At 31.0% G+C, this 72,089-nt stretch overlaps 4 protein-coding genes across 4 annotated transcripts; 2 read left to right on the top strand and 2 right to left on the bottom strand.

Moving 5' to 3' along the window:
* Positions 1-3,713: 3,713 nt before the first annotated feature.
* Positions 3,714-7,695, top strand: LOC143072109 (cerebellin-2-like). Its single transcript, XM_076246912.1, has 3 exons — positions 3,714-3,871; positions 4,608-4,664; positions 7,264-7,695. The coding sequence occupies exons 1-3, from the start codon at positions 3,796-3,798 to the stop codon at positions 7,659-7,661; spliced, it is 531 nt and encodes a 176-aa protein (XP_076103027.1). The 5' UTR covers positions 3,714-3,795; the 3' UTR covers positions 7,662-7,695.
* A 5,941-nt stretch (positions 7,696-13,636) lies between these two features.
* Positions 13,637-20,676, top strand: LOC143071023 (uncharacterized). Its single transcript, XM_076245112.1, has 6 exons — positions 13,637-13,729; positions 14,432-14,530; positions 16,100-16,198; positions 16,777-16,872; positions 19,602-19,800; positions 20,548-20,676. The coding sequence occupies exons 1-5, from the start codon at positions 13,637-13,639 to the stop codon at positions 19,620-19,622; spliced, it is 408 nt and encodes a 135-aa protein (XP_076101227.1). The 3' UTR covers positions 19,623-19,800; positions 20,548-20,676.
* Positions 20,677-37,959: 17,283 nt separating this feature from the next.
* Positions 37,960-46,168, bottom strand: LOC143070586 (uncharacterized). The gene is made up of 3 exons (XM_076244830.1): positions 46,013-46,168; positions 40,502-40,579; positions 37,960-39,919 (listed from the first exon to the last, which is right to left on the bottom strand). The coding sequence occupies exon 3, from the start codon at positions 39,895-39,897 to the stop codon at positions 37,990-37,992; it is 1,908 nt and encodes a 635-aa protein (XP_076100945.1). The 5' UTR covers positions 39,898-39,919; positions 40,502-40,579; positions 46,013-46,168; the 3' UTR covers positions 37,960-37,989.
* Positions 46,169-58,927: 12,759 nt separating this feature from the next.
* On the bottom strand, positions 58,928-60,318 carry LOC143072103 (cerebellin-2-like). The gene is made up of 3 exons (XM_076246898.1): positions 60,168-60,318; positions 59,869-59,934; positions 58,928-59,365 (listed from the first exon to the last, which is right to left on the bottom strand). The coding sequence occupies exons 1-3, from the start codon at positions 60,238-60,240 to the stop codon at positions 58,965-58,967; spliced, it is 540 nt and encodes a 179-aa protein (XP_076103013.1). The 5' UTR covers positions 60,241-60,318; the 3' UTR covers positions 58,928-58,964.
* Positions 60,319-72,089: the final 11,771 nt, after the last annotated feature.

Here is a 72,089-nt window from a genome sequence, read left to right as displayed (position 1 = left end):
AAAATCCACCCATAAAGGATTTGTAACACTAGACTAGAGCTAGATGGTAATCACTCACAACTAATACGTATACATTGATTTAATTTTAGTTTTCCGTAGATGATTAATGAGTAGCATTCGTGATCTACTACCAAGTATATCAAGAAAGTATCAAAATGACCGATTACCATTGGTTGCATTAGTTATCTTTCAACAAAGTGACTGATTTAACTTGGCATGATGAGACAAAGAAAAACACATGTATCGACACGAGTCGTCATTTCTTTTGTGAACCGTTTCCAATTTTTCCACAAAAAAAAAGATTTTTGTTGCTATAAATTGACCAAGAAATTTGAGTGAATAGAATTCTTTAAATACCTAGTTCTTATATAGCAGAACACAGCGTTAACTTAGAGAAACAACGTCGCGTGTCAACGTTACAATTCTACTGATGATTAAGAGAACCAGATAAAATGGGCATTACATCATGGAAAGATATACATAATAATAAAATTGAGAAAGGAAATGGTGAATGTGTCAAAGCGACAACAACCCGACCACAGAGCAGACAACAGCAGAAGGCCACCAATGGGTCTTCAATGTAGCGAGAATTCCCGCACCCGTATGTGTCTTTCAGCTGGCCCCTAACAAATATGTATACCAGTACAGTGATAATGGACGTCATACTAAACTCCGAATTATACACAAGAAACTAAAATTAAAAATCAAAAAGACTAACAAAGGCCAGAGGCTCATGAGTTGGGACAGGTGCAAAATTGCGGCGGGGTTAAACATGTTGATGAGATCTCCCCCTATACCTCTAGCCAAAGTAGAAAAGTAAACGCATAACAATACGCACATTAAAATTCATTTCAAGAGAAGTCCGATGTCAAAAGATGTAACAAAGTAAAATAAATAAAATGACAATAATACATAAATAACAACAGACTACTAGCAGTTAACTGACATGCCAGCTCTTGACCTCAATTAAACTGAGTGAAAGATTATGTCTTCATCATATGAATATCAGGCACAATCCCTCCCGTTAGGGGTTTAGTACCATACTATCATAAAATATATAAGAAGAACATAACCCGTGTCATGCCAACAACTGTTTTTAAAAAAAAATGTGTTTAGTTCCGATGCAAAGACAAAGATATTAAGTATACATTAATACTACTTTATTCAAATGCACAAAAGAATGTAATTTATTTTTGTTATATTTAAATTAGTTTTAGTATTTGAAAGTATTGATATCATCACAACCGTGTTCATTTTTATTTTGTTTTTGTCCATCATTTACGATATATTGTATAGATGGCAAGGTGGTGTAGGTGTTTAAAATATGTTTTCTTTATAGATTTAATGTATGATGAATATAAACTTTTATGTATATATATTTATATATATATATGATATACCTATAATTCACTCGAATCAAACTACCAGTCAGAAAAAACCCACTTTGATTGAAAATAGATCTTTTTTTCTGAATCAGTCCATTTTCTTAAGTTTCATCTTTTAATTAATTAAAGTTGCAACAATTGACACACTTATTCAATCTGCCATAACGTATTTCATATTTTTACTTACTGAATGCATCTCTTGTGCAAGAACATAATAAATAAAAAAGTAAATAAAAAAAGAGAGAAAAAATGCAGTGCTTCTGTTGTAAAATCTATTTATACAAATGATAGAAGCCACGATTATCATTTTTTTCTTTATTTTAATACTTTTTTTCCGGAATAATTGAATTATTACGATATGCATTACCTTGAACTTACGACATGAACAAATATATATCAAGGGAGTCTTCAACTTAGTTTCAACACATTTATTTCGTTTTGTTCAACTTGAAAAACATCAACTTTACCTTAAATCATAATAGGATATTTTTCTAGGTCTGCTCATTGCTGAAAGGAAGGAATTATCCATTATACATATTAATATGTGATCTAGGATTGATTTGAAACTACTACTATGTTAATCTGAACAATATGATACAATATACTGTACTTTGCATAATATAGTAGATAGTAAATAAATATTGAAGATACAAATATAATGATTATTGTAAACAAGATACAAGATATTGTACTTTGCATAATATAGTAGACAGTAAATAAATATTGAAGATACAAACATAATGATTATTGTAAACAAGACGCGAGTTTCGTATACATAAGAATCGAAACAGCTAAAACGCCGCATCATATACAAGAAGCATTAAAAAACAAACATTCTAAACGAAAATGTATGGGTAGCAATGATTTTTTTTAAGTCACGAGAACAATGCTGACTACTTTCTGGTTATACAAACTCGGTCACAAATCACCATCAGGTTGTTGGACCAAGTGAATCTTATCAAATGTACCTGGTGTTTTTTTGTACTTCAGATGCATAAAAAGCTGGTAATGACAAGCATTGCAACATCTACAACCATACAAAAAAACGAATATCGGAACTATCAATTGAACCCTTCAGGATCCTAACCAATTAACAGTATTTCTTTCCATAAATACAACAACTAAAATATAATAGATAAAAAAATACAACAAAACAAGATGTACAAATATTGATCATGACGGATATTTTCCATTTATCATCGTTTGATGGAGATTATGCTTTTAAAGGACCATTTATACTTATTTATTATCATTCCTTTAATCGTTATATCTTTATTCATTTATCTTAAACAAAGATTGAATAGTTCTTCGTATACCTTGATTGTAATTGGACAATTTTGTTAACAACAGTTAACAAACCTTTCAACTTAAATGAAAATTTAAAAAATGAAATCGACAAAAGATGGAGCTTGAGCCGTTTTAAAATTGCAGTGAGGTGATTTTTATTTTGCTCCGTGTGGAGGCCTCGCTCTGATTTGAGATGAAAAACAGCAATAGAAGCGCTGTTCCTTTGACTTGTTTTTGTTTTGATTGAGCATGTACTGATTGTTTGTTATTGATGGATACCCCATATCCTTTGCTTTTGTATAAACATTAGTTTAACGCTAGCCATCATAAATTGGTCACCAAATACGGTTTGAATGTAACTGAACTTACCACAGACATCGTGGTCTTAGATCTTAATTTACAAGAAAAGTTAATTAATCGATTGTTTAAATTTTCAAATTAACATGTTATCTCAGTTTGGATTTGCATGATGGGTGATTAATTGAATGCAGAAGACTCAGTCAAGGTAAGCAATCTTGGTCCTGTTTGGTCTTATTCTTCATAATTTTTGTCATAAATATGTGTTTGTTTTCTATCAATGTGCAGTTTAATACATACATATTTGTTTATTGGAAATAATACGAGTTTTCAGTATATGGATTTGGACAGGAAATACGAAAAATGATAAGATAATGCAACAGAAACGTTTTCCTTGTTGACGTACCCTATCCCGATCCTGAAAGAGTTGTAGAATTGTCCCATTTTTTGCTTCTTTTTATAATCACAATGATTCATACGCACCTTCTTAAAGAAAATTGTGCATTTTGAATACAGGTAAACGACTTGTTGGTGTGTGTGTGGGTAGTTTTATTTTGTGTTCATTGATTTTAATTCTTAATATTGACCCAGAACAACTCATGTTACTAACAACAAGGATATGTGTAGTATTACTTTTATCATTTCCTGTAACTGAAGTCTTTAAATTGCACCAGAACTACACATGTTACACAATTTAGTCGTATCAAATTATCTTATCACGCAACCAATCATGGATATAAAGCCTTGCATTTGAACATGTTCTTTCAATTTAGTGTTGTCACCTCTTACGATTGAGCATCCTTTAGTTTCAGACCAGTCTAAGAAAATGAGTCTACAGTTAAGCTTACTTATGTTGGTTGTATTGTATGCATCATCTGCTGCCAGCTCTTGCCAAAGAATAAGTAAGTGTTTGCCTACATTTATTGCAAATGTAACGATTTTTATTGTTATTATTACGAAAACAGTTCATTTGATGTAATAATTGTCGTTTTTATAATTTATTTGTTGACACGAATTAGTGTTTTATCAGTGTGAATAAAAAGCGTAAACACACAATTTACTCACTGCAAAGTACATATAGTCGATCGAAATAACTAGTACTCGTGATTACAAATGGTGATGCTGTCATATTTAAAAATCACTATTTGTTGATTGAAAAAATGGTTTATAAAAAAAGTATTGTCACGGCTAATTCAAAATCTGCTGCAAAATAAATTTCTGGTCCCAAATGGGCCAATAACATTAAAATAATTCAAACCGATAACACTAGTTTTAGTCATTATCATTATTTATCGCTTATTAATAATTTGGTCAAGTTCTAATCGGTATTATTTTACTCTTTGATTTCAATAATATCCAAAAAACTATAACAGGTCAAATTTACATTTTAACTAATGCAATGTAAATAGTTTCTTGAATTAAAAAAAAAACATATTGTATGACCTAATATAAAATTTATATTTTGCATAGGCGATGTTAAAACTCTTAAGTATACTCATCCTTAAAGAGTTGATGCAATTCTATCATTTTCTAGCTCAAATTCTAATAGGTATTCTCTTTCTGTTTAGGTAATGTGGGTATACTAAGTGCAGGAAGTTTTATCTAACAATGTAGTACTCATAAAGTCATATATTTCAGACAATGACGAATTCGAAGATTTGACAAATGTCATGAGGAAGATAACGTGTCAATCAGGTATATATTCCACAACTCTTTCCAATGTCAATTTTGTACATGGAAAACATATTCATTTAACATATAGATACTAAAAAAGGTTATACATGAACCAATATTTGTTCCGCCCTTGCTTTAACAATTATACTTCAAATGTATATTTTTCTGAGTTTTATTTTATTGTAAAAACAAGAGGATAAACAGGCAATCAAAAACTATTTTAAGTTTCATAATAACATTTTTGTTTGTAAAAAAGAATTTACTTCACTATTAAATCTAAAATATAACGGAAAAGGCAACCAAGTTAAAGAAATGTATTTGGTAAATCATTAATGATTTTTGAATTGATTATGTGTATAGAATTCATATCAAAATGTAAAAGTCTTTATCTATGGATAATATAAGTTATCTACGGATATGAACGTAGATAACGAATTTATCCCCGGTCTTAGTCCGAATCGGGCGAGTTTTATACAAATTCGGGTACAAAGTGTAACGTGAAAACAACGTTTTTTTTCATTATTTAAAAAAGTTTTATTGAAATTTGGAAATTTTACATATTTTTTACGGGGTGTAGGGTACTACCTATGCTAGTACCCTACAAGTACTCAAATATAAGACGTTTTTAATATGGAGACAGAGACACTGGATTGAGTCAAATTTGGCGCTCAATGTTGTGAGAGTTACGTTATAGATGGTGTGACGTCAACGTTGGTCATTTGCATAGTTAGGTCAGTAGTCCCATTCCTTCAATGTGGCAGTCAAGTGATGCATTTAATGAAATGAGTGAAAATGATCAGCATAATAGGACAATATCGTTAATGAATCAAATATTTAATTACAAACATCATGGATAATCTACAGAATTCAATATTTCACAAGGAGCAATCATGGAACTAAGGAAAACTTGTGTAAAGTTCCCCGGGATAATGGTTAGCAACGTCCGGGGATATTGGTTAGCAACACCCAGGGGCTATGGGTTTTGTAACGACGTGCGTTAACCAATCAAAATCCTAGATATATGGGCGTTTTTCAATAAAAACGTATTTTCTTGTCCCAGCCACTTTAAAAAAAATATGTTTGATCTTTGCAAGTAATTTTTTTGCAGTCAGTACATTGAATTAGATTTAACATTTTTAAGCAAAGAAACAGTTTATTTTAGAGGTATTGATAAGATATTGACTCCTGAATGGTCCAAAACAACCAAAATGGCATGTCCCTAGACCACCTGTTCAACATTCATACTCTAAAATATCGTAAAAAAATGAAAAAAAGAAATAATGTTATTTTTACTTTACATAAGTTCTTTAATAATTCAAAAGTATGTCAGAGCCAACATATTTTAATAAACAGCTTTCAATATAGGATTTTTAATTTCAGAAGGTGTGTCCCTCACAAAATGTCCACTACGAAACGAAATCATTAAAATTTGCCAATAAACAGTTTTATAAAATCAATGTAATTTTTGTTTGCAAGAGATATAAACATAAGCATGATAAGGGTCTTACAAAAGAAGTGATGCTTTTATAACGGAAATTAAATTGTTGGTAAGAAAAATTGAGCACATCAAATGGACCAGAGTGATACCGTATTTTTGTTAATGTCCACTACGAAACGGGTAAAATCTACTTCAGTATCTGGTTTTAAAATTATGAAAAAAATATTAGTGTACAGCTTAATAAATGCTTTGATGAATACAATCAGTCTTGTTATTATTGCAATATAGGGATTGTGGGGAAAAAATAAAACATGCGAATATATATCCCCTACGAAACGGTCCCCTACGAAACAAGTATGGGAGAAAAACGTTTCGTAGTGGACACTACCACTACCATGCAGTCTTTTTTTTTAAATCTTTTTTCAATTTAATTCGTGCAAAACAAATAACAAGGGTTAGTTTCATGTAATTTTTATTATGTTTTTATTAACATATAATAGGGTTGATTTCAACTACGAAACTTTTTGTCCACTACGAAACGGTTTTGTCCACTACGTAACGCATCAAAATGTCCACTACGTAACATGAGTTGTACCGTCATATGTGAAATACTGTCTATAATCTTTAACGATAAAAATGGTTTTCCAATTCAGAAAAAAATGAGATTTTTCTAGTATTTAAAGTAAACAAACTGGAATGGCTATAGGAAACATTTAAAATTGCAAAAAATATGTGTGTTTTGAAGAAGTTTCGTAGGGGACAAAAGTCCCCTACGAAACAGTACACAAATTATGAAAATAATATCATTTTAAAGAATATTTAAGATTGCACTTTTTGTTTACAAACAGGTCTATAATAGAGGTATTCAAAATAACTCTTGAAATTAAATTTTAGACAAGCTGATTTTCCATTTTTTTTAGGTCTGAAAGTTACGCTTTTATTGAAAAACGCCCATATACTAAGCCGGGGATAATGGTACGACTTAATAAGAATCAATTATTATTTCAATATGTGCACCATATATTTTCCTGCAGTGCCTAAAATTTGATGTAGCTGTATAAACCATACACTTATATTAGTAAAAATATTAGTGGTAACATCCCAAATGTAACACAACTATTATCTAATAAAATAAGTTAAAACTTAAATACTTACAATTATTATAGAATGATTCTTTTATAGGAGGAATCTCCGAAAAACCGGCGTTCCTTGCAACCTTAACTCCAAGAGAAGTGGCATTAACATCAGGCAGCGTAGTTAAATTTGATTCTATTTTAACAAACATCGGGAATGGATACAACGCAAATTCCGGAGTGTTTACGGCTCCACGTAAAGGGACATACCAATTCGCAGTGAGTTTTGTTTCTAGTCATAGAAACAACGAATGGCTTGAACTGACCCTGGCAAAAAATAACAATCGACTTGTACGGGGCCATGCTGAATTAGAACCATATGCATCAGGATCTCTACAAGCCACGCTCGCATTGGAGAAAGGGGATTGTATCTCTATCATCCAACCTCGTCCTTTAGGGCATGTTCTAGGTGAAAATTATTCGATGTTTTCTGGTCATTTGATATAAGTAAAATGCGTCAAATTAAAGTTTGTAACATCTATTTAGTTTTCTTATTGCCTTTTATTAAAAGTAGCAAATTTGCAAAAAAAAAGGCATGGCAAGAAACTTAAATAAAGTATGATACAAAAAATATGATGTTTGTTTATCTCATTTTTCACTGAAAATTTGTTAGTGATTCGTAAACACAAATATGATCTCTCTAAAATTTGTGTGTACGTTTCTCTTAGCCAAATTGTGATTGAAAATTAGTTTTTCCTTTATACCATCAAACACGATTGGTTCATTGCTTGTAGTCCTATGGTAAATTTTTTCCGAAACATCACCTATAACGGTGGGAGAATATAGGTAAAGTCTTAATATTCTTTCTCGCGATCCATGCTTTACCTTTGAACTAATAACCTAGGAGAATATGTTTCAATTAAAAAAAAAGAAAAGATAATAGATATAAAGGAGATACAGTTTGATTGAAAACGAGACAACTATCCACCAAAGTTAAACAAAAGTGGACTGAAGAAATGATAGACCACCATTCGTCCTTCAAAAATGAGAAAACCCATTACCGTATAGTAGGCTATATCAAAAAGCCTCGAAATGAAAATGTGAAAAATTTCAAACTGGAAACTTATGCCTCAATAATATTAAACTCATGTTAAGCATACTGTTGAGTGCCCAACAACCCCTAAGGACAGTGGTGTAACAGCACAATATAAGTACAAAATAAAAAATAATCATTAGCAATTGGCTTATCTAAAAAGATAAAGATCAGTACGAGGTACAAACACAAAACAAGATTTTACAGAGTAAAATTATTTCGAGTTCAAATCTTCCATTTCCAATATTTTGGATCTGTTAACGGTATTTAAGTTGAAGATGTTATGTGAAATATGGTCCAATAATATTCAAAAAGAACCAATGTTTGGACAGAAAGAAAAAAACTTTCAGTTAGTGCAATGTTCATGCGATATGTGCAAAAGCTAGGACACCTCATTCGTGGAACAATGTTAAAGAAAAGCTAGTAACATTAAAGATGTTACTAAAATCGTTTATGTTGTGCCATGTTTTAGTTTCATACATTGCATTGTGTTCCAACACAGTTATGCCAAAAGTATCGTATTTATTGATTCGGGTTTCGATTGTAATTGCATCATGATATTATTGTTGAAATGTCAATTTAATCACTCATTAACTCTTTTTGATCAATAAATGATTACTCAATGCTAATCATGCGTTGTCATCAGAAGAGGAAAACGTTTATGAAAGCCGAAAAGATGAACAGAAAACAGTTTATTAAAGCTCTTGTGCAACACAGCATGTTATATTAATCGTTTTATATACCGTCAAAGAGTTTTACTAAAAAGTGCAGCACAAAAACTTTAATAAACAGTTGGGGTTTTTTAAACCCAAAAGCTGTTTTCTGTTTATCACAATCTAACTTATTTTCTCCACTGATGACACGCATAATTAGGAAAACATGTGCTTTGTACATGTATTACTGATACGAGAAACAAAATAAAAGACTCCAAATCAGAAAATGTTTTCAAGTTTTAATATTTTGAAGAATAAAAATGTGTTTGTCGTTCCTCCTGATAAATATTTAACGGTCCCTTATTATATGCTTCTCACACACAAATGAAATAAACCCAATTTAAACAGAGTTTTCTTAGACCACTTTCAAATATATTGATGATGTTTGAAATCACTCAAATGTCAACAAGTTATCTCAGTTTAAAAGATTTAAAAGACAATATTGAAAATATAAGGAAATGATTAAAAAAATGATAAATGGGTGATAAATACATCCATTGCTAGAATTCGAATGGAACGTGAAATCCTCTCAATGCGTTATGGGTTATGACCAATATAAAAACATGAGAATTAATGGATTAACTACACAAGGCCGTACGCTACACAGAGAGAAATATGTATATAGTTTACAATCATTATAATACCAAATCAAAGAATAAGAGCTCCTCTAAACATTAGAAGGTCCCTTAAATGTTTGGTACTCTAAACTATAAAAAGTAAAATCATAAAAATACTGAACTTAGAGAAAAATCAATTCGGAAAGTTCATAATCACATGGCAAAATCAAATAACAAAACGCATCTAAAACGAATGGACAAGAACTGTCAAATCCTTATATTTGCGAGGTAAATCTTACCTTTGTTTTGCAACAACTCTTCGAATTTTGGGTTTTCAATGCACTTCAACTTTGTACTTTATTTGACTGATGAGCCTATTCTAGAAAAAAGTGAAATCACAAAACTACTGAACTCAGAGGAAAATCTAATTGGAAAGTCCATAAACACATCAAAAACGAATGGACAAGAACGGTCATATTTTTGACTTGGTACAGGCATTTTCAAATGGAGAAAATCGTGGATTAAACCTGGTTTCATAGCGCTAACCCTCTCACTTTGATGACAGTCTCATCAAATTCCGTTATATTTACATTGATGCGTTAACTAAACAGACACAATAAATAAAACAGTCAAAATATGGGTACATCAGTCATCATCGTATAACAATTTTAAAAGGAACAATTTAACAGAACACAAAAACATCTATCTACAAACACATTCATTGATTTGTGTGTCTGACGTCAGAAAATTTTATACGTCACATATATTTGTCGTTCAATGTACATACACACAATTTTAAAATTTACAAAGGCAATGTTAGCATATAGGGTAAAAATATCAAAAGTATGTAAGAATAAATTTCAGAAATAGACAGAGATTGAAAATAGTCCAAAAGTTATATATAGAATTTATAAGAATCCACAAATAGTTAATAACACTACGGGATTGAATGATTTTGACGTTTATTGTTCAACGTATTTTGTAATTCATGATAGAAATATATCATAATGACATAAAATAGAACAATATCATACTGACGGGATCTTTTAAAGTACAGAGTCACGTTACAAGAACCAACGAAACACAAAAAGTCGCATATACAAAACACGCCACCAAAATATGAAAGACAATACAAACACATTGACGCGACGTATAAGTACCGAGCCACGTCAAACGGATATCACATAAAACCATTCGACAGTAAACGTAAAATTAATAATAGAACAAAGACAAATGAAAGAACTATAAAACACGATGTTAAGATGATAAACAACATCAGTACGCAGAATATATACATCAAGACCATCGTGTATTATTTGTGAAGTTGAAACGGAATATTTATCAACAAGGTCTTGGTACCTTCCGATGAACTTTTTTAGAAAAAGCACGAGACGTTCTTTGACATACCCCTGGTTCATCAACTTTCTACTCAGACACTGATGACGTTTTACAAAGTCTGAGTAGGAGCTGCAAGCTCTTGAATATCGAATAAGTTTGAAAATATATATTCCATATGCAGGTGAAGTTGGTATATTGCTACTTAGGTGGGGGAAATTTATAATTTCAAAATTAAAATCGTCTCGTTTGTCATAGATTCTGGTACTGAGATGACTGTGTAAGTCAAATTCGAGATATAAGTCTAAAAATGAGGCGGAGGAAGCCGTGTCTGTTGTTTTTTTAATCTCTAGTTCTGGGGGATATATTAATGGAACCCAATCAGAAAAGTTCGGATTGTTGATGGAAAGAACATCATCAATATATCTGAAAGTGAAATTAAATAATCTGGCTTCTTTGATCCTCTTGTATTTGACAAGTGTCTGGAGGAACTCCGATTCATAAGAAAACAAGAAGAGGTCGGCAAGAAGAGGCGCACAGTTTGTTCCCATAGGAATGCTGACAATTTGTTGGAAAAGCTAAGTCTACCTCCAAACTCAACAAATATGTTGTCGATAAGAAACTCCAGCATACTGACCACTTGTTCTTCTGTGTAGCATGTTTTACCTTTTTGTTTGTCACTATTAACGAAATATGCCTTATGAAATCCCAAAGTAATAAATTTATAGCGTATGCTACAATGTTTGTGTTGAAAGGCATTGTGGATTATTTCTTTAAGGCGATTTTTCAATTTTACATGGGGAATGGTGGTATACAGGGTTGAAAAATCACAAGTTTTGATCGAACTAATTTCAGAAAAAGACCGAGATTTAAAATTGTCTAAAAGTTCTTTAGAATTTTTAAGAATACACATATGGTTAATACTTCTACGCGAGTAAACAGTTTCACAGTATTTCTGAAGACCCTCTTTCACTGCGGACAGAATTTTAGTCAATCTAATGGACAATTCTTTAATTAGTGGAACATGAAGATGAGCCAGCAATATACCGTTGTTTGTACGGAATTTTATGAAGCTTTGGTATCCAATACAAACAAGGTAAGTCCTCCGATTTGGTGTTCAATGTAATGTTTATTGAAGCCATGAAGGACTTATGATTTGCTAAAATCTCATCTTTGTCAAATGATACGTCTTTGTATGTGGGATTACCTGATTGCTCCTTTATACCCAATTCTTTTACAAGACATTCGTAGTAATACGATTTACATACAAAGACAATATTATTTGAAGCTTTGTCCGCAGGAACAACAACATACTTATCATGAAGAGATGATAGACATTTCATGGCCTCTTTGTCTCTGAAAACAGACTTTGGTCGATCGTTCACACAGTTTTTCAATTTGTGAATGCGACGTTTTATCAGAGACCTGATAGTTTTAACACATTCTGACAAAGTGTCCAGTTCAACTTCTTCTCGCTAAGCCCATGCTCTGGCGTAGTCCTCAATGGAATCCATAATTATTTTGAAGTTATGGTTCCAATTGATGTGTTGGGGTTCTCTAAACTTAGGACCATGAGAAATCACCTTTCGAAAATTTTCATGTTGAATTATGTTTAGACAACCATATATCGTTTAACTTGGTTTCTGTTAAACTAATCCTTCCTTTTACTTTGAAGGTATAGATAAAGTATGTGCTTTTGGTGGTCCTTTATTTTTCTGCTTTTTTCATTTCACTTCAGAACAATATTATGAAACATATCATTCTTGTTTAAACAAATGGTCATTTAACTATCGTACAAGAGGCAAATAAAGTCTCAGCACATTTGGTTCAACCTTTTGTAATTTTCTATTTCCAAGGGTATTGATCTTATTATTTATTTGGCTTTGTAATTCTTCTGATTCGAGGTTCACTGATGAGTCTTTTGAACACGATATGTGCGTCTAGTGAAAATATTTTTAAGGCTAGTATCTACTTAGTTCACGTAGACGAAAGTTCGTCTTGCGTAACAAATTAGAAACCTTGTATTGTTGATGAGCTTTAATGGAAAATCATTAGCGACAACCCATATAAGGTCTTTACTTAAATGAAGATATAAGTATGCTATATTTATTTTATGTAACTGCCCAGAGATGAATAGACGCTGTAATGATTCTACTTAAAACGTATATGTGGGTTTAAGCTATAAATGATCGACTCTGTGTAGGTATCCTTTGTGAACAAAATCCGCCTTACATGTAGCAGCAGATAATGGTTATACAGACGTTGTTGATGTATTATTGGAATTTAATGCTGGTGCTGACACAGATACAATAGTATGTATAAATTATGAAATGAGTTGGAATATGTTAGCTGCATTTAAAGTGAATAATTTGATTCTTCTAGAAATTAACGATAATAATATAGAAAAAACCAACAATTCTTATACAACAAAAAATGCATCTATATAGATAAGGCAACAGTTGAGTAGATTTGAATAGTATGCCCATCCAGAGTGCTTGTTTTTATTTTTAATTTCTAAATATTTTTAAAAAACATTGAAAGATACCGAAGAGACATTCAAACTTAAAAGTTATACACAAACTGACAACGCCATATCTTTAATGTATGTGTTTTTGTTATTCCTTTTGGAATCGTCCGCCTATTTTGTAATTGCAGACATGCATGCAATCGATGATAAAGAACAGTTTTTCTATTTTACATAAATATTATGTTCTCTCAGTCCCTTATATGTGCATACCTTAATGCATATATTGTAACACGAAATTTGTGATTTTTCAGAAAGGAATGACCGCATTACATTTTGCAGCAACAAATGGCCATGACGAAGTAGCTATGACCATAATCAAAAATGGTGCTTATATTGACGCTCAGAATTTTGTAAGTATAACTAAACTGATCATTAGATACCAGAATTGATACCAGAAACCAGTTCCGTCAGAATTTAAGAGTCACGACGTTGAATAGGATAGTTTGACACATAAATTGACACTCAAAAGAAATTGACGTTGTGGTTCTTCATCTTCTTTATGGTTTGTATATGAATCATATACCAAAGATTCGTAAACGGTATTTTAAACCGATACAAATTATTTTATAATTCGATTTTAAGAAAATAAAATCCCCTTCACTTGTACTTTAAAGTGTACGTGATGTGTAAAATATAAAACAAATCCATAAAATATAAAACAAAAGTAAAGCAACTGCTTGTTTCCGTCGTTTGTCATTGTCTATCTTCATAATTTCTAGCAAACATATTGATAGATCGATATCAATGATAATTGTTCTCTGTGGTAAAGTTTTGTATGAAGACCAAGTACCTTGTCATTAATGATATATCTTCTTTTCATATTCTTGAATACAGCACATTTCCTTAATTGGTTCAAACTTTGTATTTATCAAAATAATTTTTTTCTAAATCGTATACATTGGTACTCGTTTTTGGATTAAAAAAAAAACATATTCAATTTAAAAATTAAAACTTATTGTATTGCAATTTCTAACATTTCTAAGTAACACTGTACGTTTAAAGTGTTTTTTTCAAAATTTTTGCTTAAATTTGTATATGATTTATTTCATTAGCAAGGAAACACTGCATTACATTTGGCAACTTTGGGAAATTTGCGCCACATTATAGAAATATTGATCCAAGCTTACTGTGACATCAACATAGCTAACAATGTAAGTATGTCAAAGACAAAATGGACTCATCTGAAACTATGACTCTGACAAGAGAAAATAGTTAATTGTTCATACATCATTTAATTACAGTATACATTATAGAGAACGGGAGTCAAATTTACGACGAAAATCAGATCAACGTCACTGATATGACATTTACAACATTACAAGTTTAGATATATACAGACGTTCTTAAATGAGACTAACATGGCATGATTTATTAGAAATATAGAGTAATGCCTTGGGTATCACTTACTTGACTTATTGAATTGATAAAATAAAAGACACAGCAATATCACCGAAATCTTTTTTGATGCAAATAACTTACATACTTTGAACCATAAAAGAGGGACGAAAGATACCAAAGGGACAGTCAAACTCATAAATCTAAAACAAACTGACAACGCCATGGCTAAAAATGAAAAAAGACAAACAAACAACAGCACACACGACACAACATAGAAAACTAAAGAATAAACAACACGAACACCACATAAGTTATGACATTAAAAAAAACGTTGACCTAAAGAAATGAGTCTGCATGCTAAATGGCGCCTGCACAAAAAGAAAGTTAACATTTATCTAGTTTTGTTTAACGTATTTAACAGAGTAGCTTAATGTGTATCAGTTACTTTTTACAGAGGACACAACATAGTAACTTTATTAGTATACATACCGTTTTTACTTGTTAGCGATTTTAAGTAGTATATTAAATTTTACCGCGATAACAACAAAAACGATACATAAAGTAATGGAGAAAAAAAGATTAATACACTGTATGGCAATACTCCTGACCGAATGCGTACACTAATAGTTCGACTTACATAAACAAACAAACAAACAGATAATTTATTAGAGTTTCACCTCTTTAAAACATTTGATATACAACACAATATAATATTAACAATTTATAAAAAAGCCACTCTAAAAAGAGTAATGAGAGACTGTAAAAACACAGATTAAAATACATTGATATTACATCTATTACATATGTCAATTTATTTTAGCATAAAACACCATACTATTAAAAACAATTATACAAAAGAAAACAAACAACATTATAAACACTTATTACGAGTATAAAATACACTTTCTCTTAAAAAGTACTTCATGGCAGATTTTGGCTGTAAAATAACAAACTCTATCATCATGAAACATAAATAAAAACTTTTCTTCATTACTTAAATTACTAAAACTACTTTCTATATTACATACACTGTTAAAAAATATCGTTCGCAAATCTGCATATTCTGGGCATTCTAATAAAACATGTTTTTCATCTTCAATTATATTCAAATCATTTGTACATATACATATTAGATAATTGGATGAATACGCTAATTTACAGCTAGGTAAACCATAGTAGTAAATGAATAGGAAATAGTCTCAGTTTCCCACAATCTACCTAACCACATATGGATATGATTTAATAAACCCAGCTGTGTATTTTACATTGGTAGTTGAATATTCAGTTCGTATCATTGTTTTTAGAAATTGATTTCTGGTCAATATTATGAATCAATTATGTATCATAATATCAGGTAATACATTCTTTTTCTGTCTTCACAGCGACAGCAAACTGCAATACACGTAGCTGTAGAAAATGGGTTTCAGGAATCTGTTGAAGTATTATTGGCTGGTGATGCTAATCTTTCCCGTCGTGAAAAGGTAATTTTAATCGTATGTATGAATGTCTGAAATAAAAACAATTGATGAGATAAAGCAATACTCAATTACAGTGGTAATCCTTTTCCACAAGTTATTGGTGTTGAATAAGCACGTTTAAAATAAAAAGGAATTCAACCAAATAGCAACTATATTTAAAATATTGTCTCGATAATGCTGATGAATGTACATACAATTGATAAGTAGTATGTCAAAGCAATTGGAATCTTAGACAAACTACTTATTCAAAACGAATTATAAACGAATTTAGATATGACTGTAAAAAATCATCAATAAAAATGCAGCTTTTAACGAATTCATAGTTTGGTGTCAGATAAAAGATTCCTAATTTCAAACAAATAGAAAAGAAATGAAAAAACGTAATCTAGTATTAATAGATTAAAGTCCAGGGCAGACTTTTTAGAACTTAAATTACTATCACATATAGTCCCATATGAGCATCCTCCGCAACATGCATAAAAAAGAGCAACAGACAATCAATCATTTTAATATTAGTACACGAAAGAAATAAAAACTAAAATGTACAAATTTTTACTGAATATGTCTTCTTCAATTTAAAGCTAGGAAAAACACCGCTACAACTAGCATCTAGAGGAAGTTTTGTTGCGATTGTAGATATGATAATCAAAGCTGAAAGATACTATGCAGTTACAAGGGTAAGCTTTTGATTTTTAAATATTTGAAGAAAATATTGAAAATTGAATGTGAGCATTCTTTGTTTGCATAGTGTTCTTATAGAGTCTTCAGTTATAGCTAATATTCTAACACTTCTTAAATAAGAAAAAAATTCAAGTTGTGATTAGAAATTTTCAAAATGACTTTTAACAAAATGGAAATTTAATTGAATTTTGTTAAACTTTTTATGTTTACCTAGTTCGTTACATACTTCAAATAATTATATGGTTGTTTGTTTTAAACACTATGCTGCGATAAAAAATTAAAAATAAATTGGAGGGAGATTCCAGATAATTTTGCAAAAAGGTCCATTCCAGAATTCGAAAATATTTGGTATCAGTCCCGAGTTTTATGTTTAATTCTATTTATCAGATGCATCATCGTTCTCACTCTTCCTCAAAGAGTATAATGTCCGAAGGTATCACAAGCCGCTGTAAGCTATATTCTATGTTGACAGGAATTATCATTTATATGTCATAAATAAAAATTATTGTTTACAAAACTTTGTGTTTTTTTCAAAATACTAAAGATATTTGCGAGGTAAATCTTACCTTTGTTTTGCAACAACTCTTCGAATTTTTGGTTCTCAATGCACTTCAACTTTGTACTTTATTTGACTGATGAGTCTATTCTAGAAAAAAGTAAAATCACAAAATTACTGAACTCAGAGGAAAATCTAATCGGAAAGTCCATAAACACATCAAAAACGAATGGACAAGAACTGTCATATTTTTTACTTGGTACAGGCATTTTCAAATGTAGAAAATGGTGGATTAAACATAGTTTTAAATGCGCTAAACCTCTCACTTTGATGACAGTCTCATCAAATTCCGTTATATTTACTATGATGCGTGAAAGTAAACAGACATAATAATTAAATAGTCAAAATATTTGAATACTAGACGAGAAGCGTCTGGCGTATACAGTTTGGAAGTTTGGTATCTATAACGAGACAAGTATGTGTATAATGTACATTTTAAAAATATTTGACTGCACAATATTTCAGATCATTTTATCATTCAACGAAATTCTTCTTTTAAGATTGCATGCAAACTATATTTTTGCTAAGTTATTAAGTTATAAAATAAAGGCCAATATCTTTAGAAGAAGGATCTGCATTCAAGGCAAGAAGGAGCATTTAACTCTGTATACTAGGTCCTTTGCCTATATTTGCTTTAATTTCTTTTTTTAAGTATGATCGATCTAAAAGATATTTTACATAAAAATATTTATTTCTCGAGAACATGATAAACGGTAGGTAACTCTAGTTCAAAAAATGATTTTCTGGTAAGAACATTTGAATATAACAACACTTAACTTTATACCAGACTGGTATCTGCTTTTTCTTCTCTTCATATTTCCTTTGTGTTTTTTTCCCCTGTCAATCAAGAGATAATACAAATTTGAATGTTTTCGTTGCTACATGTATAGCAGAACGAAAGTTATTGTTTGAACTAGGCATGCTGAATTCTTATCAGAGTTGACCAGGATAACATTTTTTTCCCTCCCGAATGACGGTGGTTCTCTCATAGTACCCCGGCTTCTTCTGCCAATATAAACTGACTGTCCCAACACGGTAAAAGAACTGAAAATCGCATAAAACGTAAAAAAACACCACATAATCTATCAAGCAAGCAAGCAATCAAAAGACTCTTTAATACCAATATTTTATACATCAGTGTTGTCTTTAAAATATTGAGACAACTTAAGTTTTATCATCGCAAATTAGGTGTCTGAAACCGTGTGTCGATGTCACAACATATTAGCGATATCGGATTTTTAATGTTGTGTCGTTGTTCTCCTCTTTTATTCAATGCGTTTCCCTCAGTTTTAGTTTGTTACCCCGATTTTGTTTTTTGTCCATAGATTTACGAGTTTTGAACAGCGGTATACTACTGTTGCCTCTGTTTATTCACAACGTATTAGCGATATCGGATTTTAAAATCTTTAGATACAAGTAGAGTCGTCTGTTCTGTATTACGATTTGTGTTCTTTAAAGACATGTTGAGTATGGCAGATGATGCACGCATGGCATAACATAAACAATGTTGACGCACATGATCTCGTTCCTTTTGGAGCCAATGTAACTTGTTACTTTTATTTGTCTTTTCTTCATCGATGTACGAGATTTTAACATTTGTAAACTAATGTCGGCTTACTTTGTATTTACTAAAACCTGTGTTTACTATCAAACATGTTTTTGCTATTATCACCATGAATGGTACTTCTACCTTATTTTAAAATATTCATCTTTTACCGATTTTTGTGGGTTTTGTTCTTCATTTTATCAAAAAAATGTTTCTAAACATTAGTTAGATCTTACACTTCAAGTTTCGATTTCCCTAAATTCTATTTAAACAAAGTAACTATTTATAAGAAATTGCACGTATTCTTAAAAGGAACACAACGAATGATCTGTTATGAGTAAATTATATAAAACAACATGTCTAAAATGTTCATCGGCATGCGGGCGAGTAAATTGTCCCAGTTTTCACATAATTGTAATTATCGTTTTAAACCATACCTGAAGGGCAAAATAAAACACAACAAACTACCTAGGCATAAATTGTATAAAGATCATATAGTAAAGTGCCTGTTCAGTAAACATATAGAATTCATTTTCATGTTCATTTAATTTAGATTACTAAAATTTAAAGAGCTGAATAAACTTAGATAACAGTCATGGTACTTTAAGATCATATCCTTACAGGAATACATGGAACAGGAGTAGGACTATGTTGACCCACACCAGTACCTAAGGACACCAAAACATCCATCATCAACGCAAATGAAAGACATTTTATGGAAACTTGCTACAAAACAATTAAAACCAGGAGACTGGAAAAAATTGGCCGTTCACTGGAAGTTCACGTCGGATCATATAAGATGTATTGAACACCAGTACACTGGTATGTCTTCAGATTTTAATGGTACCACAAAAGGCCGATTATGTTCATGATTTTCAAAGCGTATGAAAACATGAACCATATAAACACATTGAGTCTCCTCAGTGTATGCATAATTTCAAAGCATGTTGAACCATTTCTTTTATGCTACGGTGTTATATATCTTGGCCGGGATCTGTCTTTGGTCTTTCTTTTAATGTTGACCCTTATTTTATGTCTTGTAAGTGTTTTTCATAAAACAAAATGTTTAACAATTGTTGAAAAAAAAGAAAATGTTCAAAAGACACAAAATACGAAAATTCATTTGCTGATATTCATGTTTTACATATCATGTTTTTAAACACTTACAAGTATATACTCCATAGAGGCATAAAACGGTTGAATTAAAACAAACTGTACAATTCATTAATTTGAGAAAAAAAATCAATAAATAATTTACGTCAACACGTTCAGAACATGCTGCTTGATTTGATAATAATTTGAAATTTTGTCCCTTACATATCATTTGTAATACGTTGATAGTTGATAAAAGGATACTCCCCACTGGTACTCATTCATTTTATGTGTTTGATCTCGTTTAAATATTCACTATCTTTAAAGACAATGTGTTAATATTCTTAAATTTTAATTTAATTCAGATCTGATATATTCCTACGCCAAATTTGTCCATTTATTCAGTAAAAAAAGTATACAATAAAACATATCTTTTGTCGATTAATTTTTTAAATAAGTCTAAACTGTCATTCATAGGTACAAATAGTCACAGAGAGCATGGTTTTCGACTTTTAATGATTTGGCTTCATGGAGTGCGGAAAGATGAAATCGTAATTTAACTTTTATTTGAAGCATTAGTCGCCATAGACCGCCGTGGTTTAGCAGGTAAGTCGAGACAATTGTTTTCTATTTCTTATCTTCACTAAAATCAAGATATTAGTGATTTATTGAAATGATAATACTTTGCCCTATTAAACTGGATTTAGATATCATTTGATAGATTAAAGTCATAAGAAACCTAAAAAAAAAGGCATATGTTTTTTTATAACTCAATATATAGTTTTCATTATAAAATTAAACTTATGTACATATACTTTTTTCTGAAGAAAATTCTTTAATTTGTTCATATTTAGAAGAAGTTTACTTTATTTTAATTGCTTCCTGGAAGAAAGCAATTCTTCGACATATTTTCCGTATGCAATGTGACCTCAGTGTGACCCATCTCGTAAAAATCCGGTGATCGCAATACGAATGGATGTCCTTAAAATAAACTATTATCTGATTGTTCATATTAAACACGTGCTCAATATCCATAACTTTTTGTTGATTGTTGACAAACATGTGACAGTTAAACTCTGGCTTCAACACACAAACTTTAATTACCTACCATATTTTCACAACAATACTGACCGATTGAAAAAAAAATGACGACTATATGAAATTTATGCGAAAAAAGGATAAAATCGTGCGCAGAAGACTTAGTATATGATGTTTGTATGCATCTGTTCAAGAATTGGAATAACATTATTTTTCACCGGTCACTCGTTTAGTATGGCTTTAAATTCGTTTGACATTCTTTGCAATAATGATTATATGGTAGAATTTTGTTTGAATTGTATTCTTAAACATATATAAAACATATCTTGTTATTGTCTAGGCAAAATGTCTATATGTAGCAGAAGTCATACCTTATTTGAATGTTGATAACTCTATCAAAGTTCATATTCAAAATTATTGAACCTACTTTTAAATATAGAGACATATGAAACGTATACTGCATTTGTTCTTACTGCCATGGATTTTTATTAATTTTATACTTGTCAAATTTGAATTTATTTTATACCCCTATCATTGGGTCTCCAGGGTCTAACACGGTTTCCGTTAATTAAATCTGATTTTTCGCTTTACATTCGTATCTTTAGATATTAAACTGTATGTTTAACTTCATTAATGTCCTCATATAACTTTTTTTTTTTTATTATTTTCACATGCTTTACCTTAATATTTACCTCTGTGTCAAACTTTTTTATATTTGTTTGGAAATATAATTATATGCAACTATTAGGCTTGCAATATATTAGAATGCATTTTCACTTTTCTTTAAACTATTATATTTTATACTCTCATATTACCACGAAGAAACGCATTTGAATTGACTATCTATAAATATTTATTTTCAGAACAAATGCGTGGAAAATCGGAAGCTCGATCACCGAAAGTATGTATGGGAAAGATGTGTGCCATGTGTTGACTGTAGCCGAGGACGGATTTCAACGTAGACGGTTTTATCATATTCAAAATGAAACTACAATAAAGTGATTAGGAAGATATTTTCATTCGGACATTACCATTATAACATGCATACATAAGATCTAGCAGTCATTTGAAGTTACGGATGCATATATAAATTGATCTCAGCTTATACATTTGAATATTATTTGAGTTTTAAAAGAAAACTTGCATAATATCATCTACATGTCTAAACTTCTAGTCATCTTTTTTAATTATTTGTCTTTTGTTTAGAAGAATAATTTATTCACTTTTTATGAATGCTTAAAATGTGTATGTTGGTGCATTATCAAGATGTAGTGTAATAGAACTTTCCTTTATAAGGGAGATTTTTGTATTTTATCATATAATTTAACGAGTGTGTTTTAATTATGACTATATAAACTTTTATATTTATACTTATTGATTTAGAGTTGAGATATAGGGTGAGAAAATACAAGTTAAAACTATGCCTGTTTGCACTATTTTTCTTACATCTTATGTTCTACTTATTTTCATGTAATAACTTTCATTATTGTTGTAAGCAAAAATTCCCATTACCTACGATCTCATTGAAGACTAAGCTATGATTTCTAATTCGCTCAGCTGGCAACACTTGTGAAGAATTTCTTTCAAGGCATACCTAAGGTCTGTTATTCAAGGACTGTCTTGTTGCTAATTAATCAACCAATGAAAAGAACACCGTTATCAAACTTATCATTCTATCTACATCAGATGACATCAATGGCTGTTAAACTGAATGAGATTTGCATTGCTGTGCGGCGTGTCTCTGTATTTTGTACATCCAACATTCATGGATTTATTTTTGATTTTTCTGTTATGGTTTCGGTTTGATAATCTGTTATGTCTTATCGTTTGTAATCCAAATAATTATAAAATTGCCTTCCCATACAATTGTTGTCAGGAAAATAGTTTTGACGAATATTTTGAAAATAATTGTATAAAGTTCTAGATTGCTTGTTAGTTACTTAATTGCGTCTTTGTATTTGATATCACGTGGTGTTTGTCGTTGATGGAATATGTTCGTTGGATGTTGTGTCGACTAGTATATTATTTCGTTATGCGTTACTCTTGTTATGATTGTTCTTGTGAGTGTTTTAGTGCTTATTTCAAACATTGTCATAAAGCGTAATGTTTGGTATACCGTTAAACCAGGTTCAACCAACCCCCGATTTTGTTGTTTTAAATGTCTTTTCAAAACACACAATGAACCAAAATAAAAAAAAAAAACAAACATCATTCTGTTAAAAGACTAAACAAGAAGATCACCAAGTATTTATTGATCTCATGATTGTATTGAATAATAGGTTTCCAATAACTGAACTCCGAGGAAAATTTAAAACAGAAAGTCCCTAATCAAATGGCAAAATATAATGATAAAACACATCAAACGAATGGACAGCAACTGTCATATTCCTGACTTGATACTGGCATTTTCAAATGTAGAAAATGATTGATTGAACCTGTATTTATAGCGCTAAACCTCTCACTTGTATGACATTCGCATCAAATCTCATTATAGTTACAACGATGCGAGAACCGGTGTCCAATTTTGATAGTAAACTACTTTCTCTTGTGACTGATGATTTAATTAAAACATCAGGAAACACTCTACTTGATAGGAGTTGTATTTACGTATGTATTATTCTTATGATGTAATTTAAGTATTATCTAAAAGGGTCAGTATCAAAATAATTATTAAACTTACTGGAGTTACTTAAAGACGCGAGTTTTGTTTCAAGCTATGCTTAATTGATTTTGAACGTATAAGTAGAGATTCTTGATGTTTTCGTTTAACTTAAATTTTTATAAACATGACAGTTGTTATCCATTCGTTTAATGAGGTTGAACGTTTGGTTTTGCCTTTTGCTTAGTAACTTTCTGTTTTCAATTTTTATCGTAGTTCGGTATTTTTGTTATTTGACTTTTGCTGTAAGTTTTACCTTCCCTGAAAATTTGTTTAATGATAACAGGGAGAAAATAAAGATTATGCATTAAAAAAACAAAAACAAAAACAATACAATATAGGGAGAAACTTTTGCTGCTGTAGTTTTTGTCTGTTTTTTTTGGCATTTTTGGTAAGGACTATTACAGTGGTTATCTCTCCTACTGAATTGTCTTCTAGCAATAACATTGTTTGAATGACTGTTTCTGTTTTGATAAATACACTCAATTAATTTCGTGTTCACGTAAATTGGTTAACAGCAATCCTCCATAAAGGAAATACTGTTAGAATATCATATATACTTAGGGATATTTCAGCATTACGCGTATCAAGGGTCTGGAAAATTAACAATTAATTTAAGAAGATGAAAAGTAAAATCTGTGAAGAAATAAAGGTGCGATATTTCTATATGGTACGTACAACATTGGTACCACCAATTATTATCATATAATAAAGTACTTATATCAGTTGGACCATTATCATTCGGATGAGATAATGAGTTTCAATGTTTGCATATGCTTGGGTCGTCAGCTAACAGTATGCACAGAGAAGATTTATCATATGAAGCAGTAAAGAGATGAGAGCATGTTGTTGTTTATATTGACGTCTTGGTTATAACAAGACACAAGATGTTCAAGATAACACAGAATTCTTAATTGGCAACAATTCTATAATTCTAAGTGATCATTTGCAAGAAAAACATTTACATTCATGAGTACCTTCTCAAGTCATCAATGGAAGAAAGTGGATTAAGTTATGAATATCGAAACTTTTTTTTATTTTTTTTTAATTTTTTGTCCTTTCCATGTCTCACTGTATCGCACTTTATAAAAATGAAATGAAAGTATCAAGTTAACGCTCCGAATTGATATTTAATGAAAATTTACATGTTCTAATCAGAAAACATGGTAAAATTATGATCATAAATATTCCATGATATACGTGGTTGTAGGACATAAAATCTCCTTCCTCCAATTCCAGTATAGCTTGAAGAGATCCCGATGAATACGTATCATAAGCAGCATGGCCACTCACAATTCTATTATTCTTCATCAGTTGTAGTTCGAGCCACTCTGTTTTATTACCTTTAATGAAATTCACTGCAAATTCGTATGTCCCATTTAGTGAAACCGTAAACACTCCAGTATTTGAGTCGTAACCGCTCCCTATTTTACGTAATAGCATTAAATTTAACTACACTGTTAGATTTTAAGGTCACTGAGTCTGTGTGTGGCTTTAAATGCGCAAAAAAAAGCCGGTTTTCGGAAGGTTTCTTCTTTTTCTAAAATAGAAAGACCGATTACATAAGAATTTTCACAATTGATTATTAAGCTATGTTACAAAATAATAGTTGCAAAACAAGTATATGATCATTAATATGAGAGTGAGTGCGATAAATATTTTGTTTGAATGTGAGGATAAAAACTTCCTATTCATGTTGTATTTGTCTTTGCATCCTCCTGGTTTTTACCATATATAGACTATCCAAATTGTCTTGATAGAATGTCAACGATAAAAGGTCTATATTGTCTTTGCGAGCCTATGTTGGCTTATTTCTGTGCTGATTTAATGGATTTCAATATAATCTGTCATCTTTTTTAGTTCTTCTTTTGTTTTGTCCTAAATCAAAACTTTGTTATCTCGTTTGAATTTTTTATCATGTTAATAGTGCTGTTTCTCATTGAGTTTTCTCACAATGACTTATAGTTGCTTACAGAATTTGATTATAATTGATTATTGTATCATTAACAATCATATCATTCCTCTATAGGTATTTTATTCTAACCCTTTTCAGATGTCAGAGTATGAGTATCTGTAACGGGACAGTTTTGTGTTTTCATCAGGGCTGCATAATTCTTCTCCATGTCCACTCTTAGTACAGCTGAAACAATTTTGTTAACTTACTTATTGAAGAAATACAGAAAACGTCTTTGTAAAATACATCTGAAGGGCAAGATATGGTTAGCATTAATAAACTACCTGGGAAGAAGTGATAATTATAGTCCAACGATATTAATTAGATATGAGAAGATGTGATATGAGTGCCAATGAAACAACTCTCTTATACATCTAATTTATATTAAAAAAGAACAAGTAACGTGAAACGTGAAACACTTATGAACCACATCAACAAACGAACAGGTATAGTTTTCTGTTATTTGATTATAGCGAACAGTTTTTGATTAGAAAAACTCTGATTTATATTGTACCTTGTACAGTTTCCCCTCATGCACACTTGCCCGATAAGTCTATAAAGAAATGATTCAACTAACAATTTTTTATGCATGCTGAAAAAAGAGGGACGTAAGATACCAGTGGGAAAGTCAAACTCATAGATTGAAATTAAACTGACAATTTCATAGCTAAAAATGAAAAGACAAACACAGACATATCATAGTACAGAAGACGCAACATAGAAAAACTATAGACTAAACAACACGAACCCCACCAAAAACTTGTGGTGATCTCAGGAGCTCCAGATGGGTAAGCAGATCCTGTTTCACATGTGGCACCCGTCATGATGCTTATATAATTACAAATTTGGTTGGTCAAATTAGTGAAAAGGGAATGATATTGTATTTGCGACATAAGGAACATATCCGGTATCATATGTGAAACGGTTATTCCATAACGGTCAACCAACTCGTGATGGCGTCCGTAACATTTACGAAGGGATGATTTCAACTTTACCATTTGGAACTCTTGGTTTAATAGTTTCCCTGTGAGCAGCAATCCTCTATCAAGTACGTAATTTGTAAGTGAAAATTCAACTGAAACAGGTTTTTTCAGCAGCAAGAACACGAAGAAACATATACATGATTATAATGATATTTATTTTACATACCGTGCACTGTAAAATAAGTTGCAGCGAGTACCAATACAGAAAACGTCGAAGATACACTCAGTGTTAGTAATACAAATTTGAGCCACTGCTTCCACGAGAGTGATAGCACATTACCCATATTAGGTGTATTGTAGGGATTCACGAATTCATAAATACTGCGTGTTTCAAAATCTTGCAATTCAATGTTTTGGGAAGCCATGTACATTTAAATACTGTTCTATATTTTTCACATTATAAATGATTTCATCCAATTTATATACAATACCAATAAGGAAGTACTACGTGTTAACCAATAGACGGGTTATCATATACGTTTGATTTTGACTTTTAATAAAACCAGTACCGTAAATATATCCCATGTAAAATAAATCTTAGTGTCATTCATAAGGTATTCGCTTAACATAATGTTTTTGGGAACTAATGGTTTACTTGAACAAATTGTGACTATGATAGAAAGTTGTCTCAATGGCACTCATACCACATCTTCTTATATCTATCAATACTCCATATGGAGATACTCTAATGCAACTTATAGGAGGTTCACACATAGAAGAAGTTGAAATCACTTTTTCTTCGTCAAACAATTGTCAAAAGTATCTCCTTATTACACCACCTAATTTTCCAATCGTAAAAATGGAAGCCATTGTAAAGATAACATGGATAACGCACTGTCACTTCAGCTCTTGATAAATTTATTCACATAGCTGGCATCCTTGCAAATTTAATATGAGAGCTGCATTTCAAAAGATGCTCAATGCATCTTATAACTAAAAAAAAAATCATGTAATTTAAGGCCCATCTTCAACTAAAACTATTGTATTATCAATTGTCAGGGGAATGGGGTGGAAAGTAAGATAAACATTTGAAAAACAAAAATTGAAAATTTCGATAAAGGTCAGACTAAAAGGTCCAGAGGTTGAAGACTTATTAATTGCCATAGATAACACACCCAGCAGTATTGTTTTAAGCTATACACAATGATGGATCTTTAGAAAAGTATTGAACTTAACCCATATATTTCCTTTTTCCCATGTGTTATTAGGACAAACTGTAGACTATATATATAAAGATATTAGAATATGAAGTGAGGTGATGTATCAAACATGTTTGCTTCATACGTTTCTGAGAAAAAATAGTAAAATCAAACATGCTTGAACATGAAAACGATACTCGACTTTCTCTTATTGATAAAATTATTGTTCAGATTCTTCGGGCACAGATATTCAAAAGATCAATCTGTTATCTATCTATTTGAAACTAACACAAACAACTGTTGTGTGAAAATGTAAAAAAAGGTCTACAAATATCTCCAACCACTATACTATCATGACTATATTTTAAGTAAAAACACGTAATAAGATATATAAAATCCTACATTTTACACTTACATTAATTGTTTCAAGCCCATAGAACAGATGCAAACAATTCAAATCAAATAGACTAACTCAGCATTTGTACTGACTATAATAAAGAGCTCCCTCTCTTTTGTTTAAATTCAACTGGACATTAGCTTGTAATAAAATTGCTCCTTTACATTTTGACATATTTCGTGTGCATGTATATGATGTGTCTTTGTTCTGCAAGTATCTTTATATTGCTTTATTTCTGTTCTAGATGACACTTAAATCATAATCTATGTTTTTTTATCAACCCTCAGTCTTAAGTGAAGACATTCCTATTTTAACAGTCTTAATAAATAAAGGCAACAGTAGTATACTGCTTTTCAAAAGTCATTTATCGAATAAGAGCTCGAGAAAACAAATCCGGGATTCAAACTAAAACCGAAGGAAACACATCAACTATAAGAGGAACACAACGAAACAACAGAACACTGAAGTGCAATAAAAACAAACACAAATGCAAAATACATAAAAACGAACAATGAGATCACAATTGACATATTCCTGCTTTGGTGCATTTAAAAAAAAAATGGTGTGGTGAAACTGTTTTTTTTTTTTTAGATCACGGTTGACACCGTTTTTATCTTACCTGGATTTTTTTAATGCGGATCCTTCTTATAGCAAACTATAATATTTTTATACATACATTGATTGTGCGATGATACATTTGCATGTTTAATACATAAATTTATTGTTAGCCAGACTGAGGACTCTTTAGTAATGAGTAAATGTTATGTAAATAAAAACTTTTTTAATGGTAAATTTAGAAAGAATACGTAAAAACACTATTTATGTCATGCATCATAGTCATATCAAAATTCGTATTTCGCCTCTTCCCTATGAACATAAGTTAACCAGATTGTAGTTGTTCGAGAATATCAAGTTTCTAAAATCTTGAAACCATCGGAACAAAGAACTCTTTAACCGAATTAGTTAATATACAACATCCATAATACACAAATGTGTTGTATCGGTTAGTGTTAAAATAGTTCTTTTGTTAATACAAGGAAATACTCATGAAAGTCAGGTTATATTTAGTGAAGCAAAACTGGAAGCTCTTGTTGTCTGAAGTGTACATATTTCCTATCATACAAGGATGTGCTACTGTCGATTTGTTACGCCCTAATTCAAACATTTTGATTTATAAGTATTTAAGGGGACACTTTAGTTAGTTTCCGATATTTACATGTATGTTATCGTTCTTAAGATCCTAGCACTTAATGTAACGTTCCTTGTAAATCGTCCATATCAGTTTTTTTTTGTTATATCTCTAAAGTGTATCATTTTGCATTCGCTACACGTGTAATTTGTCTACAAGCAATCGTTTATATATAAAGAGGTTAATTATTTTTTGTGATAAACAACATTTTTCTTGTATCTTCTTATTTTCTTTTTTTTTGGAAAAAATGATAAATAATTACTTATTAGTAAAAACAATAACAAGTTGGGAGAAACAGTAGTTGAACGATGTTGAAATATTCTAGATTCATAAAAATAAGAAAGATAAAAAAAACCCGAAAAATAAGGGAATCACATGAATTCCAAAGGAGCAAGACTGGGCGCAAATGAGAAGGAATATATACTTAGTAGTTAACCATATTGAGTGTAACAATAAAAAACTAGTAAAATTCTGAAATAGCCTATATCTGTACTCGACTTTTCTGATTTTTCCTCGAGCAGTATGAATTGGTCTGAAATTTTCTTGATATAACTCGCCCTAGTCTGAACTATATTTGACTATATCTATATGTATCTATTGTAGTTCATCCATTAAGGAATCAAATTTGAAATCGGATATGTATTTAATATAGCATTGAAATAAAATTTTCACAATAAATATAAAACAACATCAACAACATATTCATGAACACTTTTTTATACTTATACCATGTATATCACATATACCACAAATTAAATTAAACAAGGCGACAAAAGGAAGTAATTTCTGGCAAGATTAAAAGAATATCATGTAATAAATAAAGTTTTAGGTTCATTAAATTATTATATACGTGATGTCATTTTCACAAACCAATAAAAATACTAGAATTTTCAACCTTTATTCAATTGAATTGAATTCAAATCTTTATTACCAAAAAAACTACATATTTATAGTATGTGACACAACATAACTAAATGGAAATAAAAAAATAACAACAAGATCATTATTATACACAATAAAAGTTAATACATATTTTAAATTGTATTCAAAACATTTTGAATGTTTAAGATATAATGTATGGTAACTGGAAAATGTTCAACACTAACTTAAGCTGGATATAAATTTATAATGGCAGTCGAGTTTAGTTGATAAGGCAATGACGTATTTTGTAATTGTGAATGAGGCAATTTGAAAAATCAAAAAGATTTCACTTTTGTTTTTATGCCCCGCCTACGATAGTAGAGGGACATTATGTTTTCTGGTCTGTGCGTCCATCTGTTCGTTCGTCCGTCCGTTCGTCCCGTTTCAGTTTGAAGTTGTTGTTCAAGGTAGTTTTTGATGAAGCTGTAGTTCAATCAACTTGAAACTTAGTACACTTGTTGCTTATGATATGATCGTTCTAATTTCAAAGCCAAATTAGACTTTTGACCTCAATTTCACGGTCCAATGAACATAGAAAAGGAAAGTGGGAGTTTCAGGTTAAAGTTTTTGGTCAAGGTAGTTTTTGATGACGTTGAAGTTCAATCAGCTTGAAACTTAGTACACATGTTCCCTATGGTATGATCTTTCTAATTTTAATGCCAATTTGATTTTTCCCCAGTTACACGGTCCTTTGAACATGGAAAATGATAGTGCGAGTGGGGCATCTGTGTACTTTGGACGTCTTGTTTTCAAAGTAAAAATAAGGGTTGATTAAGTAAGTTTTGTCAAAATTAAAGACATGGAATACAAAGGTTCATTTACCTCAGTACAGTTGTATTTTACAGGTAAAAAGAAAAACCTATTTTTCTTGAACTCGTGAATTAGTTATCATGTGATTCCAAAAGGACTGCTGATTTAAATTTTACAGTTATTAATTTTCATTAGATGTTATTTAAGATTTATCACTCTCTTACCAGGTGTGGTCTTTCAAATGAGTGTGCCCCAAGCAGATGGCATTACATGTAATTCATAGTTTGTCCCATATCAGAAAAACAATTTGAATCATTTTGCATATATAAATAAATATCCCAAACTATAATAACAATAGATATTTTTTAATATAAGGTTTAATAATATCAATGATTTTGTTAGTTGTTGAAACCTCAGTTGTAAAGATAGTTTTATAACTATTTTGAGTAACCATGAAACTTAATATGTAATTTTTAATTAGCATGATTTGTAAAGTATGTGAATTAAGTTTTGTAAAAAAAGAACACATGCTAAAGAAGCCCCTTTATAAGGTGTTACTACCCACAGTGCATGTGTGTACTGGGGTCAAGAATACCGAGTAAAATGCAGAACAATTTTACCAATTAAGACTGGTCGACTAGTCGAGTAAAAATCGGTATAGTCGACAACAGATAAGGCCATTTTCAGACTTTTACTGGTTTGTAGTGTAGTCTTAATTCAATTAGAATTATATAAAAATGATTTTATAACATAATATCACATTCTGGTGGACAAAAGTTCCTGAATGTATCATCAGTTTAGTAGGCAATATTTTGACTTATAACAAACCTTTCTTAATTGTGTAAATATACATTTTTTTCCAGGAAATTAGATTACAACTCCCCCAGGAAAGATTGACCTTTAGTATAATTTGCTATTATGTTTTGGGCCTTCGTGATCAAAGCTCTGTATATAATTTGGTTCTTATATATCCCTGGCTTTCAAATGTTTGTTGCTAAGCGTTGTCGGTAAAGGTAAATTCAGAAAAGCGCTTCCGATGAATGAAATGTATAAAGAGTTGTTTTTATTTTTTAACGAAATTTTAGCATTGATAAAATACCAAAGACAAAAAAAAATGAGAGTGATTACACAAGGATAAACAGAAAAAGAATCAAAGTAAAAGTCCGAGAATGACCGTAATAGTGCACCTGTCGTGTAACTCTCGTTTAGAAAATTTAAAAAACCAAATCAGGTGATAAGACATCATACAGTGATAGCTTGGTGAATGCATGTTGTTAAACCTTACGTCATCAATATTATCATTAACATTGTATAACGGTAAATTCAAATTCATTTCGTTTAAAATTTGGTTACCCCGTTTGCTATCTGCGACATTGATTATATACAGATTGGAACTATAGTTTATCTAGATTCGCAACAGTACTTTCTATTTATAAAGAGTAATGAAATATGCATGAGGAAAGTTTTTGAGGTTTGTATGGGTGTGGTTTCATGGTACTGCATACAGTTCGGAATATTTATGTATTAAAATCGAAGGTGTTCGTGTTTACGTTGAATTTGTCACATTAATATATATACAAATGCTGCTTGTTTATAATATGAACTAGTATTCATATTTTATCTGTATGGAATAAATCTGTACAATCTTAAGACATATGAATAAGTTACGTCGAGTAACTAATCCTATTTCTGAACTAGCAAGGTGATGGAGATTTTAACACGATTAAAACCTGACCATATGTAAAGGTTTCAAATATAAACACTATCTGTTTTTTAAGAGAGAGTAGAGACAGTCCTGAAAGAAACACTAACGACATTGAAACATTAAATAAAATCCCACGAAAAACACCCCTTTAACGAAGTCAAATTATACTGAATCCCATTTTAAGAGCAAAATAAATATAGCTCAGAAGGTTATTTCATTGCCTGTTGTCCATATTTAAGACTGTCGTAAGTCAAATGGCATACAGATGGCAAAGATCATAACTATGCAATATACTCTGTATGAAATTCATTAAACTTTAAGGCTCAAAATCAAAAATTGGAAATAGTTTTACATCATAACATAAATAGACAATTTTCACGCGCGTCTGGCGTACTAAGTTATAATCCTGGTACTTTTGATAGCTATATAGACCATTTTTAAACTTTTAGTGGTTTGTAGTGTAGTCTTAATTGCATTAAAATTCTCAAAAAAAAACAACAACAAATGTTTAGGGGACAGCTGAAGGATGCCTTCGGGTACGGGAATTTCTCACTACATTGAAGACCTGTTGGTGACCTTCTGCTGTTGTTTTTTCTATGGTCGGGTTGTTGTATTCTTAGACACATTCCCAATTTCCATTCTCAATTTTATTAACTTGATTCCACACTTCTGATGGACAATAAGTTCCTGGACGTATCGTCAGTTTTAGTAGTCAATTTTTCGGTACTGACTTGATTTATAACAAACCTTTTTCAATTGTGTGATTATGAATTAAACAATGTTCAGACAATTAGATTTCAACTTCCCAAGGAAAGGTTGACCTTTAATGTAATTTGCTATTAATTTTCGGGCTTTCGTGATCAGAGCTCTGTAGATAATTTGGTTTTTATATATTCATGGCTTTCAAATGTTTGCTGTTTAGCGTTGTCGGTAAAGGTAAATTCAGAATAGCGCTTCCGACGCATAAAATATAGAAATACATGTAGTTGTTTTCTTTTTTTTTTAACTAAATGTCATCATTGATAATATAAAAAAGACAATGAAAAAGGAGAGAATATAGCCAGGGATAAACAGTTAAAGAATCAAAGTAAAACGTACAGCGTCTTTGTCGAAACAAAACTGACAATAAAAGTCCAAGAATTGCCATAGTATCGACACATTTCGTGTTACTCTTTTTGAAAATATATTAAAGAGCCAAATCAGGTGATAAGACATCATACACAACAGATTAGTGAATGCATGTTGTTAAATCTGACGTCATTATCATACACATTGTATAACGGTATACTCAAATTCATTTCGTTTAAAATTGGGTTTTCCCCGTTTGCTATCTGTGATTAATATAAAGATTGGAACTTATATATCTAGATCCGCAACAGTACCTACTATTTATAAAGGTTTGGTGAAATCCACATGAGGAAAGGTTTAGCTGTGTGTGTGGGTGTGGTTTCATGGTACTACATACAGGTGTAATACCACCAAATCATGGTACGTCACATCCGGTTGTATACAAAAATAGGTCGAAAAGAAATATTCCCTTGAATTTGACAGTTGTAGGTAATTAATCCTACATTTTATTGCAGTAAAAGATTTCTGTGTCATAAACATATGTCTTGGGTATTTCAAAGCACCATTATTTATTTTTTTGAGATTTCTATAGAATATTTTATAATCTTGAGGTTACATGGTGACTAAACCTTGTACACAGATAAAATAAGGGGAGAAATTTGATTGGTTAACTTCCAGTGATGGTTATTTTCTTATATGCAATGAAATGTTATGTGAATTTTTTTTATAGTACTGGAAAGGATAAAACTTTACTCATGCCAAGTATTTCTTTATTTGAAACAAAGATAAATTCTACAGATTTTTTTTGAAAAGTGCAAATTTAACAAAGACTAATAGGGGAAAAATCAATGGTGGTATTACACCTAATATGGGAAGCTGTACATTCACCTTTGACCTTGTGAGTAATCTCATGTGTTAAAATTGCTTGTTATTTAAGTGAAATATTACAAAAAATGAAATATTCTGAGTGGATTGAGTCTCCAAGACACATTTTATGAGAATTTGTACTTGAAATAGGACTATTCCATGAATATTAAGTTTTTTTGGTTTTTTTTTGGGGGGGGGGGGAATTTTTCTCCTGATTTCTTATATTCTGCTATGATAGAACCTTTTCCTAAGAAATACATAAATAGATATATATTTATAAGTTAATGAAATTATTTTTAATGCCGTAACGACAAATTATTCACTAAAAGAGAAGCCTTTTATGTCCCTCGCTGGAACGTGGCGTAAATTTAATTTTGACGTAAGGCCTTATTGAAACCTCCTTGGAGACAGTAAACTTGTATATGGATTGTTCATTCTGCTAAAATACCTCAATTATACTCATTTCTGATAACATTTCTATCATAAATTAGGGAAAGGTACCCCATTATTTTTACTTCTTGCCCTGAAAAGTTGATATTTTGAGGAAATGAGAGGTATAAATTAACCAAAAGAGACCTTATAAAGAAGACAAAGAGGTCCATAAGTGGTATTTATCTTCCTAAAATCATCTGGAGTATCATATTCAACTGTTTGTAGGCAGATAAGATAAAGATTTGATTATTTATTGGTCCACACTATATTCTATCTTGATGCGGCTGGGTTTGGATTTGTCGAAGAAATTTTGCTCGAATCGCTGTAGATGTCGTCTTTCATTATACTAGATTTTTCTCAAACTATTGAACTGATTATGACAAAACTTTACAGAAATGCTTGAAATAACCAGTATTACAAAGGAAAAAGTCACAATCAGTTTATTAAATAATAGTGTCTTCTTTAGGTGTAATACCACCAAATCATGGTACGTCACATCCGGTTGTATCCGAAAATAGGTCGAAAAGAACCATTCCCTTGAATTTGACAGTTGTAGGTAATTAATCCTACATTTTATTGCAGTAAAAGATTTCTGTGTCATAAACATATGTCTTGGGTATTTCAAAGCACCATTATTTTTTTATTTGAGATTTCTATAGAATATTTTATAATCTTGAGGTTACATGGTGACTAAACATTGTACACAGATAAAATAAGGGGAGAAATTTGATTGGTTAACTTCCAGTGATGGTTATCTTTTATATGCAATGAAATGTTATGTGATTTTTTTTTATAGTACTGGACAGGATAAAACTTTACTTATGCCAAGTATTTCTTTATTTGAAACATAGATAAATTCTACAGGTTTTTCTGAAAAGTGCAAATTTAACAAAGACTAATAGGGGAAAATCAATGGTGGTATTACACCTACAGTTGGGAATATTTATGTAATAGTATCAAAGGTGTTCGTGATAACGTCGAAGTTTGTCACAATAATCATGTTATCATATATACTAGAACATACCCGTGATATCGCGGGTCCGTGACTGAATTAAAGTATATAACTATGCGTAAGCCTTATTTTAGTATTGGTATTGTCATCTGATAAAGTCCTGCCGATTATAAGATACACAGTTTACTCTGCTTTCAAACCCTTTCTTTGTGAACCCGTCGACCTGGAAATTATTAATTATTGGTAATATTAATTATTTGGAAAACAAAAGGTCCTGGAATGGAGTATTTTTTAATCAACAGCACTGTCCTATATTATTTATAAATAAAGTTGAATTTTTTGATTCGCTGTTTTACGTCATACCCGTTAACAAATTGAAAACTGTACCTATACGTCTTATTTTAAGATTTTTAGTATTCATATTGTTATCTTAGAAAGTATTACTGATCAAAATACTACAATAGGGAACAATTAGACAATGATTGAATTTAGAAGTGTCAACCCTGTGCTTATGACCTGTGTGTATAGCAAAATCCTAAATACACCGTTAAACTTTGGTGGTGCGCCTATCAGATGCGGAACGTATAGATAAGATAATAGGTAACAGGTGAATATACTATTGGTATCGGATTCGACCCGGAATTTGTTTATTATTGGCAATATTAATTATGTGGAAAACGAAAGGGTCTAGAGGGATGTAATTTTTAATCTACACCATTGTCCTATAATAGCTATATATAAAGTTGAATTCTTTGATTTGTCGTTGTTACCCGATGACGGCTGACAAATTTGACCTCGTTATTTTAGTATTTTAGATACGTTTCGCTTTTGTTTATAATATGAACTTGTATTCATATTTTATTTGTATGGAATAAATCTGTACAATCTTAAGACATATGAATATGACGAGCAATTAATCCTATTTCTGAACTAGCAAGGTGAGGATGAATGTTAACGTTTCAAATATAAACACAATCTGTTTTGAGGAGAAAGGATAGACAGTTCTGAAAGAAACAACAAAGACATTGAAAAATTATACACAATTCCACGAAATACACCATATAAACTTGTTCAAATATTGAATCCAATTTCAACAAAACAAGAGAAGAATAAATATACCTCGGAAGGTTATGTCATTGCCTGTTATCCATATTTCAGACTGTCTTAAGTCAAATAGCATGCAGATGGATAAAGATAACTAGGCAAAGTACTCTGATAAATTAATTAAAACTTTAAGTTACAAAATCAAAAGTTGAAGTAGTTTATATCGTTGTATCCGAACAAAATATGATATTGAATTTATTTAGCATGGTGGCTATGCCATTAGACACTCTTTTCGTTTGAAAAAGGTTAAATAAAAACTTACAAATTTTGCACATAACAGTCATAACACGTAATTTCTTTAAGGATGAAACAACACGAATACAACAAACAACCACTGCTGTGGTTCTTTGTTTGTCACGTAAATTTTGATGAAACTTTGACTGCTGATCAAAGTACAATATAAAAAGAATTTATTACTTTTTTCTTTCTTTGTACTGATTTTTACGAAACAAGTATGGACAGTGAATTCGCGTGTATAGTATTTAATTTCATTGGTAATATGCAGTCATATATCTGCACAAAAATAAGAAAATTTTCGTAGTTGGCGCGTTCAATGTTTAGACAGTTTTTGACAATCGAAAGCAGTGGATAATGTTAAAAGCGCCTCTGTAGCTGCTTCGTGATTTTTTTAGGACATAGGATGAACTTTTTATGACTGCAATACTTACTGTTTGATAATTTTAGATGTTTCACGATGCAATCTATTATGACTTTAATATAACATTTAGAGTACACATCAAATATCGTTTTTAAAAATTAATTTAATTTAACACAATATAACACATGTCAAAAAAAGAAAAATGTCTACTTTCTTGAGAATAGTTAAGTTGCAACGTATTGCCAACACGACAGTACTGAAATAATTTGTTATCTTTAACTATCTGGTTTAACTGATACACAATATGTCTGCAGGGTGTTAGGTCATGTAAATGGTAAAAGCATAAAAACCTCAGGATTTGTGCAAATGGTTTCGGATGAATACATAGATTTATATCAGGCATTAAAACTGGTTGCAGTTCAATTGGAAGTATTTGTGAATTGTCACAAAATCTCACTTCCTGGATTGTAAAAGCCTTCAGAACAGTTATAAGATTTTCGTGTTTTATCGATTTGAGCATTAACTGTTGGTTCCGATTAAAACCGAGCCACACACCCTTTGGAGCTTCTATTTTTTCATCGGTGCATTTCGATAAAATATAGTCTATTATCAAGATCGACTCCATGTATTTTTTATGGTTGTAGAAGAAAGTGGCTAACATCAGCCACCCAGATGCAGCATCTGAATGCACGCTTATCAATAATTGACTTATGATACGTCTGTGTGTAAAATATTGTAGGACATTATGTTTGCTGTGAATTCGTGAGCGCTGTGATTCACGGCTGTTCGCATGTGATAGGAACAAAGTGAAAATATCCCTCGATAAGGAACTCCTGGAATGGTACAGGAAAGATTTTAACAGACAGAATACATTTCCGTGATTTAATAAAGCTTGGCCATTTGAAAAGATTTTCAGAATTTCCCCTTCAATGCTGACGAATCTATTACATTTTCCGGTGATATAATTTTGATAATCATTTAAAGTTTTTGATGACGCGAAACATTTGATATCTTGGTTATATGCATCTCTAATAAGCTTCATTAAGGTTGCCTTCTTTTGTTCATTCAACCGTAGATATAACAAATTATTGTCAGGTATGAAAAAATGAAGTAATGTTGAATATTTGATGCAGTATAAGAGTCTTCGTAAGCACGTCTTGTAGCAGAATATTATTTTGCATGGTGTCCAGAAAGATGAATGATATTCTTCTGATATCCAAAACATTAGTGTTTTCAAGAAATAGGAACATATTAAACCTTTTAAATCTTCGTGTTTATCTATAATTTCTTTTAGAAAGATCTTCAACAGAGCATAGCATAAAAGTTGGGTGTGGTTGAATGAAAAGATAAGTATTTTTTCTGCTACGGAAAATGATATTCGCCATTGTAGGTTTTCAATGCTAGATCCTTTAGAGCCAATTGGAACAAACAAAACACCACATTTGATTATTTTTTCAATGCTGTAAGCGTTAGGCCATGCTACGCGTGGTCTATGAATCCAGGGTTGTGCCTGCGATATCCACTTGGCACATTTTAAACAATGTGCAAAATCATACCTTTCATTAGGATCTGATATACAAGGACCATGAATAGTATCAAATTTTGGGGCGTCTTGCCTTATTATATTTAAATTATGCATTTTGTACAGTTCACTTGATAACAAGCACTTGGATCCTTCAAAATGTAAGAAACGTTTAAATCTTCCACTGATATCGTATGCACAGTTATAATCTGTAAGTAAACGCAGTTTTGAAAAACAATGTGGTGTATCTTCTGTGTCCATTATCAGGACTACCTTCCGGCCTTGCACAACTTTTCTTTCGGATTCGTAAACTTCAAAACGATTATCAATTAACATAATGTCCACATCACTTCCACTCAAATCCAGCCCTTCTGCCTTACTTCCGCTGCTTATTTGGGGGAAAAGTTTTAACATACTTCGTTTATATGGATGATTGTGCATATCGCAAATGATAAAACTCAACCGTCTAGTCCGAACATCAACTTTTGTTCCAATTTTGTTACATAAGTATTTGTAAAACAGCAATGATTCTCTTCTGCTCTCTGCCATTTTCTTTAATAGATGTGTGTTTCTGTAAAAGATAAACGAAGACAATATGACTTTGTTTGATTAAAAAACTTTGATAAATCTACAAAAGTATGAAAACCGTTTTAATCAATTGTAAATTTAACTTACTACATAGGATGCTAAGGTCTCAATCTTCGCAAACAAATACTGTTATTATATATTGCTTCATATTATATTTGTATTTAGGTTATTGTTTCTACATAATTCATGTTGTTTTTGGTTTGTTCGAATTGATTAACCTTTGTCCTGTTATCGCTTGATTTATATTTCAGTTTGATTATTATTCAGGCCGTAGGTCGACCTACAGTTAATAACGCCTACGTCATTAAATCTCTGTAATGGAGTTGTCTCATTGGCATTTCTACCACATATACAGCTTCTTATTTCTAACTAAATCAGATAAAAATATGTACAACATTCATGAAATGCAGGAAAATATAAAAAAAATATTTTACAAGCTGCTGAAACAGAAAGAAAAATGAATTTTGATGTTATATATATTTTACATTGCACTTAAACTTATATATTTTTTTTTATCCAATTTCGTTGAACTTGATTTTGATTAAAATTGACATAAACTACTTACACGGAACGCGAAAATGTCTACAAATTGAACTGCTATGTGAATGTTCCAGTTCAGTTGGCCTCATATCTTGACTCATACCTAGAAATTGACAAAGAGGGTCGGTTAAAAACAACACTTTACGACCAAAAAGATGATTTGGCTCCCCAATTGTGAACTATTTATTTCTATGTAGCAACATTTCAGCAGCGCCTGTATACGGAGTATATATCTCCCAATTGATACGATATTCCCGGGCTTGTATTTCCTATCATGTTTGTTTGTTTGTCCTTTTCATTTTTAGCCATGGCGTTGTCAGTTTATTGTCGATTTATGAGTTTGACTGTCCCTCTGGTATCTTTCGTCCCTCTTTTTCTTGATAGAGGGTTCCTGGTCACAAGGAAGCTATCAAATCAATTGTTCCAAATGGTGAAGAAGAAATCATCCCTTCGTAAATGTTATGAACGCCATCACCAGTTATATCCGTTTCACATATGATATCGGATATGTTCTTTATGTCGTCATTACAATCCGTTTCCTTTTCACGAATAGGACCTACCGAATTAGACTTATTACCGGGTTTGTACTAGCATGAGCAACACGACGAATGCCTTATGTGAAGCAGGATCTGCTTACCCTTCCGGAGCACCTGAGACAATCCAATATTTTGGTGTGGTTCGTGTTGCTTAGTCTTTTATTTTCTTTGTTTTGTTTTGTGTACCATATTTTGTCTGTTTGTCTTTTTCATTTTTAGCCATTGCGTTGTCACTTTATTTTCGATTTATGAGTTTGAACCTTTCTTTGGTAGCTTTTGTTCCTCTTTTCTAGACCATATGATTCTTTGGATTATTCGCGGGTGGTAATGATTATTTGTATATACTCATATTGCCCAATCGTACGCGACTGGTTATGACAATTTGCATACACTCAAACGCATAAGGCTATACCATATGAGTTGTTGGACCATATAGGTATTTCCTTTTAATATGCCATTTTGAATAACGTTAACTAATGATCCAACTGACTTCTTGTTTAACAGCTCATTTATTAACCATGGGGGTATCTTACAAAGTAAACGAATCGTTCTCGGCAGATAAAATCAATAATTACCAAAGTTTATAAATCTTAAGAACCGGTTTTGATCGGTTTTGTTCTTTTATCAAGCATGTTAAGCACGACACTCGACACATGTTCTATTGTTTTAATTGTTTTAATTGTTCTATTGGTTTTAGAATTATTATATTCCTGAGGAAAATTTATCTAAATCATTTAAATGTGAACATTTCTTAAGTTTCGTTTCCTTCTGTCTTTCATTGTTGTTTGATATCACGATGTGAATATCTTATTTTTGTACGTTTTTTTTAATTATTTCCTAACAAAGTATGTTTTAAAGGTGACTTAACAATACTGTTTGGACTCTTTAAGCTTAAATGAGTAAAAGAATCTGGATCGCCTTATAAAGCGGCGTATTTATACACGGAAGATAAAAGAAAGTAAAAACAAAAACACAACAGACAAGTACATTACGTAACCAACGTACGTGTAACAACTTTTAATTAAATGCATCTTTTTTTATAAAAGTTTGCTTCGTTCTTTATATCAATTTTGACTGAAATATAATTTAATTCATTCGGTCTTCCTAGGTTTTAAATAAAAAATAACAATTATACTGAAACCAAAATATGAGTATCGGAGATTACAAATAAGGATGTAAAACTAGTCACTGCAAACCAAATGAAACTTTTTAACAGATTCATTATAATCATCTTGATCCAATTAAGAAAAAATCTGTATTTCCAAAACAGACAAAAACCAATTTTGGTTATGGCAAATACATTGACAAAACAAACATGATCAAACATAATGAAAACTCGACAATATTATAAGAGATATGATAAAAACAGTTATTGTTTTCCTTTCCTCAGTTCTAATGACTCTTTAATAAAAGAAACAACTGCTTTTACATCATTTGGTGTTGATGGATTTAGTATAATCACCAGTTTTTCAGTAAAATTAAGTGTATTAAAATTTACATATTTTTGTATATAATATTTCAGAAAGATTTCTCTTTTATTTTTATTTATTTTACAGTTAATGAAAGAATGGAATTCATCGTCTAAGATATAACATATTTTACATTTTTTTTCATTTCGTGGTATTTTGGTATATCGTCCAGTTTCTATTAAGAGACAATGATCGCTTATTCTAAATTTGGTTAACATTTTTCTTGTTTCTTTACTTGGGTGCGATAGGTAGTATTTCATTTGGTTATTTATATTAGATTTAAGAAATTTATATAGACATATTTTATTATTTTCGTTTAAGTTATTTATTTTGTCATCAATAAGAGTTTGATAATAGTTAATATAACCCTTTTTTATTTGGGGTTTAACATTTTAGTCTGTTTTAAAGTTTTAGTTTCCTCAATAAGTTTGATGTCAATATTTATATCTTGTGACACATATTTTGCAAACGTATACCAAGAGTATGTTTACTTAGTATTTAAACTTTTAGTTAATTTAAAGGCTTCATTAAGAAGTGGTTTAGATTTTCATTATTTAATCTAGATAGGTGCATCATAGTTTGGGTTTTTATGAAAGTTTTTAATGGCAGAAGTCCTAGTTCATTTCTAACAGCTAGATTTGTTGAGCTTCTTTTTTGTCCCCAGTACTTGTTTAATAAAATGTAGCTGGTTTTTTTTCTAAAATAGTTTTATCAATAAAATGAATAGCATCTGGTGATGAGCTATTTTTGTTAGCTCGGAGTTTAGCTCTATAAAATTGAATATAAGTGTCCATATAACATATTTCACTATTATATGTTAGAATAGGTTTGACCAAAGTTCCAAAAAGGTTGCAAGACACTCTCACAGGAAGTTGTCCAAAGCCTGATGAGTAAGAGTTAATAGCAAATAAAACTTTTCTTGCCTTTTTTGCAACTAGTTAGACTGCCATTAGATGTTATAACACATCCAATGTATTTATATTCATATACTTTTTCAAGGTATTTTCCTTTAAATTTCAAAAAGAGTTTATTTATTTTACTTGGATTATTTTGTAGTATCATGGTTTTAGATTTTTTGTATTAACAGTTAATTGCCATTTATCACAATACTCCGGAGATTATTTAAGCTATTTTGCAGACCGTTTTCGCTCTCTGATAATATGATTAAATCATCTGCAAATAGGAGACTTCCTATGTCTGAATTTATAAGTTTTACAGGGGTACAGTTTTGCTTTTCAAATATCTGACTTAAGTCGTTAATAAAAATGTTAAATAAAGTGGAGCTTAAAGAATCTCCTTGTCTTACACCTTTATCTGTAATAAAATGTCTAGACTCTGAATTCTTATGTTTGAAAGAACCAAGAGTATGATTGAATTGTGCTTTAATGATGTTAAAGATGTGTTTACCAACTCCTTGTTTACACAATTTATACATTAGTCCTAGCCGCCAAAGAGAGTCAAATGTTTTTTTAAAGTCTATGAAGCAAACATATATTTTCTTTTTATTTTTATGAAGGTATTTATTTATAATAGATTTAAGAATAAAAAAGCTGTCAGAAGTTCTATGATTCTCTCGAAATCCAAACTGTGAGGGGTTATATTTGGATTCCATAAGTTTGTTTAGTCTATTATGTAACAATTCACTAAATACTTTTGACAAACAGCTCATTAAAGCAATTCCTCTATAGTTATTTAAATCATATTTGTCTCCTGATTTATGAATTAATAAGCTATCAGAAGTTCTATGATTCTCTCGAAAACCAAACTGTGAGGGGTTATATTTGGATTCCATAAGTTTGTTTAGTCTATTATTTAACAATGCATTAAATACTTTTGACAAACAGCTCATTAAAGCAATTCCTCTATAGTTATTTAAATCATGTTTGTCTCCTGATTTATGAATTGGAATAATATATGATTTTTCCCATAATTTAGGATAGCATCCAGATTTTAGTATAGCATTGAAAAGTTTTGTAAAAGATTTAAGTGTATCAGGACTACTGAATTTAATAATTTCATTTAAAATTTGATCAGGTACTGAAGATTTACCTGTTTTTAGTTTATTTATTACAATTTTAACCTCTGATAGTGTAAAAGGTTTGTCAGTGGTGTTTAAATATAAAATTTTATCTTCAATGTTTTTAAATTCTGTTTGTATGATTTTTTGAAATTCCTTGTTGACAGAACAGAAGTTTCCTTGGTTTTGAAAATGTTTGTCTAGCTCTTCTACGTTTTTAAATATTTCTTCAGAGTTATTTTCATGTTTTGTGGTCTTTTTCAATTCTTTAAGTAGTTTCCAATATTCCTCTGAATTATATATAGCATAAATCGAAAATAAACTGACAACGCCATGGCTAAAAATGAAAAAGACAAACAGACAAACAATAGTACACATGACACAACATAGAAAACCAAAGAATAAACAACACGAACCCCAACAAAAACAAGGGGTGATCTCAGGTGCTCCGGAAGGGTAAGCAGATCCTGCTCCACATGTGGCACCCGTCGTGTTGCTTATGTGATAGATATGCTAAAATTTTGGATTTCAGTGAAAAATGCATAAATACAGGATATTCAGGTATTTTTTTTTCTTAAATGCAGCGTCTCCTAGTAAAATGTTAGGTATAGTTAGAAAGAACCAAGATATGTCTTCCGGAATATAAAATAAAAGCAATGGGCAAATAATTGGATAAAATATTTTTAATGAATGAAAAACACAAGATTTTCAAATTCTGTAAATTGTATTTTTCTACAATAAATAAGGATCCAAATTGTATTTTTCTACAATAAATAATGATCCAAGTAATGATCTAAATGAAAAAGATCATTTATCAATTATACTTATAAATTACAGAGGATTAAAAACTAAGTCTTGTTAAAATGACAAATTTCTAGTTTGAATTTGTTTTAATTTTGTCATGACAGGATCTCTTAGAGTTTTTAATACGGTATGCGTAAGCTCTGTATTGAAAGCTGTTGGGTGGGTGACCTTCAGTTCGACTAGTCTATTATACAATTTGAATTTTAGACTAGTGATAGTTTTCCCATCGGCAATGAGACACGTTCTTCTCATTTGTATATTTCAAAGTTTTCTGAAATGGCTTGAACCATTATGCAGGTTCTAAATTCATAAACAAATAGCGAATAGAAAACACACAACTAAGAGGTTTTTTTATGGTTTATTGTTGTGTTGCTATATCATTGATGTATATCCCACAAATCATTTCATACAGACAATGGATACACTTTATTTTTGATTCGAGATCATTTTATTTAAAATCCTTACCAATATGTCATTTTTCAGAAGTGTTCCTTATCATTCTTTATTCTTATCTTATGAACACTTCAGTCTTTGAACTGAAAATCCTTGCCATTAAAATTTGTTTAACACGTCTTCATCAAATGTTTTGCCTATAATTTGTTCTCATAAAAACAAACCTTACCAGTATGTTTACAATTAAATGAGTTTTCCATTTTCCCTGAATTATTTATCTTATTAAGTTTTTTAATCATATTACTGATCATCCTTACCAGTATATTTTGCTTCAGTTGTATTCATCACAATTCTGACTTGGTTATCTTGTCAACACTTAAATCATTTCAAGATCACCTCTTATACTGCAGAACATGTGGTATGCTGGAAATTATAAATGCCTGTACCCGGCAAATAAACTATTCATGTTAGTAATTAAATACTTCATGTCAGATTGTTTGATAATCAGAAATAAAAGTGATGTGACTTAAACTACGTACACGAACGAGGAAAACTTTAGCTTTCGGTTTTGTTATGACATCTTTATATTATTGTTAAGAAACGTATTTCCCTATGATAAATAGTTAGCGTGCAATATTCTATGATAATACAATAATACAAATATAGCTGGAATATAAATATGTCCAGCTCAGATTTTATTTCTTCCTCTTTTCGATTGTAGATCATTTTTTTAGTATTATTACATGCGATCAGACCGATTGACTGCTATTTCGCAAGTATTATAGTTTAATATGTTCATCTTATTCTGGGCACTATACATATTATAAGCACAAACTTCGCACAAGTATCTTTAATTGGGGCCTTGGTCTGTAATCACTAGCCAGTCAACACTGAGGTTGTGGGTGCACTCGACTCCAGTCTAAATAGATTAGGATTGTCAGTTTTTCTATCGAAGGTCGTTGGTTTTATCAGAGCAGTCAGGCTAACCAATAAAAAATGTCCGCGAGAATTTCTGTTTTAAATGACGAAAATTTGAGAGCCATAGATGTATAAGAACCAGACAGTTGAAGAGCTACATGAATAAAATATGTAATATGTAATAGAAAAATCAATCAAGGGTTAAACTTTGAAAACTTTTAAAAATGTATGAACGGACACTTTTAGATAATAATTGTTGGTTGCCTAACGTCCATTGCCAAAGGAAATTTAGTCAGTAAAATGAGTCAATATAAGTAAGGAATATAAATTTCGCCTTTCAACAGTTTACCTAAGATCTAATCCATGAGTTGCTGCAAGGCTCGTTTGATGTGTTTGAGCATTTAATTTTTTTAGTTGTTAATTACCCTTTGATTTCGTTGTTTTTTTGTAATTTTACTCTTCAAATGAAAAGAGCGTGAAAATCTCTCTACTCACGCCATTCTAACCGGACGTGGCTGGTAACTTGGACAGCCGTACAGCCTAACAAACGCCCCACTTTGGCATAGATTTTATAAGACTATAAACAACAATTTATTCAAGTGGTAGTACAGCATTATCACACTGGGTTTATTCATTGGTTTCGTGCTTTGCTTTTTAATTACAATGTATTTATGTTTACCTCTTCATTGTTGTATAAACGTACATTGTACATACTCTAACACTTATTGTTTTTAACCATAGGAATGTTTTCACTTGATCAAACATAGACGTCCTCAAAAATATAGGGTTGCTTGAGAAAAAAAACATAGTCATATAAAAATGGATATACTATCCAAAATAGCCTTTTCAATGGAATAATCATATTTTTTTTTAAAAGGTCTGAAAATCTATGAACATATGTATCTATATACAATATTTACATCAAATTAGTTATCTTACGTGTATATACTTTAAAATCATATCAAGATCACACTACTTATTGCCTAACATATGAAGTATTAAAGAATTCGGCAAAAGTTATTTCTTGTTAGTAATTGAATATTTACGCGGAAAAATTAAGGTTTCGGTTTTTTAGATAATGATTGTTAAATATTTTTGTCACGCAACATATTTCCTTGAGAGCACAAAATAAACGTCAGCGTGCAATATTCTATTGTGTTGCAGGTGTACAAACATAGCTTTATTTGGTTTTAGAAACAATTACTTGAAGACATCTGTATTTTTGTAATTTTTATGTTAGAAATTGTAATGTATACAAACAAAGGTGCGCTGTATCCGACATTACATATAGCTAGTATATAAAAAAGAAGATGTGGTATGATTGCCAATGAGATAACTATCCACAAAAGACCAAAATGACACAGACATTAACAACTATAGGTCACCGTGCGGCCTTCAACAATGAGCAAAGCCCATACCGCATAGTCAGCTATAAAAGGCCTCGATAAGACAATGTAAAACAATTCAAACGAGAAAGTTTATTTGACATGTTAACGTAGACAACTGGAAACAATCTATCAATACAGGCACAAGAAAGAGGTCAAACGATATGTATTGTACTGCAAAGAATGGTCATTCTCACAACACAATCATAACTACTCGGCTATTCTTATAACACAATTGTACCTACTCGGCCATTCTCACAACACAATCGTACCTACTCGGCCATTCTCATAACACAATCGTACCTACTCGGCAATTCTCACAACACAATTGTACTTACTCGGATATTCTCACAACACAATCGTAACTACTCGACCATTCTCACAATCGTAACTACTGACTTTGTGTACAAATTACAATGTGTACAAAATCAAATACAAATTATAGTTTTAACTTTTTTGTTTTCTTTTGCTTATTTTCTATTCCCTTGCATTTGAATAAGATTAGCTCTTAGATTGTTTCGGCTAGAATATATTTTTGCATATAATCATATGTTTACTTACATATCTAAATAGTGTCCAATAGGAGTGACCAAGAATCTCAATATGATGCTGTCCTACTTTGTGAATTGGCCTTTGGAAAAGGCCATGGTGATATCTTTGCTAGGCAACATTCTAGCTGCGTCTGTATATCTGAGTTATTGCGATATATTTCAGAGCTTTTCATGATTTCCTTGATAAAGTGTTGCTTGTTTGGGTTTATAAATATTTTTGATTTGAGCGTCACTGATGAGTCTTATGTAGACGAAACGCGCGTCAGGCGTACTAAATTATAATCCTATAACCTTTGATAACTATTTACACCACTGGGTCGATACCACTGCTGGTGGACGTTTCGTCCCCGAGGGTATCACCAGCCCAGTAGTCAACACTTCGGTGTTGACATGAATATCAATAATGTGGTCATTTTTATAAATTTCCTGTATACAAAACTTTGAACTTTTTGAAAAACTAAGGATTTTCTTATCCCAGGCATAGATTACCTTAGCCGTATTTGGCACAACTTTTTGGAATTTTGGATCCTCAATGCTCTTCAACTTTGTACTTGTTTGGGTTTATAAATATTTTTGATTTGAGCGTCACTGATGAGTCTTATGTAGACGAAACGCGCGTCTGGCGTACTAAATTATAATCCTGGTACCTTTGATAACTATTTACACCACTGGGTCGATGCCACTGCTGGTGGACGTTTCGTCCCCGAGGGTATCACCAGCCCAGTAGTCAACACTTCGGTGTTGACATGAATATCAATAATGTGGTCATTTTTATAAATTTCCTGTATACAAAACTTTGAACTTTTTGAAAAACTAAGGATTTTCTTATCCCAGGCATAGATTACCTTAGCCGTATTTGGCACAACTTTTTGGAATTTTGGATCCTCAATGCTCTTCAACTTTGTACTTGTTTGGGTTTATAAATATTTTTGATTTGAGCGTCACTGATGAGTCTTATGTAGACGAAACGCGCGTCTGGCGTACTAAATTATAATCCTGGTACCTTTGATAACTAATTGCAACTTAAAAAGAATCTATGGAAACAGGGGTAACTTAGATTAATATTACAGTAATCGTTTTGGAAGTTTTACGGACGCTAGCACGATATGGTTTACTGTTCTGAAATTTATTTGTCATAAACGACCATAATATCTTTAAACCGCTTTAGCTAAAATCCAGTATTCTTTTTCGTCGATTGTGACTGTCTTATCACATGAATTTACTTGCTATAATCAATATAACAGGTATAACTTACTTGGACAAGCAACTGTTGATACAAGAAAAAAGTAAAATTACAAAAATACTGAACTCCGAGGATAATTCAAAACGGAAAGTCCCTTATCGAATGGCAACATCAAAATCTGAAACATATCAAAGGAATGGATAACAACTGTCATATTCCTGACTTGGTACATGCATTTTCTTATATTGAACCTGGTTTTATAGCTAGCTAAAACTGAGTTATCATGAGCACCTAATATTACACTGGAGTTTTTTATGTGCGATTTGACTTGCTTTGTTTCATATGTTGTTTGTATTGTCGTTATTTTTTCTTTTCTTTTCCCATGTTAATGTCTGTTATTAATGTTTTTGTTGATGGATTATCCGGTAGGTATCTTCTGTCGCTTTTATGGGTAAATGTTAGTACATTGCAAACGAATAATATATATCAATAAAAGCGGGTTAGTTTCTAGTCAAGAGAATAAATTATGTCCCTCCTCTTCTACAAAACAAAAAGACACATGAACATGATAAACTACCACTGATTGTGTTAGTTGTACATAATTATTATTCTGTGTCATAATGGTCGTCATGTTGCAAACATTGTATGATATAAATTTCTATATAAAAGGGACGAAAACTCCTAAGTCGAAAATAAACTGACAATTCCCTGGCAAAAAAGAAAAGTATAAAAAAACTTGAGAAACAACAGTACAAAAAACACAACATAGAAAACTAAAGACTGAACAACACGGATACCATAATGGTCAACCAACTCATAATGCTATTAAAGTCATGAAATATAGGTGACATAATTCAATAATCTGGAAAATAAATCACTAAAGCATTGCCTTCAGACTATATGTTTAGATTTAACAACCATAGATATATTCCAGGATATGCTGCGGTTGTCTTTAAGCATAACAACGAAACTTAACAAAAAGATAGCGTCGAAGTATTGTAACGCCGCCTCCCTGGTGCTAGAGTCGGCCACCAGAGAACCCAGGGTCACAAAGAAAAAGAGAGTAAAAGGATCTATAAAGTGTAAGGTTCGACGTCCACTGTTTGCCGTCGGACCAAAACACGTTACAGAAAGGGAAAACGTTTACTTGTATATATATATATAATTCTCAGTTATGAAATAAAATATCTGAATAAAATAAAGTTTCATATTTTATTAATATAAAAAATAATCCACTCCGGAAAGAATGGGTCTTGCAGGATCCGTCACAGGTCTGGTCAGGTTTTCGGTTAAGGTTGGTCTTACATAGACACACACAACTAGTTCATGTATATAGTTCAACAGTCAAGTAACAAGGTTGTCACTTATTTTGTATCTTTCTATATTCTCAATTAAAGGATCAAAACACCCTTCTACATTAAAGAACTAAGAAGACAATAACTTAATATAACACATTAAATGACATATTAAAATGTCAAAACCGCCGACAGAACTCTTAATGTGCACCTTCAATAGCACTGTCACCGACACTGTCACCGTCACCCGTATTTAGCACCGTCACCGGCACACGTACATAGCAACGTCAACGGCACTGACAATCTTAAATTACAACAAAATTAACTTTCAACGCTTGTTTGTATTTTTCAGACTTATTCCAGCTTATATTTAAGTTTGTCACTTCCCATTCATTGTCAACCCAACATTCCGTCGTTTCTGTTGTTGTTTTTGTATTTATACTTTCGACTGACCAATGGCAGAGCTTTTTACATAGTGTTTACCAATCGGAAACCATGAATCACACAAGGGAAATTCCCGTAATGTTGATATTGTTTGTAAACATGGATTGATCTTCATCAATAAAAATGCGTTTTGACTTTAAATTCATAAGTAGATCATTAGAATAGTTTTATTTGAGTTTGTAGTATAATAAGGTAACGACCGCGAAAATACGGAATCAGTACGTGAAATAAAACTTCTTAACAAACTAACATACACAAATCTGTCGTCTCATGGAAACAACAGCCAATTTAACAAATTACAAGTTTTACATTACTTGCAGCATTAGACATCTCACTAACATCTATCGTTTATCCTAAATACTTTCAAGAAACTATACAGACATAGGTTTACTATACAAATGGGGAAAGCCGGCATTACAGTATGTCTACCTAACGAAGCATTGAATACATTGTATTATTAACCAACTAAGTACATTATTGCCAAAAATGACTATTTATTAAAAATTACACATTTTCTGTATTGACCCTGTATTTCTGTAATGGCCCTGTTTTTTTCTGTAATGGCCCTGTTTTTCTGTAATGGCCCTGTTTTTCTGTAATGGCCCTGTTTTTTTCTGTAATGGCCCTGTTTTTCTGTAATGGCCCTGTATTAATGCCCAGTTTGTCTGTATTAAGCCCAGTTAAGGTTTTTAATAAAGTTAATAAAATTAAATTGTAAAGAGTAAACCATTAAAGAGTTATAAAGAACCATATAAAGGGATCACTGTTCATCCTGTTTTTCAACACATAACTTCTTTCAACTTGATATCTTGGATATTTGGTATATTTAAAGCTTTATCATGGTGAAGTACAAACTATTTTTTTCAAACTAAACTGTCATTAAAAGAGTAAGAGAGTACATCAAGTCGGTAGCAAGACATATACTTTTGTTCAGTTGGTTAATAAATGTATTAAGAAATGGGTGTTTTTATAATGGCCCTGTTATATATACTCGGTCAGTAATAATGGCCTCGGATGTCTGTCATGGCCCTCGGCGTTACCTCGGGCCATTATAGACTTCCTCGACCATTATTACAGACCTGAGACATATAACAGGGCCATTATAAAAACACCCATTCATTAATACCATAGTTGTAGTCGGTTACCAGGATGTATATGTGATGAGTTTATGAACATTTATTATTGAAAAGGGTTAAGATGGAAGGCTGCACAGAAGGGCAGACACAAGGACAGGTGGTCTGTTAGTGGTAAATTAAAATCGTGGATTTAAAAGAAGAATGACAATTAAATGTTTTTGATAATTTTTTATTTGGTGCATCTTACTTATATATAGTGGCCAGAAAACATCGTGAAATTATCACCATAAAGCAGCCCTGAACTTTGATGATTGACCCAGATTCGATCGCATACATTCAGTTCAAGAATGGCTTGAAGAGATCCCAATGTAAATTGATCACGAGCAGCATGTCCCCTTACAACAACTGTTTTTAATCAGATCTAGTTCGAGCCACTCGTGCCTATTACTAGTAATGAAATTCGTACGTACGTGCCTTTTGTTCGAACAGTAAACACTCCGGAGCTTACGTCATAACCACCTCCGATGTTTGTTGTTACATTATTAAACTTCACTACGTTACTCGTTCTTACGCTGACCATTTTTGTAGACAATGTTGCAAAAAAATGCCGGTTTATCTAAAATGTAAGATTAAACAATATGTTTCATATTCAATAACAACATTAAACATGTTTAGAGTGTATTAGGATGTATCACAAGCCCAGTAGTCAGTACTTCGGTGTTGATATGAATATCAATTATATGGTCATTTTTATAAATTTCCTGTTTACAAAACTTTGAATTTTTCGAAAAACTAAGGATTTTCTTGTCCCAGGAATAAATTATCTTAGCCGTATTTGGCACAACTTTTTGGAATTTTGGATCCTCAATGCTCTTCAACTTTGTACTTGTTTGGCTTTATAACTATTTTGATATGAGCGTCACTGACGAGTCTTATGTAGACAAAACGGATCTCTGGCGTACTAATTTATAATCCTGGTACTTTTGATAACTATTAGTATTCCAGGAATAAATTACCTTAGCCGTATTTGGAATTTTGGGTCCTCAATGCTCTTCAACTTTATACTTGTTTGGCTTTATAACTATTTTGATCGGAGCGTAACTGGTGAGTCTAATGTAGACGAAATGCGCGTCTAGCGTATTAAATTATAACCCTGGTACCTTTGATAATTTTTTACACCACTGGATCGATACCACTGCTGGTGGACATTTCGTTCCCTATGGTATCACCAGCCAAGTAGTCAACACTTCGGTGTTGACATGAAAATCATTATAAGATCATTTTTATAAATTTCCTGTTGACAAAATTTTGAATTTTCGAAAAACTAAGGAGTTTTATATCCCAGGAATAGATTACCTTAGCCGTATTTGGCACAACTTTTTGGAATTTTGGATCCTCAATGTCATTTTATACTTGTTTGTCTTTATAACTTTTTTGATCGCAGCGTCACGGATGAGTCTTATGTAGACGAAATGCGCGTCTAGCTTATTACATTATAATCCTGATACCTTTAATAACTTTTTAGTGATCACTTTTGTATATTTCTTATGTTCATGTGTTTTAAAATATAAAAAATAGTAATTATTTTCAAAATTGATTTATCCACAATAGACATAAATGATTAAAATTCGTTGTACTAATACAACACAGCATAATAGAATAAAAGACAACGAAGTTTGCTCCTTTTTCACATACCAAGTATTTATACCATAAAAAATAGTGACAACCACGTGTACTAATTTTAAAAAGATGATGAAAATAGGTACTAGTATAACCCTCTATGCAATGTGTTTGTTTTATTGTAGAATAAGTAAGTTAAATTATGTGGACCGTATACATAAACTCATCATAGATACCAGGATTAAAATTTTATATTGCCAGACGCGCACATTCCTTAATTGTCGTTTAATTCGATTTGCGACAAAACCTTGCAGATAATTGTCAAAATTCCTGCTTTTAATCTTTATCAAAACGTATTGTTCAGCTTTTGTTAACATTATGTATTCTTATTATATACTGTAAATTGGTGGAAGGAGTTTGACGGGAAATGTTTGAGAAAAATGTGACTTATGTTCAAAATGAAGAATAGAAAATTTTCATTTTTACTTAATAATTTCAGTATAATAACCTTGATGCGATACAACATTTTGGTCTGATTAATTTCGTGAAATATAATACTATATCTAATATTAGAGTTATTACGTTGCACAAAGCTGTACTGATGCTGGGCTTCCATGAACTTACACAACTATCTTTTTAGCATGTAACCTTGTAATTTCTAAACACATAACAGTGTTCACCTTTAGATAAAATGTTTTAATTTGACACAACAGATTCATTCACCAAGAAATTCGAAAAGTCGAGTAATAATTTCTGTAACCGCACAGCGGGATATTATTCTTTTAGTACTAAATTTATACTGGACTGATAGGGAAATTTGTTTTTACTTGTAGCAAGAAAACAAGTTCGGTCAAACCATTTTTTCTTTTTATTTTCTTAAAACAAAATATAAAATTTTCTTCTCATAATTTATTTCAAAATTGTATCTCATAGATTTTCTTTTATGCACAAACATGTGTTTTTTTTTCGTGATCATTCTAAGCAAATATAGGCAATTTTCGACGATTCATAGCTTTAAAAATAGCACGGTGACCCATCCTTTTTGTCATATTTTTGAAAAGATAATATTAAAATCTTCATTTTGGCAAAGTATTAGAAAATTCTATCTCTGCAAACATATGCCTATGATCTACCTTAAATGATCTGTAAATTTATTTCAAAATTCCCCAATGTTGAATTACGAATTGATCTAATAACATTATCCAAACGTGTGTGTGCTTTTAAAATGCATTTGATTTTTTTTCATTATTCGTATAAAAGATCATATTACATCTAATCACAACTAACAAAAATATATCACACAAAATACCTATCTCCAAGAAAAATCCGTAACGGGAAGTCCATTCTAAACTGACAAAAGCAAACGTTATCAATCAATAGAACAAATGAAAAACAACCGCCATTCCTCACTTAGACTTAGAAGAGGTATTTTCCGGAAAATTGTGAGTTTCAATCTTGTTTGATATCTTGCTTAACTTACTACTTCTATGATAGTTGCTGATAAGAGAGAAAACAAATACACCGCTTCTCTGAATAGAACCTCAATACGTTACCAGCTGTCATCAACCTTGACCAATTTAATGGCTTGAAAACCAAACAAAAAATGTAGCCAAGATATTATTTTAGGTAATAATAATATGTTAACTTCATCTACGTTACCTGACCAAGGTAGATACATACATGTATCTGTAGTTAACGGTCAATGTACGTTAATATATTGGTACTTATTTGATTTGAAATAAAGTTCAAAGATATGACAAAAGACAAGATTGTTATACCTTGATAGGACAATACCCTGCCATCCAGATATGATCTTAGGTGAAGATCATGGTTACTACTTTACCGTTAGGCGACATTCCAGCAGCGCCTGCGCATTGATTTTACATATCAAAGTTGTTGCTATCTATTTCAGAATATGCGTTTCTTTTCATTTCCCTAATAACGGGCTGCTACTTACAAGAAAAATTTTGAAACATGGTAACTAGGTATAAAATTAAAGTCATCTTAAAAAAAGTTTTAAAGACAGTTGACTGTATTTTTTCCCTCTTTTATTTATCGATTATCATGATGTTGGTATCTCCTGTCGCTTTTTTTATATGTACATTTGAGTGCAATGCAAATGATTAATATAAAGATATACTAGATTTTGTCCTGGTATCTATGATGAGTTTATTTACAACCACTGGGTCGATGCCACTGCTGGTAGAGATTTATTTCCCTGAGGGTATCACAAGCCCAGTAGTCAGCACTTTTTGTGCTGACATGAATTGTCATTGATATGGTTATATTTATTAATTTACTGTTTACAAATTTTTGAATTTTTTAAAATACTAGGCTTTTCTACCTCAGGCATAGATTACCTTAGCTGGATTTGCAAAACGTTTTTGAATTTTGGTTCTCAATGCTCTTCAACTTCGTAATTTATTTGACCTTTTTACCTTTTTTGGATTCAAGCGTCACTGATGAGTCTTTTTTAGACGAAACGCGCGTCTGGCGTATATACTAAATTTAGTCCTGGTATCTATGGATCCTCAATGCTCTTGAACTTTGTTTTTGTTTGGCTTTATAAATATTTTGATATGAGCGTCACTGATGAGTCTTATGTAGACGACACGCGCGTATGGCGTACTAAATTAGAATCCTTGTACCTTTGATAACTATTTACACCACTGGGTCGATGCCATTGCTTTTGGACGTTTCGTCCCCGAGGGTATCACCAGCCCAGTAGTCAACACTTCGGTCTTGACATCAGTATCAATAATGTGGTCATTTTTATAAATTTCCTGTTTACAAAACTTTGAATTTTCGAAAACCTAAGGATTTTCTTATCCCAGGCATAGATTACCTTTGCCGTATTTGACACAACTTTTAGAAATTTTGGATCATCAATGCTCTTCAACTTTGTTCTTGTTTGGCTTTATAAATATTTTGATATGAGCGTCACTGGTGAGTCTTATGTAGACGAAACTCGCGTATGGCGTACTAAATTATAATCCTGGTACCTTGATAACTATTTACACCACTGGGTCGATGCCACTGCTGGTGGACGTTTCGTCCCCGAGGGTATCACCAGCCCAGTAGTCAACACTTCGGTGTTGACATGAATATCAATAATGTGGTCATTTTTATAAATCTCCTGTTTACAAAACTTTGAATTTTCGAAAACCTAAGGATTTTCTTATCCCAGGCATAGATTACCTTAGCCGTATTTGGCACAACTTTTATGAATTTTGAAACCTCAATGCTCTTTAACTTTGTTCTTGTTTGGCTTTATAAATATTTTGATATGAGCGTCACTGATGAGTCTTATGTAGACGAAACGCGCATATGGCGTACTAAATTATAATCCTGGTACCTTTGATAACTATCTATGATGAGTTTATTTACAACCACTGGGTCGATGCCACTGCTGGTGGAGATTTATGGCCCTGAGAGTATTACAAGCCCAGTAGTCAGCACTTTTTGTGCTGACATGAATTGTCATTGATATGGTTATATTTATAAATTTACTGTTTACAAATTTTTGAATTTTTTAAAATATTAGGCTTTTCTACCTCAGGCATAGATTACCTTAGCTGTATTTGCAAAACTTTTTTGAATTTTGGTTCTCAATGCTCTTCAACTTCGTAATTTATTTGGCCTTTTAAACTTTTTTGGATTCGAGCGTCACTAATGAGTCTTTTTTAGACGAAACGCGCGTCTGGCGTATATACTAAATTTAGTCCTGGTATCTGTGGATCCTCAATGCTCTTTAACTTTGTTCTTGTTTGGCTTTATAAATATTTTGATATGAGCGTCACTGATGAGTCTTATGTAGACGAAACGCGCATATGGCGTACTAAATTATAATCCTGGTACCTTTGATAACTATCTATGATGAGTTTATTTACAACCACTGGGTCGATGCCACTGCTGGTGGAGATTTATGGCCCTGAGAGTATTACAAGCCCAGTAGTCAGCACTTTTTGTGCTGACATGAATTGTCATTGATATGGTTATATTTATAAATTTACTGTTTACAAATTTTTGAATTTTTTGAAATACTAGGCTTTTCTACCTCAGGCATAGATTACCATAGCTGTATTTGCAAAACTTTTTGGAATTTTGGTTCTGAATGGTCTTCAACTTCGTAATTTATTTGACCTTTTTAACTTTTTTGATTCATGCGTCACTGATGAGTCTTTTTTAGACGAAATGCACGTCTAGCGTATATACTAAATTTAGTTCTGGTATCTATGATGAGTTTATATATCACGTTGACAGTGGTTTGATTGCTATTCAATGGATTAAAGTATTCGCTTCCTCCATCTCCAAAACACACAAATACAGGATTCAAAAATGCCAATAATTGTGTGAGTTGTATATTATTATTCTGTGTACCCTATAGACAGGCATAAGGTCATCAAAAAGGCGTAATGTTAAACTTAGTATTCATAATTACAAACTATGTATCTTTTGTTAAAACATTACATAAAAGGTGACAAGGTTCAAAAACCTCATAGATAAATCAGTGAACGTTCAACCATTGACTTATGATCACAGATGGATACCAGGCTATGCTTTGGTTGGCTTAAAGCCCTTCAACTAAACTGAAGGGAAAAAACAAGGACGCATTGACTATTCGGTGCCTTAGATGTTGTTGTGACTAGTTTATGAACTTTAACTATGTTAAAACATAAAAGGACGCTGAAAAGGGTGGACGGACAGATGAAGTGGTTAAATTGATATCACAAATGTATTAAAAAATAATAAAAATCCAATTACATTTCGTACGCAATTTTATTTGGTGCATCTCATTTATATGTAATGGCCAGAAAACATCGTGTAGTGTTCTCCTTGAAGCAACCCGGAACCTCGTGGATGATTGATATAGATCCGGTCGCCTTTCTTCAGTTCAAGAATGGCTTGAAGTGACCCCGATGTGTGTTTATCAAAAGCAGCATGTCCCCTCACAACCATGTTGTTGTTCTTAATCAGGTCTAACTCGAGCCATTCATCTTTTTTACCGGTGATGAAATTCACTGCAAATTCGTATGTGCCTTTCCGTGGAGCAGTAAACACTCCAGAACTTGCGTCATACCCATCCCCGATGTTTGTCTTTATAGAATCAAACTTTAATATGTGGTTCTGTCCTAAGTTGACATTTTTAGATAACGTTGCCAGAAATGCCGGTTTCTTTGACTGTAGTTCCCCGTTGTCTGAAAATGCAAGACGTATTTATTTGAGTCAAACCCAATCTTATAATTGAACATAATGAATCTTTCAAAGTGTTACTTATGTATATAATTAATGTTAACTCGTCTTGTATGTTCAAATATGAGTCATTGTTAACAAACTTAATGTATCTGCAATACATTCAAATCATTTTAAGTTAAATGTATAAATAAAAGAAAGCATAATCAATTTTAAATAAATTTTTGCTTCTTCTTTTTCTTTGAATTTGAATTTGACTTTTGAGCAAATGTGTTTCAAATTTAACATCCTTGCTTCTAATCATAAAAAATCATTTTCTTTAATTTTAAATTATTAAAAGCTCTTTTTTTTATTATTATTTACAAATATTTATGAACTGCACGAACATTTTTTCTCCACGAAGCTGATACGTTTATACTTCAAAATAGTGTATAGCTTTGAATAAAGCAGCGCCCACTTAATAACCACGTTACAAAATGTATATAAAATAATTTTGTTTAATACATACTTGATTGGCCTGACTGACACTTAAGTTTCATCATGACATCCATCAAATCTTCAAAAACATCATTGCCTAAAATATTTTAGTACAAGACACAAATTAGTAAAATTATAAGGTTTTTGGAAAATGTTTCAAAACTTATTTGATAACTAGTATGCATATCATCTAAATGCCTACAGGAAAAAAATCAAGTTTATTCGAACAAAGTCGTATAAAATAATATTTGCATCGAATACAATCATAAACACATTACATCAATTCAAAACAAAAACAAAACCAATCATAATATTCAGCAAAACACTTACTTATTCCTGGACAAGACTTTTGAGCAGACGATGAATATAAAACCATGCACATTAGGATACTGAACAGTAACATATTTTTAGTGTTTGAAACACAAATGATGGATGAGTAATGATAATGAATGACAATATTTATAACGATGATCGTTTCTAATTAAAAAGATAGGTATCAGTGATTGATTTCCTTTTTAAGTAATTAAGTAATTCTTTATCATTCCATGGTGTAACACTTGTTGTTTTGATGCACCTCTGTGGTTTCAAATAACAGGAAGTACTCAAAGCAAAATAGGATTTGACAATACGAATTATTTATGTCAGATTAGAATACTGAACAGTAACATATTTTTAGTGTTTGAAACACAAATGATGGATGAGTAATGATAATGAATGACAATATTTATAACGATGATCGTTTCTAATTAAAAAGATAGGTATCAGTGATTGATTTCCTTTTTAAGAAATTAAGTAATTTTTTATCATTCCATGGTGTAACACGTGTTGTTTTGATGCACCTCTATGGTTTCAAATAACAGGAAGTACTCAATGCAAAATAGGATTGGACAATACGACTTATTCATGTCAGATCGAAAATATTTAAACTTAAATAGAACAACTAAAAAGCATAAAAACAAGACATATTATAATTGTAAAAAGTAAAATTACAAAAATACTGAACTCCGAGGAAAATTCAAAACGCAAAATCAAAGCTCAAACACATCAAACGAATAGATAACAACTGTCATATTCTTGACTTGAATATGCTGTGTGTGTTACGTACATTTTAAATTTGTGTCGTTGTTCTCCTCTTATATTTAATGCGTTTCCCTCAGTTTTAGTTTGTTACCCCGATTTTGTTTTTTGCCCATAGATTTACGAGTTTTGAACAGCGGTATACTGTTGTTGCCTTTATTTATTGCTAGATAATCTCTAACTTGTATGACAGTCGCATCAAAGTCCATTATATTGATATTTAAAGTCATCATTTGTTGTGGTGACACTCCTTTCAGGACTGACCACTCAGTTGTCTATTCAAACTCTGTACTGAAATATACGACAAAGGAAAATAAAATGTCAAAAAGACTTCTAATGTGAGCCAAACAAACACACACACACAGGTGCGCATACAACACACGTGAAAGATTTAATCGGTTGAGTTGTGGTGAATAACCTTTAGGGGTTAAGGCATTTACCTGTCTGTTGCTTTGATAGATTATGGCACTTTATCTAGCATACATTTACTATATTTTTATTCTATGATATTGAAACTTTTCAAATTGCTTAATTTTTAATTTTATAACAAAAAACACAAAGGCAAGTAATACCTGTATGTAAATTGATTAAAATCAAAACAAATGTATACTTTTTCCTTTTGGATATTTTTTTGAAACAAAGGTATAAACTTCCACTGGCAAAGTAAGATTTCGATTAATTTTGCGCATCTAGTACACACAAAAATGTAACGTTGATATTATTTCTACCCCTGGGTCAATAGCTCTAATCAAAATCACTATAAAACAAACAATTATGTCAACAAATGAAAAACAAAATAGCCTAAGACAATCTATGGTCAATCGACACAAACTAAATAAGCAAAAAATGAAAACATGAATACAAAAAAAAAAAAAGATCATGGCACAATAACACAATGGCGTCATAAATGTATATAGATACAGATTCACACCAAAAGGACTAACTAGTAAAGGTATTGAATATAAAAAAAACATATCAAAAATTTAAAAGTACGATAGGCTCTTTGACATTATCCTAGTTCATAAAATTTTTGCTCAGATGCTGGTGATGTTTTATAAAGTTCAAGGAGCAACAGCCAACTATTGCATACAAAAGCCGACTAAAGCCCCGGTATTTTAGGTAAATGGAAAAAAAATGTTTGGAAAAAAAATGATTGTGTTTTAGGAATCGATGTTGTTCTAGATAAAAATAAGATTTTGAATGACTCAAAGCAAGGAATTTGTATCTGTGTTTCCAATTTTTGAAGAAAACAGTCTATTTATCGACACGATGCTTTAGATCTTTCATGGAAAATAATAGCGTTAAAAGAAGAAAATCGAAGGTTTTGATATTACTGCAGTTGTTAACTGAAGATTTGAAGAATTTTAAGAATGCACATCTGATCGACACCGCTCGTTGAATAAACCCCATCAAAATGTTTCCAAAGAATATATTTTATAAAGGAGAGAATGATGGTAAAAACATTAAAAAAAATTTAGTCGAAAATCTTCTTTAAATTAATTAACACAAAGACAAGTCGAAAACCTTGACCAGTTCCCTGAAACACAAACTACGCATCAAAACCAGTAAATACTTTCTTATATATTGATTATAATTTTGAGACCATATAAATGTGTGGTTAGAGGATTACAAAACCAATCAACAGATCAAGTAGTTAACAAGTGTTTTGTAATGATGTATTCTTTTATGATAAATGATAATTAATGAACGTCGAATGAATCTAGAGAAATGGTTTGTCAATTTCTAGTTAGGACACGACTTGAATCAGATATAACGAGTCCAGAACCAATCCTATATATACCAATACATATTCTTAGTATTTGACTTTATTTCATAATCTATTTTGTTCAATTCAATATTTTATCATAAATATTTGTTGTTTTTTTAAGGTGTTTCGGTTAAGGTTTAACTACCAAGGCTTTTCCTCATCAGGTATCCCAAGCCTCTAACTAATAAAATAATCAGTTTCAAAGTAAAGTTCAAAGCATCCATACGCATAGAATTTAAAAATTCTGCATACCGAATGAGATATAACGAGTCCAGAACCAATCCTATATATACCAATACATATTCTTAGTATTTGACTTTATTTCATAATCTATTTTGTTCAATTCAATATTTTATCATAAATATTTGTTGTTTTTTAAGGTGTTTCGGTTAAGTTATAACTACCAAGGCTTTTCCTCATCAGGTATCCCAAGCCTCTAACTAATAAAATAATCAGTTTCAAAGTAAAGTTCAAAGCATCCATACGCATAGAATTTAAAAATTCTGCATACCGGGAAACAACAAATATTTATGATAAAATATTGAATTGAACAAAATAGATTATGAAATAAAGTCAAATACTAAGAATATGTATTGGTATATATAGGATTGGTTCTGGACTCGTTATATCTCATTCATTAGTATCCCGGTATGCAGAATTTTAAAATTCTATGCGTATGGATGCTTTGAACTTTACTTTGAAACTGATTATTTTATTAGTTAGAGGCTTGGGATACCTGATGAGGAAAAGCCTTGGTAGTTAAACCTTAACCGAAACACCTTCAAAAATAACAAATATTTATGATAAAATATTGAATTGAACAAATATATATATATATAATACAATATAAATTTTCTAAATTTACACATAACCTTTATCCATGGCAAGGCGATCATTTGTTTTGTCGAGTGTAAGTCAAATGTTTTTGTAAGTCGAAGTATGTATATTCAAATCATCTTGTTAACAGATATTTATTTAATATGCTTTTTAATATATAATACCACATACACTACTTTTACCTTTCTCTGGTTTTCAAAGATAGCACACGATTTGTTCGGTTAGCTATTTTTGTTGAGATTTATGATTTTTTTTTTTTTTTTTTATAATTTTAGATTTTTTTTCAATATTTGATATAATTATCACGTTTTGGTACTTTCCAAATTCTGAACCCTGGAATCAATATCTCTAAATATTTAACTTTGACGAATTAAACTACTGCAAAGGAAAAGCTAAACAGCAAGGTAATAAGACTAAAACTACTGCCAAAGTTTGTGTATGTTGCAATTTCAAATAATAGACAACACGGTTTCATTAAAAACATGTGAAATCTCTGCATTCCTTGTTTTATGATTGTTTTTTTCTTTCTTGTGTTATTAAAGTAAGTACAGCTTTGAAGGAGCTGATGCAAAACTATTTTTTAAAAATAAATGAAAATCATTTGAAACTTCATCCAAAAAAATATCTCCAATAAATTTTCAACATTTTTTTTCTGAAACAGAACAACATCTGCTACAATTAATTAAGTGTTATTAATACATAAACATACAAATGTCGTGTACCAGTAGAAATCAATGATATTGTATGACAAATTGTGGCAATGACAAAAATATCAGTTATGAATATAAACACATGTTATGTTTATTTTTACATCATCCGTATAGATGTATTTTCGATCGATCTTAATACATCTGTATTCTCAAATATTAGAATTGAGTATTGCTATTTGTTTTTATTCAAACTCTAGTCGGCAAACATTTCAATTTCATTCTAATTTTCTTGGACAAAATTTACATTAGACCAGAAATCCATTGTATATATTTCATGTTTTGAAAAAGCCTCATTAAAACAGAATAGTTGAAACTAGTAAGAAAAATGAACACTGAGAATTCATATTAACCAAGAAACAAGCTTATTCATGAAAGCTTAAACTAATCAATGAAACATGAACATCAAGTTCATGGAACACAGGTCAGACAGACATACACTTAGGAAGACATGATAACATACTAAACCTTATTCTAATGCATTTATTTTGTATCAATGGTTCTGATTGGATGACAGTTTGCGTAAAATTCTCTATCTCCTTGTCTGTAACTAAGAAAGCCGACACTTTGAATTGCTGAATGTATTGACATGTAATTTCTACAATAATAAGCCAAAAAACTCACATGTTGCACCTAAAAATCTTCTTTTTATCAAATTTTATCACATTCTGAAGCGGCACAGAAACCAGAAATCGCCCGGTGTTTATGTTTGACGCCGGAAGCATAACTATGACGTCACCTAGTGTAGGGACCAAAGAAGATTACATCTTTTCGCGGAATTTTCTTTAATGAAGATTTTACACTGAAATAATGATTGAACTTTAATTATGAACTTGTTTTGCATTAGAATATATATAACTGTATTGTATTTGAAGCTTTAAGGACGTCCATCGGTAGTTTTACTGTCGCAAATACCAGTTTACCTGTCTCCGCTACGCGTCGCCAGGTAAACTAAATTTGCGACAGTAAAACTACCGATGGACGTCCTTAAAGCTTCAAATACAATACTGTTATCTCTTAATTGACCAATCAGAAAGAATTGAGGAACGCACCTAAATAATAAATTGACAAGCTTAAGAGTAACTGAATCAACTTTTTATTAAAAAAAAATCATATAAATTTGTAAAATAAATATAACATATTTAGATAAACATTAAAACTTAAATTAAACAAATAACAAGATCACATTTAAAACAATATATTAAAATAAATAGAAAAAATATACTAAAATATGAGTATTTAACATTCTAATTTTCACACCACAAGCAGTGGTATACAATAGATAAGTATGCTGAAGTTCTTCGAATTTTGTGAATGTTGGATGTATTAAAGAACAATTACAAGCTTTCCTTAATACACCAAAAGAATTGTCAGAATCATTTACAAACTTTTTTAGACATTATATATTCACTAATCTTTAATTAATGATAATCTTTGCATTGTGAATGATAAACAGTTTTAAATTCATGACTTGAATTGGTAAAAAAAAATGTAACTTTTCTTTATTATTGCAAACCAAATGAAAATTTTCCACAGAGTCGTCTGCGCTTGACCAGGGTATTTAACCGTCTATTCTTTAAATTTTTTCTAGCAGAAATGTATCACTCATTAATTTACACTGACCAAAAAAATATCTTCTTTTTTATTGAAATACTTGTAAAAACTCTGATAAGCTGTATGCAATATTGTATTTATTCAGTAAAAATAATATATTTTCAATCTGTTCAATATAAACACTAATTTAATTATAAAACGTTTACTAAATCTTTTAGTATTGTTCCAATGAATTTACATGTTTTTGTTGATGCTCGGTTATAAAATACATTTATCAAGACCTAAATTCAAACACAATAATTTTCAAGTTTTAATTTGTCAAACACACAAACAAAAAGCTAATTTTAATAGGTAAAGTATTAAAATTATGATCAGAAATCAATTTTTAGTTTTTATATCAGTTTTTATATTGAAACTATTAAAAATGTATTATTGATATTGAATAAATACAACACCATATGCAATTTTGTGAGTCCTTATTTAGTATTTGTACATGTATTTTCATCATTGACAGTTCAATTTTTGTTCAGGTAAAATAATCTAATTATAAAGTGAGTGATAGATTTCTCTTGGAAGGAATGTAAATGTCCCATATAATAAACTACACAGAGAACAATAGCTATTGTATTTATTAGATTGGACAACATAAGTTACAAAAGTTAAATCGACAGGTAACTTGCAGGTGAATCTGTGGAAAAATATAATTGGGTTCCCAAAAATATTGAGTGTGGATGAAAGTTGTGTCCATTTTCAGTAATTTTGCAGACACCTCAACTTACATCAGAAAGTTCTGACTCTTGTTCTGATAATTGAAATCTGTTGCTTCTATTTTTAGATGTAAACGGCTGTGCCTCTATACAAGGTAAATTGCAAATGGGACTGCACACTTCTTGATTGACTAAAAGTAATCTCTTAAGAGTGATGAAAATAAGAAAATATCTCAATAAACTTTAAAATTAAACAAGACTTACCATATCTACTCTCCGATATTATTTATAAAATATCTTGACATGCTGATTGCTCTCAACAGAAGATGTAATTAAAAATAATTCAAAAATAGTATTATTGATCATATTGACTTAATCAAGAAATTAATTCTTATTAGTTTCATGATTTCTTATCCAAAATATAGTTAAAAATATAGACACAAACACAAAAATCATATAAGAATTAAAAACCAATTGTTCAGAGAACAATTGAAGGTCTTTCCACCATTAAAGATTTATTTTGATATTAAGATATGAAAAATCAGTTTAAAATGTTAGTTCTTATGGCTTTATTATGTATTAATAAGAAATTGAAGCAAAGGTCAAATTCTAGAACGTCCAACTAGCCTATGACCTTCACCTAAATTTCTAGGTCACAAACAAAGGACCTTAAATCAAAAGATCCTAGGTCGTTAATATGTATGGTTAATGAGTTATATCACTTTACACGTAATTCTAAATAAAGGATGGGTGAAAATTCCCATTAATTGTCTACGTACCCGTTCAACCAAAATATATAAGTAACGACATGTCGCAACTAACAATTTATTAAAAATAATTTGTCGATATGTTATACAGTGTTTGAAATTAAGCGAAAATAAGCGAAAATAAAAATTTATAATATGACCTTGACGTTTGACCTTGACCTAATTTTCATTTTTTTGGACCAAGAATTTCAAATCAAAATACCTTAAGTCTCTATCACTTATGGTTTACCAGTTAGAAACACATTTCACTTATATCAAATACATAAGGGGGAATAACTCTCATATGGAGTCTCAGGATAGCTTCGGTCAAAATTAAACTCCAAATCCTGAAGACAGCAATTTGGTAAAATAAATTTGTCGTAATCTTTTATGGTTGCGAAGGAGTAGTGGCCACAAGAAAAACAGTGTTTGGGGAGATAACTCTTACAACGTAAAGTATTTGGTTCCGCCTTTGTCAATTTTTAAAGCGTATAAACTATACGATATCATATTCCAAATATCTAAGCGACATCTTTTGAAATATCAACAATACGCAAGAAAAAATTAGGCGGAAGAAAAAAAAATCAAAGAGCTGAAGAGCTCTGAGGGAAAAGATGGCCATTGGTTTCTATTTTTTTTGGCGGGGGGGGGGGGGGGGGGGGGGGGTTATCTTTTGATAGTCTACATACAAAGAATGAGCAAAAGAACAGCTAGAACATGTAAAAAGGGTGACAATAATGCAACTAATTGTTGTTTATTGTTATTTCATTTCCTTAGTCAAGAATTTATCATAGAGACAATTTGGACCAATGAGATCTGCACCTTCTAAATCAAAACATTTGATTAAAGTTGGGAGTTAATTATTTAAAATTCAATTGAATTTAACAACTACTACAATATATTTTAGAATTTTAATTATGCACCACTGAAAGGCAGGCTAAGACCATTCTCAATTTTTTGTGACAGTACTCTCAAAATTTCTTAATTTTTTCTCAAGAAAGTGAGGACTGAAATATCAATTCAGTTTTAATTTTCCATTGATAAAGTTTCAAGTTACAACTCTCATTACAGGGATACATGTACATGTACTTATAAAATCCAATATGATTAATATAAGCTGTGTGAAGTTTGTTCCCAGATCCCACATTTTGATATATCTGTAAAATTCATGAATAAATAGCTTTAAACTACAAAAAGCAACATTAAAAAAAAAAAAAAATTAAAAAAATTGACCACTACAATAATTTTGTTGGTACACAAAATTATTTTTTTAATTGAAGACTACTTATCACATCCTTAATGTCACATTTTTAGTGTTCAGATACATAAACTTTCATTTTAGTGGATAATTACTCATCAATTGAGGTGCTCCTGAATTGAAGAAAGATTCTAAAAACATAACTTTACAAAAAGAATGATAACTGCAGTTGCTCTCCCCAATCTCAATAGGTATAAACTACAAAAAGCAACATTTAAAATTTTTTTTTTTAACCATTTCAATAATTATGTTGGTGCACAAAATTTAGTTTATGTAGAAGACTACTTATCATATACTAAATGTAACATTTTAAGTGTTCAGATACATTTACTTTGCCTGATTTAAGTTAGGTTCTCCTGAATTGGAAGAAGATTCTTAAAACAGAACTTAACAGAAAGAATGAAAACTGCCGTTACTCTCCCAAATCTCATGTATCCCCATTCACATTGTTTACCGCGAAAGTTTATATTAAATTATAGCCTCAGATTAAAGCATTGCATGTTGGGGTGTGAATCATCTACACTTCAGAAAACATCATTAGGTTCATATTGAACAAATACAGATTTTAAATTAGAATACCAATACTGCGAATGATTTTTATAATGTATAAAGGATATCCCTGTGTAGTGTGGCATTCCAACAATGACGTCACTAGGTTAGATTATATTTAGAATATTTCGTAAAACTGATTTTTCCGGACTGTATAAGAAACGTATATAGTGTAAGGGGAAGCTAAATATACAATAATTTCACGAGAAATAGAAGGGGAATGTGTAAAAAAGTGTTTAAAGTCAATCTGTTCTCCTTGTTATCAATTTCAGTATGACATTTTGAGGGGGTTTGAAACATACAGCATTGCTTTTATTTAATTCTGGACAAAGGAAGATACCTTCAATTCTTAAAGATGACTTTCACAATTACATCATTGATATTTTTAAAACAGGAATTGGATTTCTGCCCCTAGCAAAAGTTATGTTATTTTCTTAACAAGTATAACATCATTTTGTGACATGAATATCTGAGTATTTATTTAATTGATAATTGTACTGGAAATGTTCATGGATGGAATGTATTAAATTTTATGATAATTGCACTTTATGGTGTGTATATCAAAAGTAGTGTTAAAACGTGGAAAATTTAGATATCAAGTCAGTAACATAGGACTTTAATTGAATTTCATGCAATCTTTACCCAAAAACTATAATAACATGGTCCCTAGACATAAGTTTTTATAAATGTTACATGTATAAGTTTGCACTTTCAAATCAATTCGCTTTCTTTGTTTCTAAGGAGACAAATCAGCATCACTAACAACAAATCATCAACAATTACATTAAATAGATTAGTTTCTAAGATGATCGATGTACATGCATCCTTTGTTTCAAAATGTGCCTCATTAATAAAGTATTATAGTCAATAATTTCTCAGCATGCTGAAAAACCTATCACAAGAAGTTCATTTGTTGAAACTTTAAGTACAAGCCTGGGTTGGTGTCAAGGTATCTTTAATTACTGTTCTGGTCATATTCTTATATGAAACGTGCTGGAAAGGTAATAATAAAATGTAAACATGTAAGCAGCAGGTTGGACATCAAAATAACATAAAGCATCAATAGTACTTGAGAGAGAATTAAAAGGGCCTCATTCTTATTTCATTAGTCAGGTATATATGCAATAAATGGTCCGGAATCTAACTAAATTATAAATAAATATAACAAAAACTTACAAAGTATCATCATCTGAGTGTTCAACCTTTTAGTACTAACAATGTAATCTGTAAAACATTCCTAAATTTGATGTGTCGAAATATTTGCAATTATTTAGATAATCAAACAAGACCCGGATGATACTAAATAGGCTATAAAAAGTCGGAGATAAACTGACAAATCCGTGATACTGACAGAAAGACGAAGAAAAGACAAACAAGTTTCTCATATGCACGTGTTCAAGTGGTTATAAATTATTTGATTTGAAATTTAATGGTAAGAAGCTTCTTATAATGAAGGTTTATCCAAATAATTAACTTATCAGAACATCACAAAGACACAATATATTAGATGCTTTGTAAATATCATGGTAGTATAATAAAAATTGGCCTGATGACAATCAGGGTAACACTAATGTTGCAACACCAATCATACGTACCAGGAAGCGTGTGCAGTCTGGCCAACAGATCTGAGCGAAATATCGAACCAAGAAAACGAAACGGAGATTAACTTGCTGTGGTGGATTATGCCTAAACTGATCATCGAAATACCTTAGGCAATGTAAGGTGTAATTATTGATCTGGAGAATTGGGGTACTGCATTGAATTTTAACAAGATATTTACCAAGAGATGTAATTGAAGTTGCTAACGACACATCTTTATAAGAAGCAACGGTTCATGACATTCAACTTTTGCTATGTCAAGCATTTAAAAGGCGTTCAAAAGCTAGCGGTCAGGAGTTTCTTTCATGTAAATGTAAAAGGGGGCGTAACATTTCAAAATGTTAATTTAAAAATCCACAATTCACAAAATCCATACTATATATAACATGTAAATGATTACACAAGTTATTGGTGAATTTTGGTAAAATTTTGTACAAATTGTAATTTGAACAAGCACTTTTTGTACAAATTACAATTTGTCCCCAACTCGACTACGTTTACAATTGCATAGTACTTCCTATCAATTGTTATCCTTTCATTTAAATCAATTATCAAGGGGATAGATCAGGGAATTTAAAATTTGTCTGCTTATAGAATTTAGTTAAATGAACCCGAAAACTCTATACACGTCTATTTTATTGTTTATATTCACAATTCAAATCACCCGCGATATTAGAAAATGTAGATTTATCCTAACATCAACATTCTTTAATATCAAAAATAAAAATAGGTCTATTTAAAAAAAAATAAGTACTAGATTAATATAGTATAAAGTAAAATTAAAAAAAAATACCGAACTCCGAGGAGAATTCAAAAAGGAAAGTCCCTAATTATATGGCAAAATCAACAGCTCAAACACATCAAACGAATGGATAACAATTGTCATATTCCTGACTTGGTACAGTCATTTTCTTTTGTAGACAATGGTGGATTGAACTTGGTTTTATAGCTTGCTAAAACTATCACTTGTATGCATTAAATTCCATTATGTTGACAACGATGCTTGAACAAAACAAACAGACACAATAGGTAAAAATGTCAAAAATAGAGGTACAGCGGTCAATATTGTGCTATCATCTCTATCACTATAAAAAAAACAAATGTAACAAAGAAGCATAAAAAGGCATACATCAAATTAAACAACCTCATTTTGCTTTTTTAGTATACGATTTAATTTATATATGTAAAATCCACCCATAAAGGATTTGTAACACTAGACTAGAGCTAGATGGTAATCACTCACAACTAATACGTATACATTGATTTAATTTTAGTTTTCCGTAGATGATTAATGAGTAGCATTCCTGATCTACTACCAAGTATATCAAGAAAGAATCAAAATCACCGATTACCATTGGTTGCATTAGTTATCTTTCAACAAAGTGACTGATTTAACTTGGCATGATGAGACAGAGAAAAACACATTTATCGACACGAGTCGTCATTTCTT

Source organism: Mytilus galloprovincialis, chromosome 4 (genome assembly GCF_965363235.1).
Source record: "Mytilus galloprovincialis chromosome 4, xbMytGall1.hap1.1, whole genome shotgun sequence".
NCBI lineage: Eukaryota > Metazoa > Mollusca > Bivalvia > Mytilida > Mytilidae > Mytilus > Mytilus galloprovincialis.
This window is presented reverse-complemented; position numbering and strand designations above follow the sequence as displayed.

Coding starts and splice junctions, on each gene's coding strand:
- LOC143072109 (XM_076246912.1), top strand. CDS start 3,796: ATGAGTCTACAGTTAAGCTTACTTATGTTGGTTGTATTGTATGCATCA. Junction 3,872..4,607: donor CAGCTCTTGCCAAAGAATAA/GTAAGTGTTTGC, acceptor CATATATTTCAG/ACAATGACGAATTCGAAGAT. Junction 4,665..7,263: donor GAAGATAACGTGTCAATCAG/GTATATATTCCA, acceptor ATTCTTTTATAG/GAGGAATCTCCGAAAAACCG.
- LOC143071023 (XM_076245112.1), top strand. CDS start 13,637: ATGACCGCATTACATTTTGCAGCAACAAATGGCCATGACGAAGTAGCT. Junction 13,730..14,431: donor ATATTGACGCTCAGAATTTT/GTAAGTATAACT, acceptor TTATTTCATTAG/CAAGGAAACACTGCATTACA. Junction 16,199..16,776: donor ATCTTTCCCGTCGTGAAAAG/GTAATTTTAATC, acceptor TTCAATTTAAAG/CTAGGAAAAACACCGCTACA.
- LOC143070586 (XM_076244830.1), bottom strand. CDS start 39,897: ATGGCAGAGAGCAGAAGAGAATCATTGCTGTTTTACAAATACTTATGT.
- LOC143072103 (XM_076246898.1), bottom strand. CDS start 60,240: ATGTTACTGTTCAGTATCCTAATGTGCATGGTTTTATATTCATCGTCT. Junction 59,935..60,167: donor AAAGTCTTGTCCAGGAATAA/GTAAGTGTTTTG, acceptor AAAATATTTTAG/GCAATGATGTTTTTGAAGAT. Junction 59,366..59,868: donor GTGTCAGTCAGGCCAATCAA/GTATGTATTAAA, acceptor TTGCATTTTCAG/ACAACGGGGAACTACAGTCA.